Genomic DNA, 72,089 nt, shown 5'->3' with positions numbered 1-72,089 from the left:
CTATGGATAGAAAGCCTCATGTGTTTTTGGAAGATTTTTCACCCCTCAAAATTATAATAAAAATAATAAATATTGCTCATATATATATATGCTTTAAAAAATGTCTCTCCCTCATGTGAATTGAAATGTATATCTCATCTATTAATAACGGTTTTCAATCAAAGTTGCTATAAATTCTATAGACTGTCATAGAGTAAATTCAAATCTATGTAATTCAGTAAGTAAAGTATGCATCGTGTATTAATGATATAGAAGAGCCATGAACAAAAATGTGACTAAATTGGTCTGATCATTCTTTGGAATGAATGGAAGAGAGTAGATTTTTTTAAATGAAAAAAATGATTTGATGACTCAAAACAAATTAATAACGAGCCTATCTAATAAGAGTTTATCTCAACTTACATTTATATGAACTAAGAACCAAAAGGTTCATAGTTTGAATCAAGAGGTTTATACTTTGAATCTCTCACGCCATTTGTGCTAAAAGAAAATTAACGAAAAACCAATGATGTGATAATCTTATGTATAGTAGTGCAAATGGCAGTAAAAATGACTTATCTGTCAACTATTCTACTATTATCCCAAAAAACTATGTCTTGCATAGAGTATTTGAAGTATACTTAACATTGAGATTTGAAATCACTTCTAATATACTTGATCTAAAATTTTTCTTGAGAGGTATCATAAACGAATTGGAAGATGATACGGTAAGACAATAGGTATCGAGAGGTGCACTCGATATCGCAACTAGGTTTAGATGTATATGTTTTTCTGTAATCATAATTATATTGCATACTTGTAGGTCTTACGAATATTATATAATTTGTGTGTTTTTGTCATTGCATTTCTGTATTATATAATCACATATATATGGTGGTGAATCATCAACTTCAAAAAGACAACCCCACAAATCTCTATCTATAAATCCAGATAATATCTTAAAAGATGGTATATAACAAACATTATGGCCATTCCAATTAATGCAAGCAGCTCTCAAACAGAATGGAGAAAAAGACTTTTTAACAAAAAGTTTAATGTATTTATTTTATTCAAATATTCAGAAAGAAAGCCTAAGAGATAAACCAATTGGCTTTATATATTGACTTTTGGATTAGTGGATGTGAAGTATGGATTTGAATATCATGTTTAACTTTAAGTGACACTTAGAAGAGACTTTTGAATGTGACTAACTATATAGATTAAGAAATTGTGGGTCACATGTAGAAGAAAAAGGAAGAAGAGAGAAATTTTAAGTACAAACTTAAACATAGACACATGGGTGTTTAGATTAAGAGATAAAAAGAATATATTTTTGCAGCACATAGCTTTGGTCTCTCAAAGTTATGACAACATTATCTTTTGGGGTTTGTGTTTGTGATTTTATTTTGCTTTTAGACCCATTAAAACATAATCCAATCACTGTAGGATAGGGTTTGTGTTGGTTAAGTTTTGCTAACTCTCATTCAAATTTAAAGTTTTTTTCTCTTTTTTTAGCTAAGGATAAATTTAATCCATTGATATACCTATTAGAACATCGGTCGGTTTTTGGTTTTTTTTTTTTCTTTTTTTAAAGAAGAAAGGCTTCTAATTAAGAGATTTTGACGAAGTAGTGTAGTTACAAAAACATTTAAAGTTAAATGTTCCAACAAGCAATCATAGAGATAAGTTTTTTCATAGAGAAATAATCTTGAACTTTTGTTGTCCTGTGAGAAAGATTCTATTGTTACGCTCAAGCTATTGTTACAAAGACGTTTAAAGTTAATATATGTATGTATGTATGATATCATATAATTTGCATGAAAATAAATTTCACATGCGTTCATATTTTCATGTAGCCATAGATCATGATAAATTTGAAATAGAAAATAGTTCTTCAATTTGGGGTTCAAGTATCGAATCTTCTAGCGAAGTGTGTTTGTTTGGTTGAGATGTTGAAGTTAGCAATTTTAAATGTTTCTTTAGATTTAATTTAACAAAATACTTCGATTATATAACCAAAATATGATGAGAAATTTTGAAAAACAAACTTCTAAGTAAAAATAAGTTAGGATCATAAATCCATATGATCAATATAGTCAACACACTGCTACTAAGTGTTTGAGCTTTTGGAATTGACCGTTGTACTATAAAATATTTTCAAATTGTCTTTCGAGTTATCTTTTAGACGTCTTTCAAAATGTGGATTTTTTGGATTTTATCTTCAATATTTCTGTCTATTTTATTTCTTCGTGATTTTTTTCCTTATTTTAGAGTTGAGAGGGCAGACTTGATTTGGTAGTTCCTTTACATTATATGCATATATGGTTGAGTTATCAAATTTTCATGTGTATTGATCCTTGTTATTGTGAAGTGTTTGTTGTCGATCTTTAGGGTTTAGTGTTTGTTGTCGATCTTTAGGTGGTCTCAGGTGATTGTATTGAATTATTCTACTTATCTTCAAAATAGAAAATTTCAACTCACAACACGTTTAGAAGGACCCTAAGTGTTACAAGTGATCAAATAATCTTCCTTCGATGTTATAAATATACAATTTTTGTTGATTAGAGAGGGTATCACGCTTAGAGGAGCATAAATATCACAAAAAAAGTGGTATTCATTCGATGATGAAAAAGTAGAAGTTACTTTTTAGAGGAAGTTTAACTCACACTTAAGTGAAAACCTAAGTTTCATTTAGAATTAGTCTTAGTGATCCATAAGTATTGTTCTTTCATGACATTAAAGTAGGTTTATTTATAGATAGTATATTTTGGTGTAATTGTTTTTTGTTTTGCACGAACTACAAACATAGATGATATTACACCTAACATTATTATTCCTTTACTTCTCTCTTAATTGTTTTAGTTTAGTAGGTAATTGTCACGTCCTACCCCGCAAGCGACTTGGAGCTTGCTATGCGGTATGACTTTGAACAATCCTGACGCCTCTAAGGTAAATCACCATAATGCTCAACTTAGGTCATTGAGTATTGATACTTGGTTTTATCGAATTTTCTCAAATTAGCCTTAACACCATGTGGCCCTAACGCCTCAAACATGGGGAAAGAAAACTTAAACCGTAAGTCAAAAGACTTAGTGTGGTTTTAATTAAACCTTTTTGGAAACACATTTCATAGTATAAAAGATTTTAATTCAAATAGGCTCGTCATCTCATTTCATAAATACATCATATCACAGAAACATTTTTTAGTCTCAATGTCATTTCACTGAGAAAACTGAAACCATTCCTACGCTAAGGCTCATCATCATCGCGTTTAAACTACTATGAGCAACATAAGGGAGTATCCTGGTTTCTTCCTCGTTGTTCAGGCCAAAGCACAATACACATCTTTTATGCATTGTCTTGTGTCATTACACCATGCAAACATTCTTTATATGACTGTCTTTACTCTTTATGTGCACATAACAGTTAGCCCAATAATAAAAACAAAACTAAAGATTTGAATAACACCATTTCACATTTAAACACACAAAGTCTTACCTTTAAACATAACATAAGTTTTCATTTGAAATCCTTTTTATAAACATTTCGATTTAAAATATCATTACAAATCATTTTGAAATCCAAAACAAGCTTTTAAAGTACTATACAAAAAATTAGAAATTCACTCACAAAAACTTAGTTTTCCCTTTTTTAGAATGCCTTGGGCAGTTCCCTTTCTTTAGAGTAACACTTCATAATAAATTTAGGTTTGTCGTCTTACTAACTTTACTCCTCCATTTATACTAATTCCAAAAATGAATTAGTCACTTCTAATTTCATATCAGCTTGCCAGCTCCTACAAGTGATACACGGGTAGTCTAAATCTTTATCATTGACATACTTAAACTCAAACTTGCACATACTCCATTGATTAAGCACTAATAGGAAATTTCCTTCGTAGATTCTTATCTTTTATTGAATAGCTTCAATTCATGATGAATTCCAGATCGTCTAGTCTATCTTACTAGCATCATTGTTTTTCTCGCGAAGAACTTCAAAACGCCTACTCTTATTACATAACTTCACAATACTTTTCCTTCATCGCAACGCTTGGCCTACAATTCAAATTTCTTATTTTCAAAATTTGACTCTTCCATTCAAGCTTGAACCTCACAATAGTAATATTATATATTTATTATTTTCTCTTAGCTTCAAGAAGATATTTAAGTTCAACATTGTTGTCCGTTGCTATTTTAAGTGAAGAGAAAATTTTATTATAAATTATTGAAAGTGAAAAGAGATTAATTATAAACCAAAAACTGATTGGAAGAACTAATTAATTAACAAAAAAACAAAGATTATGTACTTAATCAATAAAAATCAAAATGTTAAACAATCCATGGCTCTGTGTGTCAGATGAGATGGATAGATGTGAATGTCTTTTTGTAGATTTCCAAATGGTCTATTATATACTTATTAATAATTAGAGTTTTGAAATTAAATTATTGTAAAATATAGAGGAAATAAGACTAATTAGTTAAACTAAAACAATTAGAATATATTTTGTCTTGATCTTATATTCAAAAGAATAATTTATTGAGCTCCATATGTGATTTTTTTTCTTTTTTTTTGCTTGTACAATATTTATTTATAATAAGATTTTTTTTTCTAGTATTCTTCAAAATTCATTTTGATAAGATTTCTAAATAAATTAGTTTATATATGAATATGAATTCAACTACTGGTTTAAATGACCTCACACTTCAAATAACTTGAACTAAATTAAGAAAATATAAGGAGAAAAAAATATTGTAAAGGTCGAAACTCTAAAAAAACATTTATAAAATACAGTAAAATCTTATATTTTATCAATAATAGACATTACTAGACATTTATTATTATCTATCAAGACACTAATATATATCAAAATTTTGATGTTAAGAATTGACATTACGATACGTTTGTAAATATTTGGTTCATTATAAAGATTAATTAGGTTGTATTTCCAATTAAATAATTTTTTCTTTTCATATTGATGACCCAACCCAACCAAAATTACACACATGTACATAATTTCTAGGGTTTGGGTTTAGTTTTCCTTCTTTATTTAACATATATAATAGGTAATTGTTTTAAATGATAAAATTGTTGTCACATCTTGCTATATATTTGTAAATATTTCGGTTCATTTTATTGTATTTGAAAACAACTTTTACATATTAAGCTTTTCTTAGCTTAATAACGAGAAAAATAATAGAACTACAAACCTCTTAGTTGTTAGTTGTTATGTCAGCTTAGTCATGCTTTGTTTTTTTGGCATTATGTTTGTTTTTGGTTTATATATAAAAAGTTTCAATGTTTTTTAAATTAGTCAGAAAAAGAATAACCCTCACAAATGATCCAAGTAGAATTTTATGAAGAGTTACGTTGGAGACCATGTTCGGGTCTAGCTACATCGTCTTTGAGTTGGTCTAAAAAACCCCTAAGCTTAACCTAGACACATTTCATATTGGACTATCACAATTTCTTTCTAATAAATCATAAGACAAGTCGTACTACCTTTAAAACTACAATCTAACCAAAGAAAAAAAATGCAATGTGTCTATACAAAATCAATCTCCATGATATTTTCATATTAGATAGCTATCACTCAAAAGAAAGAAAATGAAACCAAAATTTAAACACAATTGGAGGGGGACATGTAGGGTTACCAAGTGGGTGGGTGAGAAACAATTTCCACATCATATTTTAATCTCTTTCTTTACACCAATCTTTGGGCCTTTAAGAAGCATTATATTTAATTAGAAACCAAATTAATTGGCTATTTATTAGCATACACAAATGGATGTCAATTTTCATTTCAATGTTACTATTCACTTTTAATTTTCTTTACAAAAGAGAGTTACCCACATTCTTGAATAGTCTTAGTGTTTTGTTTCAAGATTGGTGTTAAGAATAGTTACCCACATTCGAAGTTTTCATAATATAGCTGATTCAAAAGTGATTTTTTTTTTAAAAAAAATACTTTAAAAATCATGTTATACTTTTAAAACATTTGAAAATATATACTTTTCTTTAATAAAAATAAGATCGGATCAAGAGAAAGTAGATGTATTAATTAGGACGACTTAACTAAGTGGACATTATTGTTAGCGCCTCATTTTATCTTCTAATCCAAAAATATAAAATGTTTTTTACTAAAATTGTTTCTAAATTCGTTCTTAAATTTAGCAAAATCTAAAATACTAAGGACTAAAAAGTGGACGTTAAAAATGAAAAGTCTAGATTCTATATTTTTCCTAACTGTTGATTGATACCCAATAAATAAATTTGCTCAATATGTATTTTAATCAAATGATCTTTTTTGGTTCTATGTCCCAACCATGTGTGGGCCTTGATTTAATTCACATGCTTTTTTAAAATGTCAGTATTATTGTACCTGAATTTTGATTAAATCTTTCTAAACAATCAATAAAGTTTTCATTTGGTTGAAAGCATTAACTTGAATTGGTTTAGACCACAGAATTTGGTTGAGAGGTATAGATCAGCCAGTGTGAAACCTAGTGGGACTGATTCTATGTTTGAATTTTTTGTTAAATAATTCTAGATAAAAAGAACTCGGTGTGACGACATCAAAACACTAATACATGCATCAGATTCCACCAAAATTTCACAGTTAAACATAGTTGGACGAAAATAGTACTAAGTTGAGTGACTATTTGAAGTTCTCGTGTTGCACTCTTTTTTTTTATAAAAAAAGGATAGACCTAAATGCACTAACATTGTCCAAACATCCATATATAATCGAAACACAACGTGTTATTCATAAAATTATACATCATATACATTGCCAAATTAAGTTTTATTTTTTTTCTCTTTCTTTTCGTTGAGTGATGGAGAATTTTTTAAAAAAGATATAGGAAGTGAAGGATGGTTGAATAACTTTGTTAAAAGTTGAAATAATTAGTCAATAAATTGATTGCTTCTACCTTTAGGCCTTTCTTTAATGAGAAAGCAAATGCCCCAAAAAACATTTATTAATTGTACAATAGAATTAAGTTGGAGAAGGTTGAGACTTTGAAATCAAACCAAATAATAATGTCAAACCCTAATCATATATAATATCTCACTTCAATTTTTCCGTTTCAATTATAACTACAATCAATTTCAACCTTTTAACTTCTTTTGTAACATATATTTTCACCTTCTCTTTCAAAATAATTAATTAAATAAATTGTGTTTGAAAATATATATTTTTACAAAAAAGCATTACATGGGTAGTACAAATATGGCATTTTATTTTAAAATAAACTTAATTATGTAATGATATGAAAATACATGCATGCATAAATACATAAATACATACATATATTTAATTTTTATAGGATAAAATTTGGATACATATACCTCTATCTATCTATCTATATATTTAATTTCATAGGATAAAACTTGGATTCACCAATAATTACGTGCAACATTAATATTTGAAGTTTAGGAGAAAGACATAAATAAACTAAGATCACATCCGAATGAGAAGAATCTTAAAAACATGAAGTATGACCAAGAAATACTTAAAAGAATTAAAATTCACTATCCATATCAGCAAGGTATATCTTCATTTTCAATGACTCAATCATAGAAACTCTAAAGTTTAGCATGTTTGGCTTGAAAAAATTATATATCGAGTGTCGTTTTGAAATTTTTTTTGGAATATGCATGTGAGTGAGGACAAAACATGCTAAAAGAACAAGAATGATGTTACCAGATCGCAAGGAACGTAAGAGATAATATCAAGATTGTCGTCAGTTGCTAAATCCAAATTTTGAATCCTGGTTTGAATCTTAAACCTTGAGTGTTACAACAGCTCACATCTAAATCTCATGTACATAATTTTTTTAAAAGGTTAAAAAGTAAAAATGGTTTAAAAAATTAGTCAAATTTTGATTAACATGCAGTCGAAAGAAAACATGCATTTTGCTAACATGTGTTTAACTTAACTAACATATGTTTGTTCTTGAAGATAAGAGGTCTTGGATTCAAATCTCCCCACTCCAAGTTTACTTAAAAATACCTTTTTCAAAAAATGAGAAATATAATTATTTTTTTCTTTACATAAATTGGTAGTCAACTTAGATCTTGAATATTGAGTATACACTATTAATTGATTGACTAATTTACTTGATTGGTTTTTCCAATCTTACATTTATTTTAAACTACTATTATATTTGAGTTATATGATAAATGATTTTCCACTAGCATTTGAAACTTAGAATATATTTCAACCCAAATCCTACCTCCCATTATTATATGTGCACTAATTACTTGCACTTTAAATTATTGTATATGAAATTTGTCATGATGTAACCAAGTAGTTGGATTTAGGTTAAGATTTTCTTCTATTGATTTCCACTCTTAGATCTTGTTGAGAGAATTGACATTATGAATTATATTAACCCTTTGGTGAGTTGGAGGTTGTAATGAAATGATTAAACTAATGTCATAAATTAAAGCACACATCTAATTTGCTTTGCTTGGTGGTGGACCATATCCCTTTGATGTCGTACTAGAGAAACTTTTCCAACCCCACACCAATTAAGCACAAATTTGAATCAACCGTTAAACTTATAGATTTAATCCAATTTCTATTTGGTTTTATGAACTTGAAAATGTATCTAACAGATTCATGTATTCAAAAAGTCCTTAAATAATTTTAAAAAGTGGGAAACATATATATCTTTCAACTTTTAATTTTATATTCAACATATCATTCATTATGTTTTAAAATGCATAAATTTATTGAACACGACACTAGATGTAAAATTGCAATTTATATCTAATAGAAACCATTTAGCATGCGTTTAATTTTCTTTTCTAATAGTTAACAATGCAAGATAGACATACTAAAATTTTAAAAAATAGTAATTAATTTTGAAAATGTATAGAGGAAAATAATGGAATAAATAATTAGGTAATTTGACCTTTAAAAAAAAGTATATACAAACCCAAATCACATATAAAGGCTTGTTTCTTGTATAAAAATTGTAAATAAAAAAGACATTTAAACCTACCTAATATATATGTATATATATAGTAATAATTTGTGTATTACTATTTTGGCTATTTGATCAATAATGGATAGGTTGACTAAAGTATATAACTTGATAAGATAACTTTAGGTGAAAAGGTTAAAAAGTAAAAAAGAATGAAAAGACATTGATGTAAATATTGTTTTTACATTTATAATTCGATTTTGACTCATTAGATCACAAGACAGTACCAAAACTTATGAGAAAAATGAAAGATGGAATTACTTTATCATTCTTGCCTTTTCCATTATTTTCTTCTTTCTTTGTTTTTCTTTGTTTAGTACTAATCCTATTGTGATGTGACTCAAATAGGAAAAAATTCAAACTATTTACAGAAATAGAAAAACTACTCTCAACTAATCTTCTAAAAGACTATCAAGTTTATCTTGAATATATATATATGCTAATCCTTTTCAATCAAGTCAAATATTGTATAAAATTGTCGATGATAACACTTAATTAAAACATAAGAACAATATTTTTCCTAATAAAACTTGTAGACATAAATCCAACTCTAACATTGATTTTATGCCCCTAAAAATTGGAGTAAATCATATAATATATTAAGTTTTTTCCAATATTTTTATTAATATTTTCATATTCTCCTAAGTTTGATATCAATATTTTTATTATTTTGTAGAAAATTTTACTAAACATAAGAAAAAAGCAACCAAAATATCATTAATATGAATAATAGGCATACCTAACATGTTTAAGACATCCTTATAAAAATGTTGATTTAATAATTTAACTTCATTTTTTATAATTTTTTACAAATATTTATTGAAACTAATATTTTCATCGACATTTTTCATAAAATTAAGACATTTATATTTTTATAAACTTTGTGGAAGATAAACATATCAAAGTAGTTTTTATCATTTCCATTCTACAAATTAGGGTCTATGGGTCACTACATATGTCAAAGTTTACCTACCCACAGACCCTTCAAACTTTTCACATAAAACTATTCATTGGGATTGTAATTATATCTAACCTAAGGCACTTCCAAATTGTCAAGTATATGACACTTAGGGATGAAAATTCAATGATTACATTTTTGTTTAAATTACGTTCCTTAAAAATGTGTTTAGTAATATGTTTATAGAGATAAAACAAATGAGAGTTAGCTTAAACAAATATTAGATTAACTATAAAATATTATTAGTTGATTTATAAACTTGATTTTATAATGTTATAGTAATTCATTATATGTTACATGAGGAAGAGACATTTTTAAATATAACAACTATAGCAAAATTATTAAACTCTCTAAAGTTCATTTGAAATCTTTGCTGAAAAGATTGGTCGTTGAAATTTTGACATATCATTCCAATTTTAATTACCTGATTAAATGGAAATGCAATGCACTTTTGTAAAAAATTAGAAAAAGCAGATAGTTTACAAATTATTTAGAAAAAATGAGTAAATGTTTCGTAGCTTGTATGTGGATGAGACGTATTCTATGTTTAATTTTTATATCCAAGAGACGCATTCTACGTTCAATTTTTTTACTCTTATGTTTATTGGTGAGAAGTTTTTATTTTTTAAAAGAAAATTAATTTTGTTATTTTTTTTTCCTTCATGCATTAAAATTTTTCTTCACTGTTGGTATGTTTTTTTGTTTTTTCAACCAAAGTTAATGTTTGTTATTTTTTTCCTCCCTGCATTAAATATGAAATGTTATGGTTTGATTTAACATCGAATGCATTTATTTTGATTGTTTATGGTTTTGAGTTTGAGTATTTTTCTTTTTGTTTAAGTTATGATTTAAAATTTTCATCAAAATATAAATATTTAGATGAGCTCCAAATTCATGATATCTAGATGAGCTCCAAATTGTTAACGAAGAAATTTCTTTTTTACAAAATTTAACATTTTAAGAAATTAATTAATTTTTTTAAATTAACTATAATAGCTCAATTCAAGTTTAGTTAACACAAGTCAGCGTCATTTTCGATATACATTACTTTTTGTACAATTTCCTACTTTTCTTACTTTGTAGCTTTGTTATCAACAAATATTTATTTTCAATGTCATTCAATATTTCAAAATGATATTTTTCATAGACGTCTAAATGTTGTGTTAGTTTATGAAGATTGTGATTAAAAATGATTATAGTCTAATTAAACCATTATATAAATTATTTCAAACCTTACATTAGCAATTAACGAAGTCCCACCCAAACAAAACTAAATAAAACTTAACATGTGAGAGAGAGGGGGGATTGACAATGTCACATTGATGATAATATATGATTGTATGGTTTGGTTTTGAATTTTTGATATCTATCACTGACACAAAGAGTTGCACGTGTCTAACATAGGTTTTGCCACCCCAACACTCTTTTACAAAATTCCTCTCCCATTTTCACATGCAAACCTTTATTTCTCAAAACTCTCCAAAGAAAATTGAATCCTTTTTCTTTTCTTTTCTTTTCTTTTTCAATCTTTACTTTTTCCTAACTTATTCTTACCCTTTTTGCATAAGAACTTGTGCTTTCATTCCAATGTTTGGTCCCTTTCAATCTTTCATGCAACAACAACACACACATTCTTATTTAATTTTTTTTACTTCACCATTTTGTCTCTCTTTTATCATTTCATAAGTGATTCAAATGAAAGTAAGAAACTTGTTTTTAAAAGGTCATAAACATTTTATTTTAGTTGAATTGTTTGCTTACTTCCAATTATTACGTCGTTTCAATTAATTTAATTTCACGCTTAAACATCTATCTTATTATTATTATATAAACTACGAGTGTATACGACGATATGATACTTTCTTTTATAAAAGTACATTTTGTTTGACATTACACTTAGTTTTCATTTTGTATCTAGATTTTTAAATGATACACTTTTTTAGTCTTTGTAAATTTTTTAAGTGATTTTCACTTTTAATATTGAGTTTTTTTATCCCACAATTACTATTTAGTATTGATGTGTATTAATTAGTTTAAAATGACATAAAAGAATTATAATCAATTAATTTTAAACAAGTTGTCAAAAATAGCAAAATGAACAACTTATATTTACGCTTGATAGAAAAATTAAGTGTAATAAACTTTTATCTTTTAGTGATTTTTCTATGAATCAGCGTAAATAGTTTGATTTTAAAACTTCACTATTTCATAATTTAATGATATCTTAAGAATCTATTACACTTTTAAAAGTTCAATAACCTATTGAATACAAAAAACTAAAAATTCAAAAACGTATTAGACAATTCAAAACGTATATAAAAAAAAACAAAAATTTTAAAATCACAAAAAACAGACTTTTAAAGAAAATTTTAAAAAAAATTGGTCAAAAATTAAACTATTTTATTTTAAAATAACCCTAAACTATGAGAAAATAGGCTTCATTGTAAAAACTAAAAAACCTAATGCTTCTTAAATAGTAGGGTAAGATTTAAACTTATAATTTAAGGGAGTGTTTAGGGATCCATATGATTATTGTCAAAGAAAATAAAAATGGAGGAGAGAATAATTCATAGATCCTAAGGATGCGCACCTTTCAAAACGCCTCAATTTGAGCCTTTATGCTTTCAAGAAAATAAAAGGGACCAAATTCTTTCTTTTTCTTTTATTAATTATGACTATCTATATATGTAATATATTTATAATAATAATAATAATATATGACCCACATTTCTTCTTTTATTTATATTTAGTGCAAAAGTCTCCTACTACTAATTTATAAATAATTATAAAAAATAATAGAAAAATGAAACAAAAATATAATAACGTGGAAAAACCCTAAATCAAAGATAAAAACCACATGCAAGAAAATTTATTATGATCACATAGAAATTTTATACAATTGAGTTAGCTAGTATACCAAGCTTGACTGAGAAAAATTATTATGATCACATAGAAAAATTATTAGGGTGCTTAGAAACCCAAAAAAGAAAGAAAAAAAAAAATCGGATCATTAAACTTTGAGGTTGGCCTCTTGAAAGATAAATAAAAGGGAAAGGGGTAGATATAATTTTTGGTCTCTATTAAACCATATTAATATAGATTATAATCACTATTAATATTAACAAAATGTTAGGTTCAATTATTGATATAATTAAATTTATTAATATATAGTTTGTTTTTTTAAAGAAAAAAACCTTTTATTATCATATATATATCTTCATATTTTCATTATCTCCAATATATTTCATTAAATTATGTGGAAATCAAATATATTTTACTGTTAAATGTTGAAATTGACTTTCTTTTGGTCCAATATATTCCTACCAAAAAAAGAAATAAGTGTAAGGTAAAAGAAAGGAGTATATTGTGCTCTAAAGTAGCAAAATAACGTTGGTGAAAATCGTTATTAAAAAAAAAAAAAAAATGAAAAATGTATTTTCAAATATAAAAAAATTATTATAATATTTATAAAATATAGCAAAATTATTATAATATTTATAAAAATATGTCTTTTCGATGACTAAACTCTAAAGTTAAGTGTATTTAGCTTGGAGTAATTAGAAGTTGTGTGACATTTTCTTTTTGTAAGTAAAATTGAAAAATTGCATGAGATGACAAAAATATTTAGAGAAAATAGTCTATAATACCTATTTTTTACATATTGCAAATATGACAATTAATTAGTTATATTATATAGTTATCATAGGGTTATCGGTTTTAATATTTTCATCATTGACAATGATAAATTCCCTAAATTAAACATATATATACACTATGTGTTCTATATCTTTAGGTATATATAAAAGGAGGGAAGTGAATAAATTTTTCTGTTTACAATTTTGTGCTTTTATAGTTCATTTTATTTCTTTTCTACTTTAGTTATATGGGAATTTGTCTTTTAACTTTATTTTTCAATTTGAAATTAATTATTGTAATTTATTATCTCATTTCTCCCAACCATTCACATTTCTTTGTAGTTAAACTATTTTGTATATCATTCAACCTTTCAAATTTCTTCAATTTGCTTTTTAACTTTATTTTTCAATTTGAAATTAACTATTGTCTCATCATTTCTTCCGATTATCCACATTCCTCCCTTTTTCAAATTTATTCAATTTGCCTTTAACTTTAATTTTCAATTTAAAATTAATTATTGTAATTATTGTCTCATTTCTTCTAACTACCCACATTCCTTCCTTCTCTTTTTCAACTTTCAATTTCTTCTTTTCTAAATATTTGGCTATAAATATCTCTTTTTTTTTTTATTATTTACCTTCACAAGTAACAACAAAATGGTTAGGGTGGAGAAGAAATCAAATTATGTTTTTTTTATTCTCTTCTAATTTTTTTAAAATTTATTTTACTGTATACTTTTTTATATAGAAATATGTTGATATATATTCCTTCACTATAGGTTTATTTTTAATACATAACATAAGTTGAAAAGACTTAACTACGACTTCGTGGTTGACATGTACATATGTTTATGCTCTTTATGTTTAAATCATGTAATATTGAGATTTTTTTAATGCGAACATAGGAATCTTGCTCATGTTTTTCATTTAATTTTTATTAAAATTATTTTATTAATGAAATGATTAAGTGACTTATGGTTTGATTTTGTTAAAACAAAGTAAATATTGTTGGAATTTATTAAGTAGACATAAAGATAATAAAATGTGTAAAGCAAGAAATATTAAAGTCTTTTCCTTTAATTCTTTATTTACAAAATCATTAAAAAAAATTATAATTTTACATTTATAATTTCATAATTTCAAAAGATGTATGATCATTATATATTTTTTTAGTCTTACTTTAGTGGCAATTTTGTCATTCACATAAATTTAATGTTTAAGATCATTTTCACATTTAACATGATAGAAGTTATATTTTGTTAACTTTTATATCTCCTTATTAAAAAACAAATTTGATTCCATAATCAATATTAGTTAATGCTTTAAGTTATTAGGACCATAATATTTATTTAGATATATATAGATTAGATGGTTAAGTTTGCAATGTGTAAGCTCAAAATGTTAAGAAATGAAATTTGAATTATTGGACAAATAAATAAAATTTAAAAATACATTTGAAAGTTGAGAAAATTGTTTCTTTACTGAATAAATTTATTCTCCACTTATTAGGATGTGAATATATAAATATGATATAAATATAAAAATGTTGAAATAATTGTTCCAATTTGATAAAGTTGAGTTAAAACTATAATTTTTTTTTTTTTGCATGCATGAGTGTTTTACTAATATATATATATATATATATGACACACTAAAAAAATATCCTTACTTAAAAGTATCAAAAATTAAAATAAAATATTTAGATTTAGAGGGGATTTCCTTTTCAAATCTTGGTTTTTTAATTTGTCAAAAATATTAATACAATATGTTACTAAAAAATTAGAATAATATGAAATATCTTTAAAACTCAACCAACCTAAGTTTCTTTAGCTAGCTAATACACAAAAAAGTTCCATTTTCTTTCTAGTATTTTCCTTTTACTTCTTGTTTACTTAATTATGTACCAAACAAAATCAATTCTACTTGAGAAAAGTCATCATATAACAACCCTAAAACATCCCTAAAAGAATTCATACTATAGGTGTGGATTATTTTTAGACTATGATTTTCATAGTAATGATCAATTTAGTGTTTTTATAGAAATTATGCGTGGACATTCAAGGAAGTTAAAATCTTTTAAGTCTTCTAGGCAAAACTTTGAGTATATATAATTAAACCCTCGTTCACTTACGATCATCATTAGAACAATTGATAAGACTTACTAAATCCTAAAAATTAAATTTTAACTCTAACAAGTGTAAATTAGACTAGAGGTCATTGGTTTGTTCGATTAGGAAGTTAGTTGAAGTCTCCGCAAACGATTATTTTTTATATTTGCTCTAGGAATTGTAATTGGCAGGGCACTTTCTTGACTTAATCTTCCTTCCTTTTTAGGGACGTTTGCAAAAATAGCAAAAATATATATATATATATATATATATATATATATATATATATATATATATATATATGATACTAGCGCTGGTCACTGTATTTTCTAAATTACAAAAGCAGTTGATAATCTTCCGATAACCGTTTGATATCACTAATTATTTGTCATATTTGTAATATGTAAAAAAAAAAGTGTCATTGATTGTTTTTTTAAATGTTTTTATCATCTTATGCAATTTTTCTATTCTTTCAAAGAACGGGTTTTTTGTTTATGGGGCTATGATATTTCTAGATGACTTCCCTCCCCCTTGGGGAGAGTACTAAATTTAGTCGTGGGTTTTGATTTTTTTTTTTTTTTATGTATTCCTATTTTAGAAAAACCAAAAATTGACACAGGGATATAATATACATGATCAAAATAATATATAACTTTTCGAAACAATATAGGTAGAAAAAGATTTAAACTACAAATTTTATTGTTAACCATATATTTGTATATTAATTGAGCTATGTTCGCTTAAACGATTAATACTTATTATTCACCCTAATTAAAACAATTTTTGTATATTAAGTGAGCTATGTTCGCTTACACGATTAATACATATTACTCATCCTAATTAAAACCATTTTAAAGTTATGTCGTAATCTAGTTGATTTTTTAATATGAGTATTGAATATTATTTTCAAGTTAAAGAGGAATAAAAAAAAGTCAAAGAAAGAAAATGATGAACTTTTGGAATTTAACCTCAACATCCTGGCACTCATGATACCCACATTCTCCATCAATTTCTTTTCTTTTTCTTGAATGACAAACCAACCAAAAGAAATATAATTGAAAGGAGAAAAAAAAGGTAGATTTTCTAAGATATATAGTTTTCTAAGACAAAATAAATATTGGATTACAACTTTAGTGATTGAATAATAACTCTAAGACAATTTAATTTTGATATTTTTTTAAAAAAATTATAAATTTATTAGAGATTGTAAAAAAATGTTTGCTCAAATAGCCATTTATTTTTCGTGTAAGAAGTAAATGTATTTTGTTAGACGATCGTGTAGAAATTTAAACGATCAGTTAGCCGAGTAAGAAGCAAATGATCGTTTGAAAATAGAAAGCTAAATGATCACACATAAGAAGGTAAACTATTGTTTAGAAAGCAAACGATAGTTGGGTTGAAAATGAAAAAAAAAAAAAACACAACACAACAACCCAATGCATGAATCCATATTTTACAGGTTGGGTTGAGTTATTGGATTGTAAAATAAATTTGGGTTATTCGAGTTGGGTTATTCGAGTTGTTAACCCAACCAACCTATAAGTATGGATTGTGTTACTAAACTACCATTAAAATTACCATTTATTTTTTTAAAAAAAAAGTATAGAAACCAAAAGAACGTGCAAAAGTATATAAACTAAAATGAATAAAATTTGAAAATACACACGACTTAATTATAATTTTTAAAACTATAAAAACCAAAACAAACCAAAACGCTAATAGTTTATACCCTGGTCAAAGTAGCATACTTTCTAAAAACCAATTGAACGATAAGCTTGAATCTACAACTATTTTCTAAATTGTAATAAATACTCCACCACCAATTACCCTTTTAAAGATTGGAGGGATTCATCATAAGAAAAATAGAAAAAGAAAAGTTATTTAATCCTAGAAGTCAAACACTCTAAGCAATCTCATATACAACATAGGGAATTAATTAATATACTATTTTATCAATAGATATCTTTTTCACAACTTCATGTTTGATAAAGTCTATGAAGAACAATGTGAAAGCGAGAGAACCAAAAGAGAACTCAATTTTAATTTTCTTTTACAAAACAACCACTCCATTTTCATCCATTTATTCATTCAAATATATTATATCAAAGATGGTAAGATAAAAAAAATTAATAAATAAACGCTACGAGAATTTTAAATTTTGTTGATATTTTTTCAACAACGTAAAAATATGTCGATTGAGATATATTGCGTCCACACATTGTCATTACATGACACATCGGCCATTTTGTATATGAAAATATTTACTTAAGCAAAAAAAAATTGTGTGGCGTTTAAGATCTAGTTATCAAACTAGAAGTCTAAATATTCTTGAACTACAATACAAAAGGCCTCTATAGCAAAGGAGCATTTACATTAGAAGATCTAATCTTCTGAAATGTTAACATCTATACATGTGGGTGAAACTTTCTATGAAGAGAAGAAATTATTAATACCTAAGATTTCTCTTTAAGCAAGTATTTAGCCTTAGCTAGCTAGTTAACTAATTTGTTAATTATAATATGTAGTGTTGATTAAGCCTAAGTTGGTATCTATCAAACAAAAACATCCTTTAGGAAAAGGCTATAGAATTTTAAGTCAACACTACAATACAATTTCAGTTTTGTATTTGTTGATCTATTCTACAATAGTAAACAATAATTAGGAAATCAAAGGAAGGAATAAAATATGTGAGTATGAAGAGATCCAAACATTTGTACTATTTTAAAATGTAAACTTATATAGGTTATAGAATTAATGTAAGCCTACAAAGTAATTTAAATTAATTGTACCAAAAATTAAATTATATGAATTGTTTTAATGAAATTAAAAAAAAAAAAATCCTTATGAGTATATTAAAATTAGAGGAGAGATAGTTTTTGTTTTATTTATTCAAGGAAAAAACGAGAATCATGTTAATAAACCCATTTCTCTTTTATATAATTTTAACATTGTAAGCCTTCCCTTAGTAAAATAACTTATACTATAATTGTAAATTAAAACCAAAATAACTATATATATATATAAACTATCGTGTCAGACACATTTGCAAATTCAACAAAGTTTCAAAATTTATGAATGATCTATTGGTATTTATCATTAACATTTTTAACAGTAAATATATCACATCCTGTGTTAGATAATAATGTAGCAAACTTTTGTAATAAAGATAAAATTGAAAAATAATAGTAAGGTCTTATATCTAATAAATTTAAAAGTATAAAACAATTGGATTGGATAACTTTTCTCTAGCCTTTGCTCTCATACGACTAATCCATGTATGTTTTTTTTGTCTTTCTTTTTGATGAGAGCGTGTGATAAAATGTGAAGGATGCGTGATTTGATTTTCTTTAAAATAAAAAATAAATTATAAAAAAGAAAGAAGGGAAAAAAACTAAAATATAAAAACTAGTGGAGTAAAATGAAAATTGATATTGTAAATATAAAGGGGAAAGAAGAGAGAGCAAAATGGGTAATAAAACCTAAATTTGAAGATACAAAATAGATGGAGTCCACCCCAAGAAACAAAGAAAAAAAAAAGTCACCCTTTGTACCACAACTCTATAATTAATTAATTGATTAATAAATTAATATATTATTATTATTATTTTTAAAAAAATTATTTTTTTAATTTTTAATTTTTAAATAATAGCTTTGCCTTCGTAAGCAAAAAATACTACACTTTCACTTCACTTCTTCATTTCTTCGTTTCTTCATTTCTTCATTTCATCTCTTTCTCTCTCTCTCTCTCCCTCTCTCTCTCTCTCTCTCATGTCGAATCCCTCTCAGTTTCAGAGCTTTTCAAAGGTCCGTCAATGGCGTCCAACCCATTTACTTCTCTCTCACCATTCAATCCCCACTTTCACAAACCTCGTTTCCCCTTTTTCATTCCCACCATCAAACTCCATTTCTCATAACAACTTCTTCTTTTTTTTATGTAGTGTTTCGATGGAGAACAGGGCTGATGGTTAAGTTTCATATAATGTTCAACAATTGAAGAAAACCAAGAAGAAATCAAATGCGGGTCAAGGAGATGCACCCACTCTGTTGCATCACTCTGGAGAATTTCAGTGGCGGAATCGGTGACCAGTCACCAGAGGAAGCCACGTCGTTGTCCCGGAGTAGAAGTTTGCCGGTGAGCATTCCGGCATTTTCGAATAATAATAACCCTTTGCAGATTTCTGGATCTATAACTAGGGTAGCTGGTGTTCTTCATAAATGGACTAATTACGGCAAAGGATGGAGATCGAGATGGTTTGTGTTGAGAGATGGTGTTTTATCTTACTCCAAAATTAGCCTTATATCTCCTGATGATGATGATGTTCGATTGATCGGAGAGATTTCGACGAATCGGCTTTCCAGAAGGAAGCGACACAAAACTGGGGGGATAGTTCATTTGAAGGTGAAAATTTGTAGTTTCTGTTCATTATGAATTTTGGGGGTTTTTTGTTTTCAGTTTATGAATTTGTTTGTTTTGATCTCAATTTCAACTTTGCCTTCAATGTTCTTCGATTCTGATTTTGTTGTTGTTTGTTGTTGGGGTTTGTGATTTTCGATTTTCGCTTGGTTCTTACAGTTTTAGTGGGTCACATCAGCAGGTGTTTTTAAACTGTTTCTTTAAAAAGCTCTAATTCATTGTGATTTATGTCTTATGATAATCTTCTTGCTATTACCCTTTGGTTATTTCAGTGATCAATCACAATTGCTGTTTCTTTATTTCTTTTTCCAATGTTCTTCTTTATAATTCCATTAATTCCTTTCATATTACTGTTCAAGGGTGTTTAATATTGTGATTACTCTTATTAAACAGAGTGCTGAATACTGGGTTCATTTTATTATTATTATTATTTTTTTGTGGTAACTTTTTTTATTTTTCTTTTGGAATTCTTGACGGGGTTTTAAAATTTTTAAAATTTTATTTTTTTTGGGGTTTGGGGAAAAAGTATGAGTGTAAAGATCTGACGGTAGGTTAAATATTATTTTAGGAAATAAGATGACGTAGTTGTTTTGGAAAACAAATTCTTTATTTTGGATTGTATTGTTTGGCTTGTATGGGTTCCACTTCCAATGGCATTGCTGCCTCTTTTTCTTTCTTTTTACTGTTATTTTGAGCTTAGCTTTAAAAAGAAAAAATTAAATTAATAAAAAAAAAAAAAACTTGGCATCTGGCTACAAATGAAAACAGGTGGGGACTAGCAACAATTGGTGGGACACCTCTATCCTCCATTTCTAAAACAGGATTTTTTTGTTAACTGTATAAGCGGAGGAGAGAGAATAGGAGAAAAAATAACTAAAGCGCAACAGAAAGAGAAAGAGGGAGAGGAGTTTATCTTTGTTAGATCTAAAAATTTTGCAGCTTTATTTTGGGGGTTCCTTGGGATTTTGCTAGAGTTTGAGGAAATGGATTCATCTTTTGATTGTTTGCATTGTCATGAGGAGAAGCATCATACAAGAAGCTTTTTTTGGTTTGTTTAAGCAAAAACTTGAGACCCCTTTTAATGTCTATGGTTTGAACGAGTCAGTTTAATTGGTTTCTTCTCTTGGTAAGCTTTTCTTAATGTATTACGTTATTGACTATTGAGTGTCTTCTTTTTTTCTTTCTTTTTTTTCATTTTTTTTACCTTTAAGTGTTGGAATGCTTTTAACTTAGCTATCATTAAGGTGGTGCTTAGTTTTAGTCAAAAAGATATTTTGTGATATTATTCAAATAATAATTGCATAGGGCCAAAATCCATCCATTTTGTAATTGATGTCATCGAGAATATGTTTTGTATCCTCGCAGGTATCACGGTTCCGAGAAAGCAAGTCAGATGACCGGCGGTTTTATATATTCACTGCCACAAAGACACTTCATTTGAGAACAGAATCGAAGAAAGACAGGGTGACCTGGATACAAGCTTTAGCCTCTTCCAGAAGCTTATTTCCATTGCAAATTGTGAATGATAATCTTCCCTTTGTACCAAATGATTTATCCCTTTCCACTCAGAAACTCAAGAAGCGTTTACTTGAAGAGGGAATCAGTGATGCAGTTGTTAAGGACTGCGAACAAATCATCCTCTCCGAGTTCTCAGAAATGCAGGGACAGCTGAAAGTACTTTTGGAAGAAAGATCTTGTTTGATTGATACCTTGAGGGAATTGGAGGTAACTTTTAGTTTTTTGGTAATTGATCAACATGTTTAAATCGAAGAACTTTAGGAGCTATGGTGTTAATTCTGTAATAAAACTTCAATTTTATATTCTTTAGGTGCTGCATATTTGTAATTTGATTTGATCTGGTCGGTTAACTTCTGAAGCTTTGAGGATTACTCCTTTCCATTTGCTAAATATATCATAAACTTCACGATTAGCTTTCATTAATGGAATGCAATATTCTCCCTTTTTAACTCGGGGAGAAGTTTCAACTTCTCTATGCAAACTTTGATTGTTGTTTTACCTCCTTATATATGAAATGCTCTATTTTACTCGTTTCTTTTTCTGGGTTTGGGATTCTTATATGAATCTATCATGGTCAAAACTCATTTTATAAAAAGTACAAGTGATCACGAAACTTAATCCACTCAAGCTCCTGTGGGGTCAAATATACTCTGGATTAATGTCAGAACCACTTGGATGTGATTTCACATGCAGATGTATATTTGCAAATTGTTGAACTTTCGACTTTTTGAGCTCTGAAAATTGACTCAAAGAAAAGGATAATCTGCTGTAACCATGTTTTTAGTACTTAAGGTTATCATGATTGGTTGAAACCTTGAAGGACATGGATCTTTTGTTTGCATTCCCTCTCTTATTTATTTCTTCTTTTTAATATGTTGTTAATTTCTTTGCTGGTATTTATTGTTGAAAGTGGTTGACAAACATTTTTCTTTGCTGTGTCTAAACAGTCATCCTATACTTCCTTTCACTTTTTTGTTGGGACCACTGTCATTCAAAATTTTTTGTTTTTAGTTCTTTAATACTAGATTAGGGTAGTCAGTATTTGTAGAGCATTAGTCTTTTTCATTTACTCGATAAAAAGTTTAGTTCTCAATACATAAGGTAACACTGCATTAAGGTAGTTAATATCCATTTCAAGCGTTTCAATTTATGTGCAGGCAGCTAATATAGAAATTGAAGCTAATGGAGTTCACAATGGTGAGTACCAGTTGATGAAACATGATTTTTCCACCGAATGCAGTGGAAAATATAGTGGTAAGCTGTGTTATATGAACTATTCTGGTTTAATGTTTACTCTTTCATTATAATCATTTTATCGCTATGTCTTGATAGCTAAGTAATGTAAGATATATTTTTCTACCCAAAAATATTTGCTTGGGTCAAGCTCTTGATCAGAATGCAATATTTCAAGCGTCCATGGGTAATTTCTTGTTGGTTGGCAGAAGGAAATTTTAATACTTTGCTGATTGAGGTTTTATAAAGATTAAATTTATGTGCTAGATTTGTTAGGTATTCAATATCTCATTAAAAGATTAATCTTTAATTAGTGTTTCACGATAATGTCTTGTCCCTTTCTTTTTTCATTTATTATTTTATTAATATTAGAAAATAGATGATATTTGGTACTAAATTTTTTGCCTTTCGTTGAAATTAATAATTGATTGAAGGAAAAGGTCTTAGGTGCAGAATATATCATTCAGATGGTGCAAGGGAAATCATACTATACAGTGAATGTTGAATTTGGTCCTATCATCTGTACTGCTTTGGTACTGGTTTCTATTGTTAAGAAACGTAGTTTTTAAATTTTACAGAATGTACTACTACCGAGTCTTCAGATGACGTTGAAAAGCAAGATCTTGAAGATGGGTCAGATGCTGATGAAAGTTTCTTCTATGACACTAAGGAAACGTTTTCAGAACTAAGTCTTAGCTGTGGGTCAGTAGAAGGGGCTTCTGATTCCTTAGATAAAGTTAAGGATCTTGAAAGTCAAAGAGATGATGTAGAAAAGATGCACCACAAACAGAGAATTGAAAATTCTGTTCATTTTAGTGTTCAGAGAAGAAAAAAGCTGCCAGATCCCGTGGAGAAAGAGAAACGAGTTAGTCTTTGGTCTATGATAAAGGATAATGTTGGAAAGGATCTTACACGAGTTTGTCTCCCAGTTTATTTCAATGAGCCCATATCATCGCTTCAGAAATGTTGTGAGGACATGGAATATTCTCACCTTTTAGACCAAGCATATGAATATGGAAGACAGGTGAGAAAGATATGCATATATACACTGTTTCTAATCACCGTTGTAGTTGCCTTTTAGATAGTATCTCTATTTCTCTTACGCTGATTCACCATCCGTGTTAAATTTATTTCAAAAGTAAAAATGAGACATGCTGTTGTTTTGCTGGCTAATCTTGAAATTTATTACCAGGGAAACAATTTCCTCAGAGTTCTCAAGGTTGCTGCATTTGCCGTTTCTGGTTATGCTTCCTCTGAAGGACGACATTGTAAACCATTCAACCCTTTGCTCGGGGAAACTTATGAAGCTGACTTTCCTGAGAAAGGGATTCGTTTCTTCTCCGAGAAGGTCAGTATACAGGAATATGTACAACACCATAAATGTGTTGTCTTTAGAGTTGTAACCTTGCAGTTTTTACCAATTAGTTGATGCTCTAGCTCAAAATGTACTGGGAAAAGAAAATAAGTAATTTCAATCATAGAGAAGCTATACTGATCAGGAGAAATTTTTCAAAAAAGATTAAAAAAGATGCAAGTTGGATATCAAGACTAATTAATCATACTAAAAATCTACCGTTTTTATAATAAAAAGCATAATATGTTAAACTTGTATCTGTACATAAACAAATTGACTGAGGAGAAAATGCTCTGTGATGATGGCTATTATTTACCTTTTCGTTTTAAATGTATTATTTTAATGATGTTTTAACCTCAGGTAAGTCATCACCCGACCGTTATCGCATGCCATTGTGAAGGCAGAGGATGGAGATTCTGGGGTGACAGCAATCTCCGATCAAAATTTTGGGGACGCTCAATTCAGCTCGACCCTGTTGGAGTTCTTAACCTGGAATTTGATGATGGAGAAGTATTTCAGTGGAGCAAGGTGAGATTGGATGCTGATTTTATTCTGATGAAAACAGATAAAAACTGCTTTCTATTTCTCAATTTATTTGAAGTTCTACTTGAATAATATCTTAAATTCTATTTATGATTTTCAGGTCACTACTAATATTTATAATCTCATTCTCGGAAAAGTATATTGTGATCACCATGGTACAATGCACATACGTGGTAATAGAGAATATTCTTGCACACTTAAGTTCAAAGAGCCTTCAATTCTTGATCGAAATCCTCATCAGGTTAGTGATATTATTGCAAAAGGTCCGTCCAATAATGAAGTTTTTCTTTGACAATATGTGGGGTGTGGGGTGGGGATCAAAGTTCAATATAAATTCATGCAGTTTGCACAATGCTTATTGGCCAATATTGAAGTTAACTTTATTGTTGGTCAATGTTGAACTGTTTCAATTTTTTTCTCTCTGAATTCTCTCTTTCACTATATATGAATGCATGTCTTTATATCTGTGTCAAACCTTATTTATCTTTCCATATTATCTGAAATCACTAGGTTCATGGATTTATTGAAGATGCTAGTGGTCGGAAGGTTGCCACAATATTTGGCAAGTGGGACGAAGGTATGTATTACGTGGAAGGTGAGAAGAATTGGAACCCAAAGCGCAATAGACCTCCAAGTGATGAGTTGATGCTGTGGAAAAGTGAAAAACCTCCTCCTGATCTAACTCGTTACAATTTAACTTCATTTGCCATCACTCTTAATGAACTGACACCTGACCTGAAGGTACATGTGATGTATTAACTCTGTATTTCATACATGTCATTTCTTTGTTGTCGAAGGCATTTACTTGTCCTATTTAATCTTATCTGATCCTTGGTGTGTGATCCCGGATTAAGGAAAGGCTTCCACCCACGGATTCAAGACTTAGACCGGACCAGCGACATTTGGAAAATGGTGAATATGAAAAGGCAAATGAAGAGAAACAACGCTTGGAGAGACGTCAGAGAATTGTAAGTTCAAGAAGCTATTGTCAGTTGTAGGGTTTGCAACTAATGAAAGAAATGTGGATGCTTTTACACTTACAAAGAAATGGTGAAATTTGAAAAGATACACTAAAATCCTGTTCTGTTAAATTATGTATAGGCCGATTTGATCGCATTCTTTTACCAATTTAATGAGGCTTTACTGGGAGTAGGTTTATAGTTGAGTTATTACTACAATTTAAAACAAGTCCAAAGGAAGTAAACAAGTAATATCTATTTACTAATTTGAGTCTAAAAAATGAGATTGTAGTATTCTTGGTAGATTTATACGCTTCTAGAAGATTATCACCCCATCCCTTGTGGATAAAGATCATAAGCTGGTATGGTTTTATTAACTATTTGGGGAGACGAGATTTTTGTTTGATCCATATATTTTACTATGCTTTATGTATTCATATTTCTTATTCCTTTAGCGTAACTTCTATAAGTCATTGTTTCTCTCACTAAACAGTCCAGGAAATTGCAAGACAATGGATGGAAACCCAGATGGTTTTGTAGGGAAGGTGAAGATGGGCCATACCGATACATGGGTGGCTACTGGGAAGCACGAAAGGAAGGAAACTGGGACAGTTGCCCAGATGTATTTGGCGAATTGAACGAGAGCATGGTTGGCGAATAGGGATCATGATTTTTAGACAGGTGAGTCGTTGGTTTTCTTTCCTATCCACAGATTTTGCCACTCCAATGAAATGCAAATCTAAGTATTTGCATATTGCTCCTTAAAACTTCTGCAATTTCCATCAACTTTGACGTTGCTTTCTTTATTAACACAATCACAAACCATTATTGAATCAATGCCTAGCATGGGTAATCGGCCACCAAGATCTTGAGGTAGAGGACATTTAAATTTCTCAAAGACATTTCATGACAGAACTATTCTAAGCTCTGATATCATAATTAGGAAGAGATATACTTTGGTAGGTTGTATAGTCCTACTTTCTTTTGCATGTTCTGTTGATTAAATTATCTAACGTATGGATCTTCAATCTACATCATTTGATCTAGGGCTAGGCAGTAAATAATTAAACAATTATCATATAACTTTATTACCATTAATAACTATTTAGTTTTTAGTTTTCTGTTTTTGAAAATTACCGTCTTGGCTCACAATTTAATTTTTGATACCACGAGTTCTTATGTTTCTTAGAGAAGCATTTGAATTCTGAACTAAATTACAAAAGCAAAAACAAGTTTAAAAAAGTACTATCTTTTAGCTTTCAAAACTTGATACTATCGTTCTTGATTTGGGATGATTTTTCAAGCTCTTTGAATTCAAATTTGGCAGATAATGCAGGAGTACCTCGAAAACGTCATCGAATCAGCAACGAATTCGGGTAGCCTGGCCTTCTTCAACTTCATTCTTTTTCACTATACTTATTCTCAAAGGTTAATAAGAACTGGTGATTCATCGAGCACTTAAGTAAAGAATTCTTCCTTCAGCTATACAGTGGTTTTAGGTTAAAATCTGAAGTACCATTTTGATGGTCATCCCTCTCTCTATAGCTTGCTTCTTTTTGAGCAATTGTTTAGTATTCTGATGTTTATATGAGAAGAGGAAAATAAAAAAAGAAAAATGTAATTTTTGCTCTCAATCCTTATGTAAGGTCATCTGTGCAGCTGAATATATACACATATATTCCATATATATATATATTATATATATAATTTTTTGCTGCTGCATTCAGCAACCTGTAAAACTGAAATTACTGTTGCTTTGTGATGAGCAATGAACAACATGTTTGAGGTTTATATTAAGAAATAACTTTTTTGGATGAAATTTTAACTGTTAAAAAAACTTGTTTATTTTCAAGAAAGAAATTTAGTGATGGAACATAATTTAGGGTCATTTGGTAACTTTTTGTTTTCTTAAATTAAATTCTGAAAAACAAGTGTGTTTGTTTACTGATTCCCTTATCGAAAATTGAAAAGAAAAAAAAGAAAAAAAAGGCTTTTAGAAAAATCACAATTAAGTCTATGTAATTAAATTTTATGGTTTAGTTTATTTTACTATATTTAAAAATAATACGGATACTTTTGTGAAAATAACTCATGAACTTTTATAGGAATATAGAATAATTTATTCTTTTTTCCAATTTTACGTGCAGTATTATATTATTGATTTATAATGGTATTTATCCTCCACTTTTGGATTTTTGTTGGTTAAATATAATTTTCATTTTATTTTAGTTATATTTATTATTCACAGTTTCTCTTTCTTTTTTTTTTTTTTGTTCAAGAAGCCATTTCTCTTTTTCTTTTTATAAGATACATTTCCAGGGATATATTGAATTTAGTTTTGCATCATGATGTGCAATCCATTTTTTCGTATATACTATGTTTCTTTTCTTTCTTTTCAATATTTTCTTATATATTTTTGGAATATATAATTTGGTATATTCACCCTAACCTTTTATAGTTACATAATTTCTCATATTGTATCTTTTTTCAATATATAATGTGTTCACCAATGTATTATGATCATATGCGATGAATATTTTTATATATAATGTGGTTTTTTCTGTAATATTTTCATATGTACTTAGTTTTTTATATTATATTTTCAAATATATAATGTGGTATATTCACAGTAATCTTTTCTAACCTTGTAACTTTTTTAAATACACTATTTTATTCGCGATTTTCTTTGTCGAGAAGATCTCAAACGAAAATGTGTCTTAAAAAAAAAGATGAATGTCCTGTTGGAAAAAAAACAAAAAGAAACATGCAAAATAAATATAGCTAAAATGAACTGAGAAATATATTTAAGCAATAAATCTTTAAAATGAAACATATAAATCAAATAATATAATAATACACATTAATAACTAGTAATTACCTATAAATAGTAATTACAAGATATATCATATTCATTGCAAAATCATATTTGATAATATTTTTTAAAAAAATTTCTTTATTTTTTAATATAATTAAATGGTATAAAATTAGAAACTTTATTGAGAGGAGTATTAATGTTAATTTTTTTTTCATAAAAATACAATAATTAAGATTAGGACATTTTTCAAACACGAACTCAACTAGGTTATACCTTTAAAATATTTTTTTTAGAAAAATTAAGACTTCATTTAGTAATCATTTCATTTTTTATTTTTTTTATTTTTAAGTCTTGTTTCTAAATTTTTCTTTATTAAAAACAAAAACCAACTGATTTAAAAAAGTTTTTTTTTTTCTTTTTTTGATTTTGAGTTTTCCTACTAATTTAAGAAGCAACTTTCTTAATTTGAATTAGTTACCAATACATATCCATTTTAAAAAAATTTAAAGTCAAAATAGATAATGAATAATTACCAAATACACTCTAAATTGTTAGTAATTTTAAATTTGATAGTACATGAAATAAAATTATTATAACACCCTAAAGACTACAATTATTATAAAATCTAAAAAAAACTTGGCCTTCTACGTTATTGCTATAACATATATTAAACAATTTTTCTCAACCAAAGTTGAGAAGAAAAGAAAATACTTGTGTATTGGTACCAAATTCTATGTACCAAATTCTACGTAATTGAATCTATGTACCAAATTCTTTATACTTCTTTTCTTGAAATATTTTCTGTTTTTGTACATACCAAAAGAGTAGATGCATAAAAATAGGTGCATTTCTATTGCTCACTATTGTTTACTTGTACTAAATAATTTGATAATTGTTCTTTTAAGATCAAACACTTTATGATATTGGTAAGATAAAATATGATATTGTCACCGACAAAGGATAAAAATAGATTCATAGATTGTTTATTTATTAGTATATAAGAATGAGGATATTAGCCATATATAACTTTTGGTTTGCTAACACATATAATATGTAAGTGTAACTATGTTTGTTTTGGCTAAGTAAATGAATTCTTAATAGAAACTTCATCATAATTAACATCTCTAATACTACCTTTTCCTTACTAATTGAAGGGTTACATTTATGGAGGTTTGTGGAATAATTGATAGGAACAAGGAGATACATAGATTTCAATGTTCATCCTATAATATATAAAATCTAATTATTCACTCATAAATTATTGGTAGGATATATATTGAGGCCCCTTTCAAAATTATTGAGGTAGTTGGAACAATTGAGGAGAGAGTATTTAATAAATATTTTGCAAACTTTAGGGGTAGATATTTGATTTTATAGTGATCCACTTTTATCATTTCAATAAAATATATAATTGTATTTTTAATCCAAAATATGAGAACAAGAACAAGATTCATGTGGATTTGAAATATCATTCCAATGAAAAGCTTACAAGCATAACTTATATCATTTTCACTAATAAATTTTTGTGCCTTCATATTTATGGGTGCTTAACAAAATATATATTTGATGATTTTAAAGATTTTAGTCAACTCAATATACAAAATCATAGATGGGATCTTAACTATAAATTCGATATGGCCCTTTCACAAGTTACCAAGAAAGAATGCTATTTGGGAGGTCACTCGAACAAAATTAAAGTGTCAAACACATCGAGGTATAATGGATTAAAAGATCGATTATATAAACTTGCAAAAGTTTGTTCTTCAAAATACAACTTCTGAGGGTGAAGGATAAACTGATTATGAATCTCCTAGATCTAATATGCATAATGGACAAGAAGAATGTTATATTTTTTCTTCTGAAGTTTGAATAACTAAATCTTCAAAATAGTCGTGAAAGTGTTGAGGGAAGCCATCAATGACCACCAAAGAGAACAACACATAAGAGTTCAATATTTTTCAATCGGTAGTGTCGATAGAAAACAATGGGTATCAAACCATGGGGTTCATGTACTACCTAGCATGTGTCTAAAAAAATAGGTATTATAAATGATTATGAATGAAGACACAAACAATTAAGATGATTAGAATGTGACAAAGGAAAATGTGGGAATGACACCAAATTTCAAGATACAATCGTGATTGAGACTATTAGGACACTATAGTAAATGTGTCACATCCGACTTTAGCTACTAAAGGGAGCATTCTTTTCACATTTTAAAAGTGCATTCAACTTTGGTTACCGAAGGGAGTGGTCTTAATTTTGTAGTGAACATATGGCCAACAAGCCTCGACTCTCTATAATGAAGTTTGGTCATCTTGTTGAAAATGTGATTCAAAGGATTGAGATAGGTAGTAAGGTGTGGTCCTTTAGAAGCTAAACCATCTGTGAGTAAAATGTCAAAATTATTGGAGACTTAATCATGCAACCACAATATTTTTTTAGGGGTGTGTTGTCGAGGTAGACCTTTTTTTTCCTTTTTTTTTTTTAAGAATAATTTTGATCCATGAGTTAAGAAATCAAATAAAAAGTTGTATTTGATGTATCCACAACAAGTGTATATAAGTGGACATTAATGCAATATGGAGGGTTGTGACATCTTAAAATAAGAAAGTATGATCACACATGCTTGATTGAAATTTTGATTCACACTACCAACATGCAAGCTAGTGCTTTTTTAATTAGACAGTAAATTAAGAACAAGTTTCGAGAGATGTGACTCGCAATATATATAATAGTGTCAAGTGCTTTAGTGGTAGTGACCAAAGAATCACAAATGTTGCCAATACTAACTTTAGAGCTCAAATTCAAATAACCAAAGTTCATTGAATCTCTTCTATTGCTGTGCACCTTCCTCCATAAAATATTTGTATCAATAAACTATCGAAACACGGATCCTTCCTATATAAAACAAGTCAAAATTGTCTATTTGTAAACTTCCTCTTATTCCTAAGTTCCAATGTGTGATATTATAAAACTTGTAGCTTTACGCCTTTAAAGTCTAGTTTAAATTTAACGTAAATAGATTTATTTTTATAAATAAAAAAAATGATATTTAGTTCAATTTGCAACAATCTTTATTTCATAGAAGAAAAATATGATATTAGAATACTAATTTTAATTTATTGCATTATAGCAAGTAAAGAGAAGTAGTTGGACTACTATATTATTATTTCATTATTCAAATTAAATCAGTCAAACAACCAAGACCAATTCTCCAATAATCAAATTAAGAATGGTTTTCAATCATTTCAATCAGACAAATTATTTTTTACAAAGAACCATATTCAACGATTTAGGTTAAAAGATGCACGATTTGATGTCGACAAAAAATTATCTAAAAAAAGAAATTTACTAAAAAAACTAATGCAAATGAATTATGGGACATACTTTATAAAATTCAATCATTGTGTAGTACTAATTATTTCTTGGTATTCATTGATTCATCATAATAATATCATTGATTGATTGACAATTATAGTCAACCACTCCCAAACGTTCAAATTTCCCTTTTTCTTTCTCTATTCATTTTTCATATTCTATGCAAGAGATTACAAACTTTAATATGCCGAAAAGGCAAAAAGTAGATCAGATGAGAAGCACTTTCCCTTTAAGCATGGCAAACCATTTCTGATTCCTCCAATTCAATTCCCTCTTCAGCCAGCCTCTTGTCTTTGTACACATACCATTTTGCACAAACCAAATAAATCCCAAAATTCAAAGCACTCAAAATTGCCAAAAGCCAATAGAAATCGTAAAGCTTCCCTTGGTTGAGATTATCAGCCAACCATGGCTTATTTCCAGTTATTTTGTGCACAATTGTCACCAAAAAAGAGCTAAAAAAAAACCCTAATGATAATGTGCTTAGAAATAGCCCTGTGCTCATTGTTTTCATCCCTTTGGGGCACTCCCTTAAGAAGAAATCAAGTTGCCCTATATATGTAAATGCCTCACCTGACCCTACCAAAAAGAATTGTGGTATCAACCAAAAGACACTCAAGGGTAGCTCGGTTGTCTCATTAACCATATGATGCGAAGTCGCAACTCTTAGTCGCTTTAGCTCGGCTAGGGCTGCGGCTACCATTGCGAAGATCGACAGAACTAAACCGACACCAATTCGTTGTAATGGGGTAAGGCCTTGAGGGTTTTTTAGAATCTTTCGAGCAATGGGGACGATGAGTCGATCATATATAGGAACGGTTAAGAGAATGCTTCCTACGAAAAAAACAGTGAGGGAGGCAGCAGGAATTTCAAACGATTTTCCGATGTGGCGATCCATGGTGGTGGCTTGTGAGACAGAGAAGGTGGTCATTTGGGCATAGACTGTCCAAAACATTATGTTTGTGGCCCAAATGGGAAGCATTCTTATTACCATTTTTACCTCTTCAACATCAGTTAGGGTTGATATGTTCCATTTATTCATTAATGCAATGTCAGCCCCTTTTTCTGGCTCTCTTATGGCTGCTTTGTCCAAAAATCTGTAAAAAAGATGAAACAAAAAGAAATAGAAAATGAAAAAATCAATTCCTTGGTTTGAAGTTATTTTTCATCAGGATTCAAAATTTCATATCATCATTTAACAATTTTTTTTTTTTTTTAAGAAAAAAGATCTACCCAATTGTTCTTTAATTTTCTTTATTATATACCAAAGAAAGAACGTATGAGATTAGATGCAACTAAACTGTTCTAAAACCTGTGTCAAAATAATTAAACAATATGCAATATTACAGAAAAAGATACCATTTTACTTTTAGAATCAAATTGATTTTATGCAAAGTGTTCAACTAAAGATCTATTTTTAAAAAGTAGACATCTTAGTGAGATTAAAAATAATAATATAATATAAATAAAATATTAGAGATACCCCACCAATTGAATCTTAATTAATTAGAATCTTTTGTAGTAAAAAATGTTTGATGATTCACACTATCAAGGGTCTAAAGAATCCAACTAAACTTTATTTTTATTCATGGAACAAAAAGTACGTTCCCCACAATAAAATTAAATTTACTTTTCTAAAGAAAAGTGTAGCAAATGTAAAGCAATAATTAAATTAGTTCTACTTTGAAATCTTGGAAATTGTGTAGTTTGATGAAAACAAGTTCTAATTATAAATATGGGACATGAAAGGAATATTCTCAATCAATGGGAATAAAAAAAAAATTAATTAATTAACTTAAGTAAATAATAATAATTTAATATGTAACAAAAGATGGGCAACTCATTCTAATAATTACTTCGTGATGCTTAAAATTTAATAAATACTTAGTTTTTTAAAATTATAAGAGCAACTCATACTTGGTTAGGGTTAGTTGAATTAAGTTCACTCACGATTGTTTTTTATAATTTATTTTTTAAAAAAGAATGGTTTTTAAATATAACAAAATGAACAAAAGTATTTAAAAATATAAAAAAAATTCTCAATATAGATTATGAGATTTTGTTATAATTAGTGTTGTCATTTAAAATTACATCTTTTTAAAATCTAAATAAAAATTTAAAAAAAAAAGCAACAAATTTTTTTAAAAGCTCCCAAAGAAGGGAGACACAAACCAACAAAATTGTATGTAGGACTAAGAGTATAAATGGAAAATTAACGTTATAGGCTTTCTAAAATCTGTTTTTTTTGTAAGATACAAAAAAGTGCATATTTTAAAACTCAAAGGATGAAATGAATAAGAAAATTGCATTATATGACAAAAAAAAATTAGAAAAAAATAGTTTATAATACATCTTTTTTGCATATTGTAAATTTAACAAATAATTAGAGAGTAATTTGACGATAATCTACTTTTAAATTTACTATTTTTGAAAATTAAAAAATGTAAGAGACATATACTCTATTATCATAATATTTTTTACTACTTATCCAATTAATATACCCTTACAATTGAAGAAATAAATCTTTTAGGAAAGAATACAAAAGAGAGAGAGTGTGTGTGTTAGAAGATGCAATTAAAAGAATGTGGAAGAAAAGGTTGAAAAATGAAGAAGGGGTTAAGTGGGGAAGGTCAAAAGTGGGATTTTGTAAGCAAAGAGAGACGACAAATAATTCATTTTAATTTGGGAAGACAACCTGTCCCCAACATTAATTGTTATTTCTCGTGACCCTTTTTTATTTTTTCTATCAAATTATTGCACTTTAGATCTATCTCTTTATGTTTTTCATTTTTTTCTTATAATGCTCTCAATTAAACAACAAAATTATTTTAAATATTACAAAATATATTACAAAATTTCTAAAATCTCTAATTTTCATATTTATTATATTTAAAAAATTTCCTTTTAACTTATTTATACATTTAACAAATTTATCATTGAGTACTAAAATGATAGATGTTTGTCTAAGTCTATTATGGTATATCAAATAAGATTTTACTTAAGTTTTGTTTTCTTTTCATTAAAAAAAGGTGAAAGGAAAAGTTGACACAAGAGAAGTTTGAATTGTTAGAAAACTTTTTCATTAAACTTTGTCTCAGACTCTCCATTGAATTATTATAGGAGTAGAGAAGTTTAGGGCTATATAAAATAATATGTAATCATTCAAAATTTGAAAAAGAATTATAAAAGCAAAATATTTTTTTTCTTAATTAAAATGTTTTAAATTTTAGTTTAAGGGTTAAACTCAAGCCTCGCACTTTTCATTTTCTTAAATTAAACTTGAGGTAAATTAGAGAATTTAATACTTTATTTAAAAGAATAAAAGTATTATTGTAGTAATAAATGAAAATATCAAAATCAAGTGAGGTAAATGCATGCATTTTATCAACAAGGATACTCAACCCTAGCCACACAATCAATTCACTCCTAGAAAAGAGTAAAAAATGTGTTAAAAACAAAGAAGAGTGAGAGATGACCACAAAAACTTAACTCAACTATCATTAATATTACGTTGAGGACATTCAAATTTCTTTAACACTAATTTTACTTAAAGAAAATAAAAGAAGAAAATATATGATCAAAACAGACAATACTACATAACTACAATTGAGTTTTTTCTTATATAAATTATTTTATATGAATGATAGATACTGATAGCTTCGATATAAAATTTTACTATGTTTGTAAATCTTTTCACGTAAGTTTGTCTTTTAGTATAATTTTTTTCCTTAAATTCAATATGGACATCAAATTCCTTAAAATATTTTGGTGTGAAATCATTTTCATATTCTATTAATGGCTATTGATTCTTTGCTAAGAATCATTGCAACCGTTGTGCAAAAATGCAATTTTTTTAAAACTACAATCACTTTTTTAATTTTGGGATGAGTACAATTTAAACATCACTTAAAGTATTATTATTGGAGTAATTAATTAATTAAATGAATGTGACATGATAAAATATCTTTCAATTATTGATGGATATTTTGTAGGGTATTTTCTTCAAATATATATTTTACACCCTAACTCTTATTATTATTTTTTTAAAAGTAATTCTTCTATAAATACTCTCAAAAGTTTTCTAGCTAGGAAAGGAAAAAATAGAAAATGAAATTTCTTAATTTAAAATATGATTTCTACTTTTCAAAAAAGGATTAAAAATCTTTACTTTAGTCTTACAATTTGGCACATTCTACTCTTTCATTAATGATTATTTATTTATTTATTTATTAAAGACAGGAATCCTAACAACACCATATTTGATAATTAGCTATTTTTCTTTTTACAATTTATGTTTGACTTGATTTGTCTACCTTTACTTAATAAGGCAAACAAAAGTTTAGATAACTGATATTTGTTCTTGTTGAGGACTAATATGTATGTATTAAGTTTAAATCTCTCCACCTCTATTTATAATAAAAAAATTCAAAATATAGTTTTTATATTTTAAAAAAATAAAATAAATTTGACTCAAAATTTTGAAATTATAAAACATCTAGGATAATAAAATAAAATATTTGAAAACTTCATTTTTAAAAATGAAATATTTACAAGATGATAAAAAAAGACCTTTAATAAAGTTGCAACTAATAATATTTGGATTAACAAATATAGGAAAACGTGGTAAACAAATAACAATATATTGCGATTTATTTTAGATATATTATAACATTTTGATGTATTTATAAATATTTTGAACAATTTTCTTTGAAAGAAATTAAGATTTAAGAAAAGACAAAACAAAAGAAGGGGGTTTGGTTCACTGTTACCATTTTCAGGGCAGACAAAAAGCATGAGGATGGTTTCTCCAAGAAGAAAATGACTTTTGAATAAATCACTTTGAAGTTTGATCGTATAATTTCAATAACAACTTTCAAAATAATTTTCAAAGCCTATTATTATTATTATTACAACTATTCTCCACCAAACATATCTAAAGAGATAAGCCCTTTTGTTTCTTTTCCTTATACAAACTCTTTTATATAATTGCCCTCATTTTTTATATGGCCTAATCTTATGAATCAAAACCTAACATCTATTGAAAATTAAGAAAAAATAATAGAAAAAAAGAACAAGAATCTTGAATTTTTAAGTTGGAATAAATGATATCTCTCTTATTATTGATAGAACTATTAAGAATAGTCCATGTGGTCCTTTGGAAAAGAAAAACAAAACAAACATGTTCATAGATGTGAAGGGTGAAGATTTTATTCTATGTCAATATTGCTTATAAAGTTATAAATAGTTTATTAAGGTTCGAGAAAAAAATTTGGTATTGAGTTGAATAGGTCAAACTAGTTATCAAATAAAAAATAATGTTAAAGATATTTTCAAATAAAGCAAAATGAACTAAAATATTGAAAAAATGTACAACAAAATTTCAGATCTATCAATAAAAAACACTGATCATATCCATAGACATTGATAGACGTGTTTATCACGAATGAAATGTGAAATTTTATCAATATTAACCTTTTTGTCATTTACATTAATTTTTTAAAGGGTTAGGTGGCATTTTCTTTAAAACATTAGGTTGTTATTATTAATTCTATGTATAATTAACCATTGCCCTTGTAGACTTAGTAATTTCAGCTTATTTACGTTTATGGTGTATATTAATTGAAGAGATTGGCAAATAAGGAACTCAAAGAACTAACCTGAACTGTTTAGAACGAGGAAGCTTTTGTTTCTTCATCTTCCCGTTTTTCCTTTCATCTTCAAAGTCATCAATGTCCAACAAAAACGACGAATCAGTTGGCAAATCCATATGTCGTTTCCTCCAAGCAGCGACAATAACCGTAGCAATCTGTGTCAACGGGCTACCGACCAACTTCTTGAATCGATATTTTTTTGTTCCGGAGACAAATACAACTAATCCAGCTACAATGGCACAAGCACAAATACCGTACCCCCATTGTCGCCCTAAATTGTCTTGAATGTAGACGAGAACTGTCACGGCAGCGAGCGATCCAATACTAATAAAGAAGAAGAACCAGTTGAAGAAGGCAGTCATTTGGGCTCTCTCCTCTTTATCTGACTCATCAAACTGATCGGAACCGAAACCAGAGACACTGGATTTCAATCCACCAGTGCCGAGAGCGGTCGTGTAAAGAGCGATGTAGAGGATCGTCAGTTGAAAGTCGGTGGCGGGAGCGCAATGTGATGACGACTCTACTGTGCATCTCGGCGGGCGGAGGGAAGGAATTATGGTAGAAATGGTTAAGATTGTAACACCCTATAGAAAAAAAAAAGTTGATATATCTTTTATCCAATTTTCAAACCACACCCCTAAATAATGCAAAACTTTTATATACATATAATTGAAAAAAAAAAATTACAGTTGCTTGGATGGCTGCAAAGATGGCAATTGTGAGGTACCTAAAAAAATGAATAGGAATATTCAAAGTGAGACAAAAATAAAGACAATCTTAAAAGAAGAAAATCTAAAAAGTTTTAATTTATTTTTTTTAAAATTAGAACCTGCCAAGAAATGTATCAGCAATGAAACCACCAAGAAGACAAAGCATAAAGGAAGTGCCAAGAAAATTAGTGACAATATTAGCAGAAACTGCATTCCCCAAATGCATAGTTCCTGTCATATATGTCACCAAATTCACAGCAATTCCAAGTGTTGTAAGCCTCTCTACAGCCTCACCTCCTGAAAAAAAAAAAAAGGAAAGAAAGAAAAAAGCTTTATTTTCCAACCCGACTTTTCGAGACATCTGATATGAATGAAAAGAGGAAGGGTGTGTTTAAGTTGAGACCGAGAATCATGGCAGCTGCGGTCCAGCGACCGGTTTTTGAGCGGTCAGCAGGGCGGCCTTTGTAGTCCCAAGCATCTGGGAGAATAGCTTTGGTCTGTGAGTGAGTAGAGGAATTCATGGCTTTTGAAACCAAAGAAGAAAAATGGTATTTTTAACTTTGTGTATGCAAATAAGTGATGAGAGAGAGAGATGGAAGATGTGTGTGGTTTAGGCAATCAATGAAGAGAGGAAAGGGGGTTTTTTATAGGGTGGAAAATGATTGTCAAATATTTGAGGCCATTTGTCCAGATAATTATCATAATCTTGGGATTATGACTATTTTACTTCTTTTTTTTCTCCTATTTCTTCTATTCCACACTCTATTCCTTCACTATTCCTCGCCACATCTCTTCTATACGTCACTCGTCTCCACTCCTCTATTTTACTGTTCCTCACTTTTACAAACATAAATTATAATAACCCAAACTATAATAATCTACATTTAAACATGAACTATAATAACCCTCAAACTACAATAATTTACGTACTATAATAACTCGCTTCATGTCCCAAACGTTTTCTTAGTGAGTTCATTTATTATTTACTTTTATTATTTTGAACATTGGTTACTTAGTTACCGTATTACTAAGGGATTGATTTTCATTTTAGTCTCTTTACTTTTTTTTTATTAAGTCTTAATTAATTCAATTTAATTTGGTGCTAAGATTTTCTTAGAAAAGATTTAAGGGACGTTTGCAAAAATAGCAAAAAAGTTTATGATAATAAAACTCATGTTATTATATTTTATATATTGCAAAAGTAACAAATTTAAAATCAGAGGGCTACTCTGATAGTCGTCTCATATATCTAATTATTTGTCATATTTGCAATATAAACAATATAAAAAAGCGTACTTTGAACTGTCTTTTTCTAATTTTTTTTCTCATCTAATGCAATTTTTCAAGTTTTATCATAAAACATATATTATCTAAAAGTTATCATTTTGGTATTTATCTTTTTTAAAGTGTTCAATTTTAGTTCTTATAATTCTAGTATTTCAATTTTAGTTCTTATATTTTAAATAAATATAAATGTAATATTTCAAAGTAAATTTATTAGTTGAAATTTGTTAAATAAACAATAATAATTTTCATGTTTTCGAAAATTCAGTAAGGTATGTTTTATAAATTTATAGTAAAAGTGTTAATGGATAAATTTTTTTAATAAAAAAACAAATAATATACTAATTGATGGCCTAAATTTAAGATTTATTAAAATTAAAGTAACTAAACTACCAACTAAAACTAAACAAAGTTGAAAAATAAGAACCACCAAACTAATACGAAAAGTACATTACCCATATTAACATTCTCTTTATAAAATTTGAAAATATGATTACATTATTGGGCCATTTCTTGCATGAAATTATTATTATTATTTAGATAAGAAATTAACTTCAAAACAATTTAACCTTTTTATTGAAAATTCAATAACTAAATTTAGATAACAAAATGTATAAGAACCAAAGCAATAAAAATTAAAGAGATAACTTGAGTGAATAGGTACATATACAAACATCTCTACTAAGTAGACACCTTCTTAATACCTTTATCATCCCGCTTCACTAATAATATGAAAATAAATACAATGAAGCAAGAGGAGGAGATCAAAAAGGGGCTAGAGAGTTAAGCCCCAAAGAGAAAAATTATACAAAAGCGTATTTAGATTTAAAGTGATGGTGCGAGCACTATAGTTGACAAAGAGAGTGAATTTGCTAGTTCAGAGACTTGTGAGCTTGCAAATGTCTTTCCAAAGATCTACAATGGATTCTTTTATTGTCTTTGAAGATACGGTTATTTTTTACGGTTATTTTTTTCAGGCAAGTTGACCAAAAAACTGATCAAATGGCCATGTCGAATTTGATGATTTCATGATGGCAATTCTATTTTTTGGTTTATGGAGCAAAGTTCATCACAAAGGGAAGAGATGTTTTGATGCTTGATTCTTCCAACAAATAGGTTCTTTAATTTTTCCCAAATTTTTCGAGTAGTAGAGCATGAACGGAAGATGTGATCAATCTCCTCCGAGTGTCTTTAACCTAACGTGCACCGGTTTGGGTTTAAATATGCCGTAGGAATTTGTTTTCTTTTTTTTTTTTCAAGATGTCATGGTTTATTATTAGGTTTGATTCCTATTTTAGTTTATGAAATTTGAGCATATATATTTATATATATTATTTTGGTGTTTGTAAATAACTATTTAACAAAATGTTCACATGTGCATGACTTGTATTTATAGATGATTAAGTTACTAACTAATCAAGTTAAGTTATTGTAAAAAATCTAAAATTTCAAATTCAAAAAAATGGTGGCAAAGCAATTTTATTTTTGTAGAAGCACTTGATTTTGTTGACATTTTACTTCACATACATCTTCCTCAACACATCATATACCCTAAAAAATACAATAGCCCTTAAATTTAAATTAAGATTAACAAAATCGAAATCAATTGAATGGACTCAAATAAGAACTTTTTAAAAGTTAAACGACTAAAACAACAACCTCTCAAAGTTTAAGGTTAAAATAAAACAAAATTTAAATGATAAAACTACTAAAAATATAGAAAAATATTACGGTTTAGTTATAATAGACTATGATGGAATATTTATTTTGGTTTATTTTATTATATTTAAAAATATTCTTTTAAAAAAACTTTACTTAAAATTTATTATTATTATAATTGTTATAAATTTTTTGAGTGAAGTGATTGAAACAATTAGGCCTCCTGTCCTCGGAAAAGTAGAAGCATAAAAGGATAGGAAAAAATATTCGTAAACCATGTGAAGTTAGAAATATGGTCTTAGAAACACCACTAAATGTTCTTTTTTAATTTTAGTGTAAAAATAGAATTTTTCTTCATTTCTCAATTATCATTTCAATCATTTATCCCTAAAGGACAGGATTAGGGTATGATGGACTGTATGAAGCCAACTCATCAATTTTAATATTATTCTATGCGTTGAATTTGGTAATTTATACCTTTTTTTTTCAAAAAAAAAATTTGTATATATATATGATATATATGTGTGTGTATATTGTTAGATAACCAAACTTATAAGCCATATGGAGCTTTTTCATGACATGCTAGAAGATGCACTTCAATCAATTCTTTTCTTGGTCAAATTTTCAAATCAATGTCTTTTCTTAAAAACAAAAATATATAAACGTAAAGTATCTAAAAAGCTAGCATTACAAAAGAGTTCATCGTTCAAGTAAAAAAAAACTCAACCATTATGTTAATATTTTCTAGTTTGAAATCTTTATTATCTTTCCAAAAGATTATGTTGTTTAGCTTTGAGTCGAAACTTTAACTGAATTCATTTTTGTTAACTCATTTATAAATTATTTTGTTTTTCTTTTAGTAATTGGTGAATGAATTGTTGTTAGCAGGGTGAAGCTTAATCGACCTAGGATTAAGCTATATGAAGTCAACATTATTCCTTTGAGTATTGCTAGAAGAGTGTTATTGGTTCATTTATTGGGTCATCTTTGCCATGCATTTCTTTTCATTTCCCTACAAAACTTCCTTTTAAATTTGGTAAAGATAGGAGCGAAAACTTTAGTCGGTAGTTCATAGGATTCAAATTTTGAGTGAATAATAATTCATTCACTTTTTTTCTTTTAAATTCACCATCTCCTTCACACTTTCTAATGCATGTACATTTATAATGACAGGATATTAAATTTACTTTTACTAATATTTTTTAGTTTTTTAATCGACGAATGATTTAATATTATATTAGAGTAAATGTTTGTAGGGATCTTGAATTCAAATTCCTACAATATATTTTTCTCCCTAATTAATATCGATTTCACCTAAAAAAGAAATGGCGTGTTAATCACAATGATATAATACTGAATTTACTTTCATTTATATGTTTTCTTTAGTCAATCAGAGATTTTACGTATTTAAAACTACAAGGCTTTTTTTTTTTAGTTTAAGGATTTTCTTTTATATACCTTGTGTTAATTTGTGATTGAGTTAATTTTAGGAAATATATTGCTTGATTCTTACTGAATATTGAATTTTATAGTAATACTTTATTGATTGAGTTTTAAGTGATTTAGTAGATGTTGGTTGACGAACTAATAGCTCCATAAAAGAGCTATCCTTAGTCCCAATATAAATTGTGCTTGTTAAAAATGTTTTGTGTGTTTAAATGGTTTATTTGTAAGAAATCTAGCATAAGATGTGTATTTTGGAGCATTATAAAGGGTTAACCAGGTTTGAATTAGAGCCATTAGAAGCTTATTTGAGTGATTGAAGCTTGGAAGGAAGAAAAAAATTGAAGAGAAATAGTGTAACGCCTTACGTGAATTTAGAAATCATATCTCATCACTTCCTTACGATTTAAGCTTATTAGAGTGAAAGTCTTTCTCACAAATCAACACAAATCCTTTTAAGATGCTTTATCGTCACTCACATACATCTTAAGAAATTTTTCAGGAGGTCACCCAACATAGAATTGGTTCAAGCTAAGTGCACTTATCTTTAGAGTTTTTATGATCGAGTCACCGAAAGTGCACCTTGTTGGTATATATAGGTATTAGTTTTCTAATTCTTTTAAGTTTTTTCAACCATACTTTCATCTCTCTCATTCAGATGTGTTCTCGGTTCATTCATATTCTCTTCTAAAATTAGGGTGCTACAAATATTAATACTTAAAGAATATTATTGCAATGTTCGATGTTTGAAGATAGAGGCAAGTGTTGTGACACGATCGATCATTGAATACTGTATATGTAGTGTTTTTTTTATAATTTTTATTTTCAAGTTTTGTGTGTTTTATGGTGATTCCGTGTTGAATTTGACTAACTTTGGCAAAATTCCATGAGTTTTTACTTGACTTTTGAACTTAATGAATAACCTTGGGGCCAAATATCAAGATTTGATGTTTGGTTAGACATGAAATCCGTTGTGTTTTACCATTGGAAATGGTGATTGCAAACAATTGCCAAATTTAGTATAGAGAGGTTGAATTTGACTTAGTGGCATAATAGGTTAGAGAAATTATATAAGTTCCATTTCCTTTGCTTTGCTTTCGCCACTTCTAAATACTACAAATATTTAACTTTCAACTTAGTTATTATATAAATTGTTCTTGATATTGGAGTCCCTTGAAGATTCTTCCACATATTATCCTTTTGGTACTTTGTTTTTTCATTAATTTAATTGAACAACTGAACCATGGTTTAGTTGTTGAATGAAATAAGAAATGTAAAGCTAAAATTTAAAAGTTGAATATGACTTTTTTTATATAAAAAAAAATTGGCCTTTTTATAATTTTTGAGGTATATAATGAACTTCAAAAGAAAGGGTAGATCAAGAATAATTAAAAAAATAGATATGTGGATAAGAGCAAAAAAATCTACCATTAATTGAGAATATAACATAAGATGGATTATTGACCAAACTTGTCCTTTCATATTTCATATATAATAGATAATTATATAAGCTTTCTTTCATTTCAACATCAATTGAAAAAAATAATACAGGATGTTTATCATCGATAAACTTCCTAATTTCAATCAAATCAAAATTTTGATAAAATTAAGTTTACTGAAATGCACAAATTTACTATTTAAAAATTGAAAAAAAAAACTATAACGTGGCTTTTCACCAATTATTGTACCATATATATAATTTATAATTTATTGAATGTATATGTTTTATTAACCATCTTTGGAGCATGAACATATTAAAAAGTAAACATTAGGTTTTTGTTGATGCATGATTTTAGTTAGGCTATGATTCTAGTTAGGCAATGATTCTTAAGTTAGTACGTATTTAACCTAAGTGGTGTCAAATTAAGCATCTACAATAATTGCATATTCTTGAAGGTAGGAGTATTATTCCATTTATATACTAATTCCAATCTAGAGGCTAATGTTAGGGCTTTATAGTGTTATTGGGCGAGAGCTCGAGCTAGGTAGGTCTCATCGTTTAGTAATTGGCTTGAGACTTCTTTACCTCTTTCGTTATGTTTAACAAGAGGCATCCTCGACTTTATCGATATGGCCTACAAAACATTCCTTTCCTTTTTGGATGCATGGATATGGTCGCCTTTGTGGGTTTAGCGGGTTAGAGGCACTATAGACCATTATCTCCTTGAAACAGTACAATTTAGTTTTTAAAAGTTTTAAGGTTAAGTTGTAACAAATTATTTTGTAACTTCAAAACACAACATTTTTTGGTGTAAAATAATTGTGAGATATGGAATCAAACCTTCAAACATGGAGAGAGCAACTCATATCAATTATCATTAAGACAATCTTATTTTGATAAATTTAATTAAAATGCACCTTGAAAAAATTATTAGAAGATGTGTTTGAAGCGTTGATGTAACACTCGAGATTAGAAGGAAGACATGAGTGAACCGGTATCATGAACGAGAGGTATCCTAAGGACATGGAAGTAATTAATATTAAGAAAGACTTAAAAGAATTAAAAATTAATATCTAAACCAACAAGGTGCACATTCCTTTTCGGTGGTTTGATCATAAGATCTCTAAAGTTAAACTTGCTTAGCTTTGAGCAATTCTATGTTGGGTGATCTCATAAGAATATTCCTAGAATGCATGTGAGTGAGGACAAAACATGCTGAAAGATTGGTTCAGTTGAGTTCTCAAACTTAGAATTATTATGATAGAGTAGTTTAGAAAGTTTATATTAGGATTGCAGAAACTGTTTAGTTAGAATTAGAAAATCTATTCTCTACGGTGGAAAGTTGAAGTTCTTCCATAAATATGCAAAAGAGAGACTCAAATAAAAATAAAGTTTTTTTTTATCCGATAAATATACAGATTTTAATAGTAAGTGTAGCCACATATTTTTTAAAAAATAATAATACAATTAGTAACAATGGTTAAACTTATTTATGTTTAAAAGATAAAAAATTAGTAATAACATATTATCTTATAATATTTCATTTTAGGAAACAAAAATAAATCAATTTATTTTTTAAAAAATATTTTAATATCACATTTGTACTATTGGAGATGAAAATTTCTTACAAAAATTATTGGAGAGAAAGTTTCTTAGAGAAAAAAAAAGGTTTTTTTAGAGAGAGTGCTTATAAATTGTTTATTTAAAGCGAATCTCTGCGAAAAAAAATTGTGCGAAAGGTGAGTTTTTTTTTCATTATTTTATTGCCTCTACTTTTTTTAAACTTTAAGCAAATCAAATCTCATTGTTGAACTAAACTTAGTTGGAGGTTGTTTTTGGTAGGGATTTAAAATTTCTATGAGATTTGAATAAATATTTTTCTTTTCTTCTCTTGAAGAGATTTGAATAAATATTTTTATTTTCTTCTCTTTCTAAAAGATGAAGAAAAAGAAAGGAAAATGGAGGAAAATTTTAATATTTTTTTACTACTTTTTTCTTTCTTTTATTATCATTTAAAAAAAATTATTTCGTTTTTTTGTTTATTCGTATTTCATTATTATTATTATTATTTTTGTAAATCTCAACTCCTAATCTTTGTTTTATTTTCTCTAAAATATAGAGAGAAAAATATCGTTATTACTATTATTATTTTATTATTACTATTATATTTTATTTTATTACTATTACGGTTTTTTTTTTTACTTATTATTATTTTTTATGGGGTCGCCACTCCTCTACCATTTTTCATTCATATTTTTTTGTTTCCTTTCCTTATTTTATTTGTTGTTGTTATGTTTCCTCTCTTTTACTTATTCACATTATTATAATAATTATTGTTATATGCACTAAAACCTAACTCTTTCTATTTAAATTTTTTAATGTTTTACAATTCTTTCGATTTAAATTTTTTTAAGTTTTAAAATATATTTTTTTTATCATTTAACAAATTTGTATGTAATGTTATAATTTTTTTTATGCTTTCAAAATCTTCCAAATTTAATTTATGATTTCATAACGTTTTTCTAAATTAATATTTTTTAATAACTTATCCGTTTTCTTTGAATAAAATTCTACGATGGAATTTAAGAAATTTAGGAGTCCGACTTTTCTAGATTTTTTGAGGTGAGGGATCAATATTTTTGGGAGTCCGAGATTTGATCTCAAGAAAAAATAAATTTAATTAATATTTTTTTAAAAAAAATTATTTGAAGACTTGCCTATAATAGATTTTGAGAGATTGTAATAATTTCTTATCTTCTTAAGGTGCGAAGTTTCCTTCAATATATAGTATAATTAATGAAATATTATTTCACTTATTTTATGAGATCATTGTTTCAAATATTGGAGCAATGAGGTGTAAAATAAATTTAAAAAGTATTTTCAATTCAAGATTTTAAATTTGGTCACCGTTTTTTTTTAAATTGGTGTTGTGGGGTGCTAATACCTTCTCCATACACAAATGATTCCAGAATTCAACTCTATTTTTTGCAGACCAGTTTTTTAAAACTATTTACTTTATTTTGGTGTCCAATTACATCGTAAAAAAGATTAGTGGCGACTCCTATTTTTTTAAAAACTAACTTTTTTGAGGACGTCGGCCGCTCCGCGTCGTCTCGTGCTCGTGGCGACAGTAAACACTATTACAATTGATGAAGTTGAGTTATTTAACACCAACTTAATTATAAAGTTTAAGCGGCCAAAATCAAGTTAAAGTAAGAATTGATACCACTCGTCACCTTTACATTTTAATTTTTTTGTTTTGAAAGGAACCTAAGAAAGGAAAAAGGAAAGGTTGGACCTCTAGAAAAGCAAGCCTATGTGCCTAAGGAAGGAAACAACAAAGGACTTGGAATACACACATGCATATAGGTGTGTAGTGACAAAAAGGGAATTTTAAATTTCTTAAATTTCTTTTCCATTTTAAATATTTTCAGGATAAAGCATTGTTGTCACTCCAAGTGGTTATTAAGTTCACTCAACACCACACAAGGTGCCATGTCACTTAAGTATGTCATGTGTCAACATTTCTATGTCCAACTTCTCACAATCACGTGGCCATATGCAAAAAAAAGTATCTAGTGGTTAAGTAATAGTACATACTGTCTCCTTTGATTATTATTTAACACGTCATTAAATATTTTATTAATTTATTAAGTATTTATTGTGTGAACCTCACATAATCCTTAATAGCTCTTAAACGACTAGTAATAAATTTTTCATACTACCGTAATATTATAAATTTTCTCTCCATACGGTTAATTACCACATCATCATTTACCATGTAGTTTATACATTGTACCATCACTATTTAAATTGTTGTCATATCGGCGTTCTTCTGCACCATCTGTAAACCAACACAAGTTCATTGATCAACATGTTTTTTTTCCTTAACTCATATGCTTCTTAGAAAATTTTCAAGGAGGTCACCTAACATATAAAGGATTGCTTTAAGCTAAGTGCACCTAACTTTGTAATTATTATGATTAAGCAATTGAAAATAAAACTGCTACTTGTATTAAAAAAATAAAAGAAAGTTGCTAGTTGTCGATCTACGTAGTAAAATTTACTTTTAAAAAAAACTTTTCTTAACTGTACTTTCATATTATTAAATTCTCACTAATCCGAATGTGATCTAATCTACTCATTTCTGTTTCATCCTAAACTTGAGTCATTATACAATTGATTTAATCTTTTACTAGAAAGTTTAAATATTTAAAAATTTGAAATACAAAAATAATTAGGTGATTATTCCTCCTATAATTATTCATGAAATATATAAATCAACATGGTGAAAAATACTAAAATCATCACCCCAAATCTCAATTGGTGAGAAATATTTGGACTTGTGTAAAAAAGAAAAGAAAAGAAAAGGCAAGCCACTTTTAATGAAATTATCCAAAAGGAAAGGTATGAGATAATAATTCAAGAGAATCCTCTTCTAAAGCTATGAGTGTGTGTTTGGAGTGTATTTTAAGTCTCGATGATAAAAAAAGAAAAAAGAACATAAAAATCAAAGGATGTAAAGAAGATTAGATATAGGATTTTTGGTATATGTGAGATTAAGCTAATAGTTGAATATAAGAGGGTTAAAAGTTCCAAAATTGTGATTTAGGTGAGAGCATAGAAGAGTAAAATTTGCTAAAAAGTAAACATATTGTACTAAAAGATAATGAGAATATTTTCCCTTTAGAGTTGTGGGGTTCCACAAAAGTATATATATGTAAAAAATTGTTGGAACAAGATACCTTTCATTTTTAACCATTATTCACAAGCACTCAACCAAGTTGTATGGTGTATATTACTACATGCGAGGTATTGAAATGTTTAATAACATCTCCTTGATTGGAAAATCTTTCTTGAAAGAACCAAATTGGTTCAAGATACGACTTGAATCAGTAGGTACATTCAAGTATCTCCACTAGATGAAAAATAGATATATGATTTAGTACATCTCATCGATTTCATTTATAAATACTTTTAGTACAACAATGTGCACTTAAATTATAAATGTTTTTTTAATACATTTTCTGTTATATTTTTTCCACAAATATTTTAATATACAAAATTTGTTTGATTTGTTCCACGTTAAAAGTGTTTTTACTAGCGTATCAAATCCTTTGACGATTTTTTTTCATTAAAAGTTAAAACACTATTAAGCACTATAAACTAACAACTTTTTGAGTGAATATTGGAGCTTGTTGCTGAAAATAATCGTTTGTCATTAATCTTCAATCTTATCAATCCACAATTACAAGCTAACAATCACGACGATCTCTATCTCTAATAATAATTCTTGGCCTCCTATCCCAATCATCGGTGATCAACAACCATAGACCATGGTCAACGACCAGTGGCCAACAACCACGATTAAGAACCAATGACAAGAAACTAGGACAAAGGACTAGAAACTGAACTAGTGATTAGGACTATGGATCAATGACCAGTAATGACCACTTTAGTGACCGAGGTTGGAATTGGGGACTAGTAAATCAACAATTGGGAATAGGTTACCAGAGGCCAATGATAAACTCACCATGCATCACCGGCAAAATGATCATTGGTCATTGGTGCTTTGCTCTCATATTGGTCATCGATTGTTGACGACGATCAATTTTTTTTTTTGAAGTTGCTAATCATTGATCAGTGGTCACCTATTGTTAGTCATCGATGCTGGTCCCTAGTCATGATTTTTTTTTTGAAGTTGTTGTTGGAACCTACAAACAATGACAAAGAGGGCCACAAACCAACAACGAGTAGGAGTATGATGGCATGAACCCCTCCCTACTCAGCGAATTTGTGATCTTCCCTACTCCATGGTTTTTTTTTGGCAATGTTCAATTGCACTCTTACCTTTTTAATAAAAATGCCATAAAAATCCACTCCTTTTTTATTTCATCAAATTTAAATCCCTTTGCCTAACAACTTCAAATCTCTACAAATTTAAATGTCTCTAGGTCTCAACCCTATGTCATAATTTGGGATTGATTCAAATTGATTGAAGTGGTGCTTAAGCTTAAATTTGATTAGTAAAAGTCTTCCAATACATACTTTTAATTTTGAGTAAGATTTTATAACCAAGTGTTAATACATTGGAATATTTCTGTTTTGTAACGAAATAGGTAACTGATAATTCAGTTCCTAACATTTATAATTTGTAGCCGTTTGATCTTTTATGTAAAAATATTATTAAGTTGGAATAAAATTTCTTATCCATATAGATTCATAAATTGATTAGAAATGAGTTATTTTTTTTGGATAAACTATAAACATTTGTCATTATATAATAAAAGTTGATATTTAATTTTGAACGTTAAATCACTCATTCGACTCAAAAGTTTAAGCGGATAAGTCAAGATAAATTTAATATAATATCCGACATTTATCAATTTATCCGTAGAATAAATTGAAAATTGGTTTATCAACTCTGTCGATTCTTTCATATTTTGTTTTTGAAGATTTACTAGTAGTCTCTCAATTCTTTAACAATAATGGCTGTCATGCATCTTAACAAAACATTTGACTCTAAATTTTAAGAACATTTTTGTTTATTTTCTTTTATTTTTAGTTCTCAATTTCAGTCTAGATTTTACAAATATTCATGAATACAAAATAAAACAATGTTGGTTGAAGTATGGTTTGAAAACTTCACCTTAAATAATAAGAATTTAAAATTAAATGATTATCAAAATAGCTAATGAAATACTGGAGTCTCGTTTTGGCAACTATTTGATTTTAAAAAATTACCTTATGGTAGGGTTCTCACCACAACACGAAGTAGATTTAAACACAAAATTTATTACGAATATAGTCTAATTACATAGAAAAATAAAACTTTTAATCTCGAGATTAATAGTACAAACATTGTAACAATTGAAATCATTTTGACTCAACTATTACCATTTAAAAGCTACAAATCATTATTAAAAGATGGACGAAACAAACATAAATCTTGGAGTTAGTAGCAAATATAATAACTAGACTAAAAGTATTAGCATATATAACAACATTTAAAAAAAAAATTAAATATAATAAAATTTGTCAAAGTCTATCCATGATAGATCCTGAGAGTATATCCACGACAGAAGTCTCTTCCCGACAAACTTCACTATATTTACAAATTTTAAAAGATGTTACTATACTCACTTCATCCTTACATCTTTAAAATTCCTATCCATTTAAAATTTAATTATTGAGTCCATTATTTAATTGGTAATAATTAAATTCTTGAAGGTTCCTCCCTCGTGCATAAAAAAAGTAGACCCTACTAGATGAAATGAGACACTTCTTAATCTAGTGGTTGGATAAACACATATACATTTTGTGGTGGCAATTGTGTAACTTGTGATAAACTTTTCTCCTATTGTTTTCTTCTTTTTCTTACTAACAAAATGTCACGAGCATCATTTGAAAACAATTAATTAAAAAGGTAAATAATGCAACCCCTACCACTCATACACAATTGAAATCTCTCAATTTGGTACATAAAGTTCAAATCATAATCATATGCTCATATAATACCCTAGATATCTTGAAGTAAAAAACAAATACCCAAAATTCTAAAACACATTTTGACCATAAGCTTAGGTAATAGCAATTTCAATTATAGAATATCAATTTCATCAACTTAAAATTTAATTTAACTGTAAATTTGAAATTTCATCAATTTAATTACCTCAAATAATGTTGCGAAATGTATTAATTTTAACCCTAATTAAATCTGATTGATGGTGTAAAATGATACAATTATATGAATTTTATATTTAAATTGATGAAATTGAAAGGTTAGAATTAAAATGGATACCAATCTAATGAAACTAAAAGTTTAAATTAAAATCGATACAATGGATAAAATTTAGTGTTAAAAGTAAATGTTTTACTTTGAATTTTGATTTTAGTTAGTTCAAAAATGAGTTTGAAAGTTATTTTTCTATAAGTGAGAGAGAGTTTGAGAGTAGATTGAGAAAAGGTAAAGAAGAATTTTTCAAACAAAACCTAATCAAAAGGTTCATATATATAATTGATTTAACTTGAAATGTTATACAAGTATATATAACATGAGGTAGTAATGGACAAAATATATAATCCTTGATAGACTTGAGGAATTTAATGGATGGAATTTAATTGATAAATTTATAATGGTATTATATTTAAAGTCTACGATTATTAGTCCATAGTCTAAATTGATACAACTTTTCAAAGTCAAAAAGAAAACAAATTAGTGAAAGTTACAACTGAGAATTGGAAACCAGGGGCAAATTAAATGTATTTTCCCCCAAGTTAGGCATCTCATCTTTAACTTTGAAACAAGGACCAAATGTCTTTTATGTTGAGAGAGAGAGAGGGAGGGGAATTGAAAATTTGTATATTTGTTGCATCCCCTAGAGAGATTTTTGAATGGTTTAGGGTTAATGAAAACTTTTCATCATTTATTTTAGTACGAAGTATTTACATGACTTACAAGAAATTTATACACAGGAACTCCATCTTTCGAGAGCCTTTCCCATCCACTTCTTTTTACTTCTTTGGATGTATTGATAAACCATTCATGAATGCATTAATTACAAAAACATCTTGAAGTTTACAATTTGTGTTTTAATTTATAGGGAGAGTATGGAGGCCACACAGAAAGAATATATAAAAAGAAATAGGACATGTGATATGAAGGTACGAACAACATGGATATAACTTTAATCAATAAGGATTGTTGTTGGCCACAAGTTTTATGTTATATGAAAAAAAATATAGAAGAAAATACCTTTGGGGTGTAGAAATGGTAAGATGTTTTTCATCTATGAGTTAGCTTAAATACAACTACATACTAAAATATATATATTTGTTGATTTTCGAGATAATCGCCTCTTTAACTAGTCAAAAACAAACTTTAATAATACTCTTAAAAATTTAATTCACAATTGAATAAACTATATTAGATAAAATATATGACAAACGTATTTTGGATTGAACTAACATTATCTTAAGTCTTAATTAAGTAAAATACGTTAGAATTTTAGTACCCTAAACTTTCAACTTTGTATTATACTGTCTCTAAAATTTTTAAAAGTGGTAAGTCGGTGGTCCTTGATTTTTCAATATTATATTCCCTAGGTCCCAATTTTAATTGTAGTGTAGTGTAGAGTAGGTCTTACCCCTACTCACCTTTTCAATTTCATGCTAAGTAGTCTTAAACTTCAATTTTATGAGAAATATGTTCTTGAGACCTAGTCAATGTATTCTAAAATTCAAAAAGAAAAAAAAAAAAAAACAAAACAAAACAAAGCAAAGCAAAGGAAACCTTTAAAAATGAATTGATCCATAAGAGTTTGATATAAAATTAAGAAAGATATGTTACATTTATATTCAATCTTAAATCAAATTTATGTGAAAATGAAATTCTAAAAGATACAACAAAAAAAAATGTAGAAAAGTTTAAAATTTGTTGCATATGGAAAAAATTGTAATATAATGTAATATATATAATAAATAAATAAATAAAATTCAAAAACAAAATTCTTAAAAAAGGCGTCCAAAATTTTATACTACGTCCAAAATCTTTGAAATTTCAACATGTTGTGTGTTCTTATCAGATCTACAAAAAAAAACCCTACTAGTAGATGGGGGATTACATGAACACTGATGATGTGTTATTTTGAGACATATAAACAATAAATGAGATGCTCATATTTTGACGGTTAACAATGAACACTAATAAGGACATCTATTTAGTACATATATATTTATAATAAAATCAAAATTGCAATTAAAAAAAACTGATTGATATATATCCCTAATCATACTGATAAAGTAGAATTATTTTTAAAAAAATCTAAATTAAATAATTTTATACTCAAACATAGACGAACCAACCCAACACGTTAAATAACTCAAGTCAGACTATGGAAAACCTCTCAAATGATGTTATATTTTCTTCTTTCATATGTCATTTTCATTGCTTTGACTTCATTTGATTGTTTTGGTGAATAGTACACAAATCATAGTTGAATCTATTAAACTAAATAGTTTCTTGTTCACACAAATAAAAATTAATAATTCATACAATAAAGAAAGTAATGTATAAAAAGTTATGTATGATGCCATGAGTCATCCTATTTAGTAGTTCAAATCCTATAAGATTGTTTAAAAAATTTAAAAATCTAGAAAATTAAAATGTATAATATAAGACAAAGGAAGAATTTTTTAAAAAGAGTATTATTTTAAGTTCAACAAATATCTATATAATATTTTGAAAACTTGTGAGTTGTATCCATATAATTAAAATTCAAACTAATTAATGATTTTATTAATTTGAATACATAACAATTAACTTTTATTTATGAATGGATTTACACCCTATGTTATAGTTCCATTTTAAGTGAGACTTTTAAAGAAAAATATTTGTATGTTTAGTGAAAATATTTTAAATCCAAAACATTCAAAATTTGTTTTGTCCTCCCATTGCATTATGAAAAAAAAATGAGAAGGTCATCCGAGATTCAACAAAAAATTATTTCAAGCTAAGCACGTTTAACTTTTGAATTTTCTATGATGGAGTCACCCAAGGAAGGTACATATTGTTGGTATAGATGGTAACTTTTGATTCTTTTAAATCTTTTTTAATTAACCTTGCTTTCATATTCTTAGAATCACACTTATTTAAATGAGATATCGGTTTATTCATGTCTCCCTCCTATATTCAGGGCATTACAATTATTGATAAATTATGATATGTTTTTTTTTATATTTATAAGTATTTCGGTTAATTTTGTTAACTTCAACAAAAAAAACCCCTCGTATTTAGATGATTTTGAATGAATCAAATGAAAGCAACTATAAATAACCAACAAAAGAGTCTCAATTAATTAATTGATTCACTTCAAAAACATATAGAATAATTTGAAGGGAGATTGTTACTCATTTAATAAAAAAAAAAGAGTTTAATGGATTTTGCTCAATATTGTAAATTATTGGATTATTTTGCTATTTTTGGGAATGTTTCTAATTTTAGTGCATAAAAATATCAATTTTAAATTTTAATTAATACAACATTCAATCTTTATGGGATTTACATTGAAGGGGTTTATTGATATTTGTGAATAACAATAATAAGCATACTTTTTTTTTTCTTTTTTTGTTAGGAAAAGATAGAAAGTTATTGAGAGAGACATTTAAAAGATTCATTTCACATTTGGTCCCAAGAGACAAGGTGCAAGTAGGATCTAATTAGTCAATGGACATTTTGAAAAATAAAGACATGTTGTGAAATAATAATAGCAACTTGGCAATATAGTAAAATGAATAAATAGAAATATTTATAAAATTAGATTCTATCAGTGATAGACTTCTGTTAACGACATTTTGATATAAATACTCATAGTAGACATTTTGCGATATCAATGTTATTTGATAAAATCTGAAATTTTGTAATATTTTAATATCACATTTAAACAAACACACTAACAAAATTATCAAGGTTAAAAGGTTAATAGAACAGAATATGGTCACATTAACATATAGAAAATTCAACTCATTTGTTTAGGACTTCTTAAAGCTTATCAACTCAATTAATCATTTCCAAATATATCAAAACGAATGTCAAATATTTACAAAATATATTGAGATATCACACTATAGAAATGTTGATAGATACCGATAGACTACTACCATCTATAAGTGGTAGACACTAGCTAATAAGTATCTATTGATGTCTATCAGTGTCTTTGGTTGATAGCTTATAAATATTGCTATATTTGTAAATATATTTGATAATTTCACAGCTTTATTTTTTACTCTCAACCCTACAAACGACCGTTAACATGTACATAACCATTTTTTTCTCCCTTCTATGATTGTTGATTCCTTGAATGTTGACATATATATCTTCAATGCATCTAATCAATACTCCACCACTAGTCTATTCTTTGCCTTTTAGTCTCATAATTTGAAACGAATTTAATTTTATAATTAATACAAATCAAAACAAGGTGGTTAAATGGTCGATTTAGTTAGAAATTTTCAATTGAAAAAAAGAATTATTTTATTGTTCAAGATTTGAATTTAAAGTTTGCAAGTTTAGTAATCAATAAAATGGCTATTGGTGACTCTATTGGGTTGCCTAGACATAAGATTGTGCCAAGTACACAATAGATATTGACTTGGAGTGACCTTATTTGAAGACTTATCTAACTCATAATTGAAGAGAGCTGAAAACGATGAACAAAACTTAGACAATAATGGAGAGAGAGAGAGAGACAAAGATAGCCACTTGCAGGAGTATTTTTGATTGGCCGACCTCTATATTAAAGAAAATGAAATGAAGATAATATCAAGAAATCCACAATCAAATAAACTGAAAAAATGTAGACAGAAGAGAAAATCGATGGACTTTTTTAAAAATTTTATTCAATTATTAGAGACAATTATCTGATTACAAATGATAGAAGTATCTCTTTAGAATTAGAGGGTTTTATATACAACACTCTTCTAAACTACTAAAATTGTAAATAACAAAAATATAAATAAAGTCATTCCAACAAATAAATAACATAAATTGAAGTATTTTTGTTTTAAACTTTAATAAATTTGTACATTCATTTTAAGCAACCAAAATTCAACTACAATAATATTTGTTTGAAACATGTATTGTTGAAGAAAAAAAGAGATTAATAGAATATAAAATTTGTATTATGAAATAAATAATTTAAGTATCTATAAGATAAAAGAAATTGAGCATCGATATGATATGAGGCCACAAACACTCCGACCATTAATATTAACATACTGTTGAATTTGTGTGTAACTTGATAGTAGAAAACAATAAGGGTATTATTGATGTTCCTTCTTGTTTGTCTTTAATTTTGGCATCAATATCAAAAGTTAGCTAGAGATTGAATTCTTCAAACTTCCTTATCTTTGAAATTATTCTTGATGAGAATGAAAATGAAATATGGGAAAAATAGTGGAGTTGAAAACACTAAGATTATCGTAGCAAACAGTGTAGAATTAATTTAATAAATTTTTAGTTTCTTGGGTGGATAAGTATTATTAAACGCTAATTATTGAGTATGTTTAAGTAACACATGAAGTCAAACAATAAATAAATAGTATATATACATAATATGTGGGTTCATTGTCCTTCCATTTAAACATGGTCGGTAGGGATACATACAACAAATTGGGAAATTGAGAAGATCATAAGAGAGTAGGCTCTTTCACCTTTTAATTTTTCTAAAAGAAAAAAATTTCTACTCTATTCACTTCTAAAAAGTATGAGTACAGAATTCTTTTTAAAAATATTGATTTGATTTCCTATTTCATTTTAGTACAACGGTCTATCTCAAAATTAATCGACGATAATGAGTAGAATATCCCATCAATTTTGTAAAGAGTTTGAATTCTCCTCTATCTTCTTCCATTCTTCGTTTCTTTTCCCAGGATCTCCTCCCAACATCCCTACCGTCTTCCTTTTAATTGTATTTGTTTGTTTTGTAATTTAGAAGAATCTTTGTTTGAAAATTTGGTAGGTATATGCCACAAAATTTTCATTCCAACTTATTTTTAACAAGCCATTCTCACTTATATTATTGTATCTTTCCTTGCTAGAACAAAGTAGTACTCCTCTTTTGCTTGATCATCTTAGGCTCCCTTAAATTTGAGAACTTTTTATCAGTTGAACCACAATTCTAATGCATTGAGTAGCTTGGAGATTGAGGAGAGTAACTGACTAGCTTGTTTCTTTCCAACGTTGAAACTGTGATCATTACTACAAAATACAACATAATTATAAAACAAAATAATATTTCTTAATATCAAACGACCAACCCTAAACAAGGGACTAAATGTCCAATAAATATGCACAACTGATAACAGAGCGTGATGAGCAACCCCAGCTTCCAAAGCAGTCACACGTATAAAAAGGAAAAAGATCTACAAAAATATTGCTGATAGAGAATTTCAAAAAGAAAAGTATTTTTGTAGAATCAACATTTTCATAAAAACATCCATTTGCTAGAAGAAACACTGATGCAAAGTGATAGACTTCTGTCACTAATGAGTCTATCAATAATAAGCTTTGACATATGAGATAATTTAAATCTAATTATTATATTTAGAATTGTTCCATAATTAATATTTGAAGACTAACAATATGATGTCAAATTAATTTAATCATCAAATTTCTGACATTTAGAAAAGTTTGTTTTCGTACTTGAGTTAACAGAGTTTGCTGTTAACGTTAACTTACGTGACATTTGAAAATAAAAATAACTTAATAATGATGAAAAAGTCAAAATATTATTTTTATGAAAAAGGAAAGAAAGAAATTCCATCCTTTTCCCTTCCCATCTTGTTCCCTTGGCCTCCCACCAAGATGGTGAAGAGATGATGGACACTTGAATTGACAATGTTTTTTAAAATTATATTTTCTCCTAAATACTTCTCATAAATAAAACAGTTAAAAAAAAACACTTTTCATATATTAAGGGTCGGTAACTTTTTTTTGTCAAGAAAGTTCTTTTTTATAAGGTTGTTTGGTTTGTTATATATGAAAAGTATTTTTCTTAATTTGAAATTACTCTAATGAGTGACTATAAAATATAATAAACTAATATTTTAAAATATTGATTGTATAGGGTAATTGTTAGAATTAATAGTAGTTGTTACTAGAGGTGGTGGAAAGCCGTAAGAGTTGAGGGTGTGGTTATTGGTGGTGGTAGTAGTGGCTGGTGTTGATCAGAATTTCAACGTTGAAAAAAATCAAGGAAAACTCACACCTTGTAAGATAAATGAGTTACTTCTTTTATTACGTCTAATTGGTTTTTATATGAAATTCATACTATCAAATATGGTATCAGTGTCAATTTAGCTCAAACGATTATTTTAACTCAAAAGCGACACCATCTTGAGAAGATATTTTATGCTGAGTCACTGTTCTCATTGCTTATAATACAAACTAGAGAAAGATTAATTATTATATAATTTTTTTAATCTAAAAGTTGATTTCAAGTGTTTACTTACAACTAGATATAGACAATAACAAAAAAAAAAAAAAGTGAAACTATTTTCCAAAATAACCTTTATTTTTTACACTCTAAAGACACCTTCATCCTCTTACTTATGGATATTAACTTTGAATTATCTATCAATTAATTCTCAAGGAAAAAGAAAGAATACCATTTTTTTTCAATTTTTCTGAGAAATTGCATCAAATAACAAAAACATTTAGAAAAAACAACTCATGACACCAATTCTTTTTGCATATTGCGAATATGACAAAAGTAGTGATATCAGACGTCTATCAGACAATAATCATATGATTATCAAATGGCTATTATACGGTAATCATGGAGCTATCAGAGGGTCATCACTTTTAAATTTTCTATTTTGCAAATTTAAAAAATGTTGTGACATGGACTCTATTATCATAAACTTTTTTTGCTACTTTTGCAAAAGCTCCATCTTTTAATAATTATCCACATATTTTAAGACTTTATATTAGCTTCTATAAATGATATTCAACTTACTTAATTTAGTTAATTAATTTAGGAAACTAAAATGAAGCCTTTTCTAAATATTATTAGAGACTTCATTATTCAATTTTGATACTTCAAATATTTACGACACAAATCTAACACTTTAGACAACTAAGGTATTTTTAATTCTAATTATTAATATATATAAAGGGAAAAAGAATTAAATTTGATACCTAGCAGCTAAACTTATCAATTATTGCATTGTAACAACTTTAGCCCTAATCTTTTCACCAAATGTAAGTTTCGATTTCTTAATTTGAGTTATGGTTTTGATGTGTTAACTTCAAAATGACACATGAATGACATAAAAAATTTGGTGCACTAGAACCTCTTCTACTAGATGGATAGCTCCACAAAGTTTTGAGTCGCATTCATCTTAAAATCATTTTATTAATTAAAATCCAATGTTAGGTCTTCAATATTAAGTCAATATTAGAAGTTGAAATGGATGAGATAAAGAGTCAAAAGCATAAATAAATTTAAGAAAATCGAACCTAGAGGTACAACTTTTTGTACAATTTTTAAAATCATTTTATATAGATCGATTGCAAAAAGATAAAAATATTTGTTTCTTAAATGATATATTAGTGAATAAGAAATGTACAACGTTGGATGTTTGAGTATAACTACTTATTCATAAATGCTAATGTTGAGTTATTCCTTTGACTTTAATTTGTTATTATTAACTACTTAAGAATCACAAGACCATGCATATTGTATATGTCATTTCATTGGACAAGTTTGAAAATTTTCCATATACAGTATGTTCTTATAATGATTTTTTAAAAAAAGTTTAGTCCAGTTGTACCTATCTCATGTGTAATTTCTACCAAACTAAATGAAAATTTGATAAATAACTTTATTTAAAATAAAAAATATATCTATATATATATATATATATATAATTATTTTGTTAAAAAAAAGTGTGTTATCAATTTAGATGCGGCATTATTGCTCTCTTATTGTTCTTAGTGAGTTCAACATTATTAAGAAGAGCTGAATAGTTAGAAATATACTCATGTTTCAAAGGGAGGAAGACTCACCCTTATAAAGACATCCCTTGCAAGTCTACCAACATACCAACTTACAGTGATCAAGGCACCATAATCTATTTATAAGGACATAGAAAAAACATTGGAGAGACTTTCTGTCGAAAAGCAAAGGAGGTCTTGTAGACATAAATTACATTTGTTTTAATGATTACAAGCCAACTACAATTTCATTAAACTTTTCAGCTTTCATATATTAATGGTGTTTGTATTTGAACTTTTCGCTAACCCTTTATGATACTTATATTATGTAACATGCAACTTCTCTTAATGAATACGGAGAGTATAGTACAGAAGGAGCCCCTTTGAAGTCTCTGACTTGCTCTATTTCTCTCTTGTTTTTTCGTAAAAAAAAACTATGAGCTAAAGAGAATTGACAATCTTTGAAAGTATGTATTATAAACACTTCTTCTGTTATTCTTTTGGCTTATTTATAGCCCTTCTTTTTTGGATCATCGTCTTGTTCTTCTTGAACGCTATATTTTAATGAAAGAGATGATGAGAGTGCTAAAGAAGGTACTCACCTAGTGGAGATGTGTTCTTGTGAGAATCACTCATACATTGAGTTATCCCTATTTGCCATTTCAAATGTAAGTTGTGACACTTACTAAGTTCTTCTATTTTTGTATAGGTAAAGTAAAAACGGTACTTTATGAAGAAATATTTTTAAAGCCTTTCTTATTGTAATATTTTTTTGATAAAAATTAAAGGGTAAAATAAGGTGAATCGAATACAGAACACACATTTCAAACATGGTGATAAAAGCAAACCGAATGACAAGCAGATAAGTTTAATAAAAAAAGTAGGATCAAAGGAACATAGAGGAGATTTTGATAATAATCCAATTTGGTGTAATATATCACACATTATTATACTAAGGAACGATATCTTTAATATATAAATAAATTTCACTGTAAAAATTAAAGTTAAAGCAATTAAAATGGAGTATTTATATGTTAGTTATCTTTAGACTCCCTCAACAAGAACGTATGTAAAGCCAACCTTTTATATCTAACTTAAGACTTTCCAAAGTTTGAGCCTTCTCACTCCCATAAATGCTAGCTCTTTTTCTCTTGCTATGTTTGTAGACGATCTTCCCTCCAAGTGAATTATTTAGACTTTCTCTAATCATGAACTCATAGTTATTTCCAGAACGTAGCTTCTTTCCTACAAAGTATTAAAAAATATAAAAGATTTAGACTTTTCTTGAAGTATGATATGAACTGATATTTTACACTTACAGTGTATGACCAACATGTAGTTGATACATTTCAGCCTAAATCTAGATGACTTATAATCAACAAACATATCTCATTAGCAATGTTAACACAAATGTTCTAGTAGTAAATTATATGAACCTTCCACACCAGCGTTTTTCATAGTGTAACAATTTGAAAATCAAAGAAATTTTTAACCCTAAAAAAACAACGGCACGATCAATAATATATATGACATAATTTTGAGAATACAATTTTCGAAAAAAGTTATTTGACAAAATCAAATCGAAGATGCAAAATATTAATTTGATTGTAAAAAATCAGTCAACCATACCCCAATTATGGGGTGAAATGTATATTTAACCTTTCCATGAGTTATGTTTCTATCACTTTTTATTTTCATGGTCTTTTTTCTCTAATAATAATTAAACTCAACTTTTTTATACGTGGATTTTAGTCAAATTAATTTGAAAATCAATTACAAGTAACCCAAAGATATTGAAATCAACTATCATTGAGTATATTTTATTAATCTATCAAATATTTATTATTAATCTCGAGATTAGAGATTCAATCTTTCACTCTACATATATTAAAAAAATATGTTATTAATTGAAGTTTAAAAATTATAATAAACAAGCATGTAAAAGGGGAGTAGGAAGAAATTTCTATTCTAATGAGGAGGCCCTAATATTGTTCCCTTCACTTTCACCAGTAACAATTAGAGATTTGAAGAGGCAAAACTATATTAAAAAAGAAGAAGACATTTTTCTCTGAAAACAATAAGACAGTTAATATAAATTAATATTTCACATACCAATGAGAAAATTTCAACAAGGCCAGCTTTGGTCTGTTCATATCCACTTGTGTGAGAAAAATGAAACCATTTTTTTTCTCTGTGGGCTGAGTTTCCAAATTTCAATTTAGGTTGGCAAGAAAAAGACAGATCTGACAGCCCATTTTTTAACCTTACTTTTCTTTAAAAAAGACCATAATTACTAGAAAATGTGTTTGCATGCATGTAGATCATTATAAGTTTAGTATATTATTAATCACATTCTTGTCTTGAACTTTGCTCAATTGTTTTCAAAGCTTGCTCGTGAGTTTTGATAAATTCAATCTCAGTTTTGTTTGATACGTAATTAGTGCGACTTTCTTTGGTTAATTGAGATATATACATCTTTGATGAAAGCGATAATTCTTCGAAAAAATCTTCATTTTTTATGAACAAAATGCCAAAGATTATTAAAGATGATTGAATAATTAGAATTAAACAAGAGTTTCGAATAAGGATAATATTTTGGTATATTTGGTTTCAATAACTATCACTATCTAGTAAAGTTGCATACATGCATTACACACATGATAATATATTAGAAAGACTATAGAATCATTAATATTAAATAACTCTACGTACAATGAGTTAGTCATTGTTATGTGATTTTTACCCGAGTAGAGAATATGTATCATAATTATTTATAGATATATATAAACAAAGTAGATATATGTATCCTCAATTGAAAGATTTATAATCCAAGAGTGGGCTACTTTAAAAGTCTTCATACATTACACATAACCTCTAAAAAAAATTTATAATTCATAACTTTTACGTTAATTTAAACTTAAAAGAAAAAAAAAAAACCATTTACTTAATATCATTTAGATGCAATATTTGTAGGTCTATCTCTTATCAATGAATCTGTTTTAATAACAACAATAATAAAAAGAATCTTTGAGATGCAATCAACCTATATGGAAAGAAGATAATAAATAACAACAATTGTTATATATATATCCAAATTCCAAACAAAATAATTGTCTTGGTCGGTTTTGGATAATTTCTATTATTTTTATCTTTCAAAATGTTATGCAGTTGCTTAGGGAACGAACCTGCAAGCAGCAGCAAATTAAACAATTATAGTTTATGTCAATAGGAAATTGGATTGTATCAAAACTTTTCAATATTTTGTTTGCATTGAAGGTTAAAATTACAGTAACAACCCAACAATCTATCTCACTATATTTAGCCAACAGTCTATCTCACTATGTTTAGTCCCTGTGGTAAAATTAAATAAATTAGTGTTAAGAACTGATAAAAAAGAAAGTTGGAATCTCTCAACCCTTAATAATTTAAAAATTAAAATTAGCTTTCGTATTAGATCTTAATTTATTTTTTAAAATTGATTTTTCAATAAAATAGGCTAGGATATTGTGTTTTTACCTCAAATCTCTTAAATTTCAAATACATTTTATTAAATAAATAATATTAATTTTAAAAAAATTGTTAAAACTCCACTAAGAGAAAGGAAGGTAATTTTTGTATCTTTTTGTTTTGAGTGAATGTTTTTGTTCTTTCACCCAAGTTTTACAGGCTGTAGACTTGAAAATCAAAGATGGAAGTTGGAAGATGAAGATAGTGTTTGTGTGCTTCAAATGTTTATATTCTTCTTCTTGAAAACGCATGATGAAGTTGAAGATGAAATGTAAACTTCAAATGAAAGAGGGTGGAGATTGGGGTTTGTCTGCTCGAAGAAGATGAGATCAAAAAAGAAAAATGAAAATCGGAGACGAAGGAAGATTTTCAAAATGGAAAATGAGAAACGAAAAACAAAAGTGAAAAATGAAGCATGAAAATCGTTGCAACGGGTCTGGAAAATGAAGATAAAGGGTTCTAACTTTGATTAGACAAATATGTATTCAAGATTTATTAAAGTGTATTTATTATATTTTAGCTCTAACAAAATAGCTTACACTCTATGTATAGGTATATTTTGGATTTTTTTCAAATTCTTATTTATTGTGTTTTTTCATTTTTCCATTTTTGAAAAAAAAAACGATTTTGTTATTTATCAAAATGACAAGTTTAAAATTACTATTCTTCTAGTTGACCCATTCTAAATTCCAGGAATGAGATGTTTACATTGATGGTGTTTTTTTTTTTTTTTGTAGGACCAATTGTTACAAATTTAAAAGTAAAGGACTAAATTGTTAAATACAATCCATTTAGTGGGGATGCAGGGATACTTGGGTGCACCTACTAACTCGGGTTGTATCTCTTTCTAAAAAACAAATTGTTAAGTACAAAAAATTAATAACTAAATTGTTTTTAAAAAATTGAAGATATATAGGTGGACTAAATAGATTTAAAACCAAAGTTCACATACTAATTAAATTATTGAGTTTAGGCAAAATATTCCAAACTTGGGAAACATAACAACCTTATATTGAATGACAAACCACGTCCACTTTGGAGTGACAAATAAAACGCAACCAACCAAATGAACCATCAATACTACAAATCCATCTAGTGGGATTTAATAAAGTATTAGAAGATGGAAATATATATCCCACCTTAGGAAGGTTTGAGAAATTCATGAACTCGAAGGAAGCAAACTCATATTTAAAAAGGACTCCAGCCTTTGGTTACAAATTACCCATGTTAGAAATACTTTAAGTTAGTTCTCAGCTATAGATAGTATAGATAGTCTAAATAATACAATATTTTGTTGTACGTACGAGCATTTTCAACGGTCATTTATGACCATTTATCTTAAGAGACATTTAATGAAATAATTATCTTTTAATAGGGTAATGAAATGGACGGGTCAAGCTCGTCCTAAATTTTGATCAAAAGGGAATAAGAGTTCGAAACATGCATTATTTAGCCACATTGAAGCTGGTTGGGCCAACCTGATCCAAGCCCAAACAATGTCTTAGTGTTCTTGGACGATGGACTTAGCTCAATTGTGAGGTTGAAGTTTATATAATATTTTGCGAGAGATGTATGTTTTATATAATGTTTTTCTAATTGCCCATCAAGTTCTAAATTAAAATACAACAAAAAGTTGTTTGAAAAGATACCGTAGGAAGAAGCTTCTCCCTTTCAATTTTCAATAACCTCATGTAAAGATAGGGAGAAAATCTTGAGAAATTTTGTATGGAGGAACTCTAAACAGAAATAATATTCACCCCATTAGATGGAAAACCATCACACTACCTAAGGATAAGGGTGGCATCGACATCAACAATGTCAAAGACACTAATTATGTGTTCCTCTATAAATGGCTATGGAGATTCCTAAATGAAACTGATCCACTTTAGAAACGCATAATTATGACAAAATATGACCAATCTTTCATTGGAGATTTTCCCACCAATAGAAAAATTCAGTAACCTAAAAGCTCCATGGAGATCTATCATCATAGGTATTGACTAGTTCTGGAAAATTAAGAACGGGGATTCAATTTCATTTTGGCATGGGAATTGGCATGAACACAGTCCACTATCCCTTCCAAGACCTAGACTATATGCACTCACAACCAAAAAATGAAATTCAATAAAATATTTATGGAGTGAAGAAACAATGGATTGGAATTTATACCCTACAAGGCCTATGAGAATTGTGGAAATTCAGACATGGGAGGAGTTGAAAAGCTCTCTTAATCCTTACATTCCCACTAAAGGCAAAGATTATCCCATGTGGAACCTAAATACAAATGGAAGAAGCTTCTCCATTGTCTCGGTTAAGATTACCATTTACAACAGAGTTCAAGAGGGATCAACAAATGTTGGCACTGAGATGTACCAGCATCTTTGGAAATCTACAATTAAAAAAAATGCAAATTCTTTATTTGGTCCCTTCTCCATGAATGTATCAACACGACTTAAAAATTTGCAAAGAAGACTTCTGATGTGGAATTTGAATCCTTCTTGGTGTGTGCTATGCAAATCTGATGAAGAAGACAAGAATCACCTCTTCAATACTTGTTCTTATACCAAAGGTATTTGGGATAAAGTGGGGGTTCTATTAAATCGATTTGTAAACTTTTATAATATCGTTTCTTTAAGCAAATATATATGCAGAACAAGACCCAAAACGAAGAAATAGGTTATTTTCTTTAACATTGCTGGTGTATCCCTTTGGTCTATATGGAATGAAAGAAGTAAGAGGATCTTCAATAATGTAGAAAGATCCCTATTAGGGTTATGGGAAGATATATTCAAGCTCTCGCAGGTTTATGGATCAGATGCTCTCCTCATTTTAGAAACTACTCTACCAGTAGCATAGTTTTAAATCTCAATATAATGCTTTTTAATGCGCTACTTGGGGTTCCGATCTCATGGACTTCTCTCTAGCCTCTTTTGTATCTTTGCTTCTTGTACTGAATTCTTATTATTAATGAAGCAGGGATGATGATGATGCTAACAATGTGTCCACCTAGTGGAGATGTCCTGATGTGTCTACTGACCTAATACATATTTTATTGAAAAATCATAAGTATCTATCAAATCAACTGATTGACGACGTATGAATGAATTTGCGACCGAAGAGTCTTATTGTATTCATGAAAAAATGTCTATAAAAGATAAGAGTTCAAAAGTAGCAAGTTTATATGACTGCTTAAAGAATGAATATTAATATATATTTCAACTTTTTAATTGTTTATGAGCCTTTTTATGTCAATAATTTAGTACACCAATTCCTCAATTTCCCTAATCTTAATTTAGTGTATATATATCGATCCAATTCATAGAACCAAAAGAAAAAAAGAAAATATATTTGGCAACAGATAACAAAACATACACTAAACCTTTGTCACACATTTATTAATTTAATTAAATTTCCACTGACAAATGACTACAAGAGTTACAAGGAAGGATCAAGTGCTTGGAACTTTTAAGCATTCACTAATCCTTAATTAGAACATATCAAATAACTGAAATATGAAAAATAGAGAGCACAAAAAAGTAGACAAAAGAAATAAAAACACACATCTGATCTCTTAAGAGATTACAACAATAATACCAATTGCTTGAAATGAAAATTAACATAAAGTGATTAAAAACAGAGTATAAGCTAGACTTTAATTGAAATTAGGCACACTGGAATTCAGAGGGAACCTTCTTTCCACAAACATTGACAAGCAAGCTCAAAGAAATAGGGATGTTAATGTTGATACCAAGAACATTGGCTTTGATGGCTGTGCAAAGACACACTGCGGCTTCGAGGTCGATAAGCCCATCGAGAAGCGAGCAGCATTGAGTGTTTGGTAAGGACCCCACAAGTGCACTGACCGGTCCGTTCAATAGCTTTGTGCACACGCCAAGCTTTAGGGCATCTCTAGGGCAGCTCTTGACTACTGGAGTAGGGTTAGGGTTTGGGTAAGGCTTCGGAGTCGGCTTCGGCTTTGGATCGTTGCAGGCATGGCATACGTTAACAAAGGCAAAAAATACAAGATTTAGGACAAGAAAGATGGTAGCATTTGAAATTCTTTTAGAATCCATCTCTCCCAAAAGTAAAGAAGAATCTCTTGAAATAATTTGTTGCTTGCTAATTTTTGTTCTTTTAAATTTTTATGGGTGGTGTGAGTGTAGAAGCTTGTAATGTGAGTATTTATAGTGAAATAAGGGTTTTTTTAGTAGCAATTTGAGAGTATTATAATGAGGAATTATGGCCATGTGAGGAGGGATTGGCATTGTGAGATGTGAATTGGGTTTAAAGAATCTTTTATATTTGTTTTTCAATATGTTTTGGTTTTTTTGGTATATTTTGGTTCAGAAGAGTCGATCATTAATTTTATTTTTGAAACTCCCGTGAACATTATTTTTTAATCTAATGGATATTTTTGGATAAGAAATCTTTTTTTTTTTTCTTACTCTCTTTTCAAGTTGAGAATGCGAGGTTTTGAGATCTTGCAAGTGAGAAGTTGGATTTCTTGTATACAAGATATAAAGAACACCCTAATGAGGATTTAGAACACAAGAAATCAAAACTTCATTACTACAAATGTGTGAACCACTAGTTTAAAACATGTCATGAATAGTGTTGTCTTCTAAATTGTTCATCAATTTGATGCCTTCTATAGGATCAGTTTTTTAATAAGAAATGGATGACGATATAGCACCCTCATCATATCCTAAACTCAAAAGTACCAAGCAAAATGTCAAAATGAGAGCTAAAAATAGCTCTTCAAATAAAAGCACTAGTAATTAGTAGTCATGGTTAAAAAAAAGATTAGATCGATTCAAATCAAGAATGTAACGGCTGCAATAATGGTAATGTCTTCCAACTGGTTTAGGTTTCATTCAAACTATATTAGATCATATGGTTTCTTAGAAGTATGGAAGACACACTATTAGATGCTAAGTTGTTAAGATTACAATATGTGTGTACTATAATACAATTTCAAAATAGCTAAGTTTTTATTTATAAAAATAATGTTTTATTATTGTTGTTAATTATTATTATTATTTGATAATCAATTTCTGATGTATAGCATGTAAACTATGTAATTTGTATATAATTTTTTTTTTACTATAGTTTAGGAACATCTTCAAATGATTGAAAAAAAGTTAAAAATGCATAAGTCATCAGCAGTAGTAAAATACAACTACATGGTTCTGATGGTTGGAATAACTTTGAAAAGAATATTTTTCTTAAAAAAATAAAATTGTATTTTTCTGCAAGTATCGTTTAAAAATTATTAATAATTGAGAGGGTTTAGTGAAATTTTAGATGATTAAAAATTTATTTTAAATGTTTATGTATATAAGAACTGATTAAAAAATGGATTAATTATTTAAAAGCTGTTTTTCTTTTATGAAATATTTGATCGGAAAAAATACTGTTAGTCTAAAATTAGTTGTTTAGAAAGCCATAAGTCATAAAAAATATTAGTTTGGTTTTTGCATTGACTATTTGATTATTAATGAAACAACGATGATGGGAGTGTTAAGAAGGATTTCACCTAGTGAAAATGTTTAAATACCTTTATATCTTATTTTAAAAAATAATTGTTTAGAAATGCATAAGTCATCAATAGTAATAAATTAAAAATGTGTTAATCCATGCATAATTATTGGATTGTCTAGAATCTGTTTTCTAATGCTTTGAATGATTAAATACGAAGTTTTAAGTGACTACACGATATAAACTCTCAAATTTTACCGATGTCTATGAATCTTTAACTTTGTAATTTTTCTCTAATAGTAAACCGCTCTCTACTCAATGGACATAGTTAAACATACCATTAAAAATTAAATATTATGTACTCTTACCTTTTTCTTTTATCTTGAATGGTCAATTTCTTAATAAGCCCGTTGCTAAGACTAACTTTGCATTCAAGACATCATATCAAACAATCTCCTTATTTTTTTTCTAGAGAATAAACCCTTTGAAATCTTTCTTGATTACCATTGACTAACAATCTTTGCCTCAAAAACGAAATCAATTCTAGCCATACGATTGGTGAATATTTGGCTTTTGATTCAACATAGCAAAATGGGCAGCAAATTTTTGTTTGGCTGAAAATGAAGATGGATCCACAAATGGGGAAGGAAAAAATATATTATAATAAAGAGCAAATGGGTCAAGTTGCTCTATATACACACACACATATATATTTGGAAGCATTGTAATATAAAAGAAAAATGGTGGAACCCTTATGGTAGATTCTAAGCTTAGAGTGACCCGTGATACACTTAAATTATTTTTTTAATATCGATGAATTTTTTCAATAGCTAGCTAGATGCCAATTTGGAGTCTAATTATAATAAATGCATAACGATGTTAATTAATATTGTCTCATTGCAAAAATAGTCTTTTTGGACTTTATTGATTTTGGATTTTTTTGTTTTTGTTTCCAAAGTATGAAGAAACTTATTGTTATTTAATTGACCATTACGAGTTTGGTTTGAAGGAAAATGATTTAAATATGTTTAGTTTAGTCAATTGATTGTTATGTTATATGATTTGTGGATAAGTATTATTAATTGTTTCTTTGACAAATGAAGTTGGAATAAGTAGGGTTAGTTGGGTAAATATAAGAATGAAAATGCTTATAAAATATACTATTGATTTACAACTACATTTGTTTTGTTACGAGTTTAAGAGGTGTTTTTGACCCAACAATTACTCAAATTTGGATAGATTTGGCCTAACATACTTCACTCTATTTGGTTTATGTACTTAATAATAATGTGATAAATAAATTTATCTCATAAACACTGTAACGTTCATTGTTGAAGTCAACATAGGAAAGGGTTGAAAGCACGCTATCTTATCCTGTTTAAGCAAGTGTCGTTTTAGTATTTTACGACTCTGGTTTGAACGTCCATTTTGAGACTAATTGAGCTTAATTGGAGGTTTAGAGCATCAATAGAAAGAAAACACAAAATTTGGCAAGTTGGAGGCTCGACGTCATGGTGCTGGACGTAGACCCAAAAGGGAATGAACACCCTTTTTGTGCAAGACGTTGAGCATTATGGCGCTGTCTTTGGACTCCACAGGCACTCTAAACTTCGACAGACAAGAGGCATGCTCGAATGCTTAAGCTCCATGGTGTTATGTTTTTGTTTTAAAATATCCTTGCCGTCGGCTCTAAAAAAGACACAATCTACACTGAATTTTAGGCATTCTAGAGAGAATTTTGAGCACTTAATTTGATCCTTTTTGTTTTGAAGACTTTCAGTGATTTAATTAGCGTACTTTGGACTATGTACTGAGACTAAGGTACTTATATCTAGCTCGAAAAATATTGCTAGATTTATCCTTTGATGGACACTTTTAAAGTTTTAAATGTTAGTATTTTTTGGAACCTTTTGAACAACAAAATTATTTTCTTGCTTTACTTTTGCGATTGAATGTAATTAAGAATACAGACAATTGGCCATTTATGTTTAATCCATTGTTATAGATCCAATCATAATTTGTAATTGTTAGGAAAAAATCCCATGATAATGAAAGCTAAAATTAGAATTGTTCATTGATTAGGCTTTTCCAATATAATGACATGTGTCTAATTAGCTTAGGATTGAATTCACACGTGCATTCAATAGGTAGTTCCTACTTGTATGATCGACTTAGTTTTGCCCCAAATCATAATATAATGCTTAACGATTTGCATGTTTAGGATGCTTCTGTTGGGATTTATGTCCTAAAGCTTGTAAATTGTAAATATATTTCATTGACTGTTGTTAATAAAGTGTTATATTATTGTAAAAATTGTTATTGATTAAATTATTAGTTTTTTCTTAATAACCAAAATCCAATAAACTAACATTCTAAGTTGTTTAATGAGTCTTGAACAGTATGTAGAGACATACAAAGATCAATGTTCGAGATCAACTAGTATAAGGATAAGTTTGGGTACCTTATCTTAGTAACATTATGGATACAATTTACTTTGTATTTGATACAAATACAATGATCTAACGGGTTCGTGT

The 72,089-nt window shown here is 28.0% G+C and overlaps 3 protein-coding genes across 7 annotated transcripts; 1 reads left to right on the top strand and 2 right to left on the bottom strand.

The window, feature by feature from the left end:
- The first annotated feature begins 19,324 nt into the window (after nucleotides 1–19,324).
- On the top strand, nucleotides 19,325–27,510 carry LOC101213703 (oxysterol-binding protein-related protein 2A). 5 transcript variants are annotated; one of them, XM_031882765.1, is made up of 12 exons: nucleotides 19,325–19,474; nucleotides 19,609–20,069; nucleotides 21,450–21,809; nucleotides 22,760–22,799; nucleotides 23,414–23,859; nucleotides 24,028–24,183; nucleotides 24,550–24,717; nucleotides 24,833–24,973; nucleotides 25,243–25,473; nucleotides 25,587–25,700; nucleotides 26,185–26,372; nucleotides 27,019–27,510. In XM_031882765.1, exons 2-11 carry the CDS (start codon nucleotides 19,686–19,688, stop codon nucleotides 26,350–26,352), a joined length of 2,208 nt encoding a protein of 735 aa, XP_031738625.1. In that variant the 5' UTR covers nucleotides 19,325–19,474; nucleotides 19,609–19,685; the 3' UTR covers nucleotides 26,353–26,372; nucleotides 27,019–27,510. The 5 variants fall into 5 exon arrangements, with proteins under 5 accessions (XP_031738625.1, XP_031738624.1, XP_011650411.1 ...); XM_031882764.1 differs by having other exon boundaries at nucleotides 22,760–22,856; nucleotides 27,028–27,510; XM_011652109.2 differs by having other exon boundaries at nucleotides 22,760–22,856.
- A 4,606-nt stretch (nucleotides 27,511–32,116) lies between these two features.
- Nucleotides 32,117–38,769, bottom strand: LOC101213948 (nitrate transporter 1.1-like). Its single transcript, NM_001288600.1, is given in 5 exon segments — nucleotides 32,117–32,984; nucleotides 37,545–38,122; nucleotides 38,226–38,265; nucleotides 38,368–38,545; nucleotides 38,652–38,769. Coding segments are annotated over 5 exon segments (1,782 nt in total).
- A 28,677-nt stretch (nucleotides 38,770–67,446) lies between these two features.
- LOC101223145 (14 kDa proline-rich protein DC2.15) lies at nucleotides 67,447–68,250 on the bottom strand. The gene has a single exon (XM_004150770.3). The coding sequence runs from the start codon at nucleotides 68,148–68,150 to the stop codon at nucleotides 67,740–67,742; it is 411 nt and encodes a 136-aa protein (XP_004150818.1). The 5' UTR covers nucleotides 68,151–68,250; the 3' UTR covers nucleotides 67,447–67,739.
- Nucleotides 68,251–72,089: the final 3,839 nt, after the last annotated feature.

This window comes from Cucumis sativus, chromosome 3, assembly GCF_000004075.3.
Source record: "Cucumis sativus cultivar 9930 chromosome 3, Cucumber_9930_V3, whole genome shotgun sequence".
Taxonomy (NCBI): Eukaryota; Viridiplantae; Streptophyta; class Magnoliopsida; order Cucurbitales; family Cucurbitaceae; genus Cucumis; species Cucumis sativus.
Note: the sequence above shows the minus strand (reverse complement) of the source record. Positions and strands in the feature narration are given on the sequence as shown.

What these genes read in the sequence shown, in the direction of transcription:
- LOC101213703 (XM_031882764.1), top strand. Translation starts at nt 19,686, where the DNA reads ATGCGGGTCAAGGAGATGCACCCACTCTGTTGCATCACTCTGGAGAAT. An exon ending in GGGGGATAGTTCATTTGAAG is followed by an intron (nt 20,070 to 21,449) that starts GTGAAAATTTGT and finishes GTATCCTCGCAG; the next exon opens with GTATCACGGTTCCGAGAAAG. An exon ending in TGGAGAGACGTCAGAGAATT is followed by an intron (nt 25,701 to 26,184) that starts GTAAGTTCAAGA and finishes CTCACTAAACAG; the next exon opens with TCCAGGAAATTGCAAGACAA.
- LOC101223145 (XM_004150770.3), bottom strand. Translation starts at nt 68,150, where the DNA reads ATGGATTCTAAAAGAATTTCAAATGCTACCATCTTTCTTGTCCTAAAT.